Below are 72,089 nucleotides of genomic sequence, written 5' to 3'. Positions count from 1 at the left end.
CAATCTGTCCAAGCTACCCATGCTGTCACCAGTTAGTGGCTCAAAGCTTCACCAACAATCAATGGAACTGCCAAGAGATAGTCTTGGTAGGAATCAAACCTACCAAACCTGCCTGGACTTATCCCTGCTCAATATGAACTCTCCAACTGGAATTATCAGGTAATAGTGAGAAGCAAAAACCTGACTGCTTTTTCCCTTTCTAATTACTGTGACTTGAGGGAAATTGTTCCTAACAATTAAGCCAACTGAATCTGGCCCCCTGCAATCTATGCTAGCTTTACCAGTTTAAGAAACTGCTTTTTTTGATTGTTTGTCTGACTGGAATATTCAAGGATTAGTAATGGTGAATGGCAGTAAATTCCTCTGTGGAGGTCCGTGGTTCAGCAAATCTGCTTTTGCCTTTCAATAATAAGTTTCTTCCTCGTAAACAGGATTTCTTTCAGCAAGAGCAATTTTCAGGTAAAAGATCACTATTTCAAAAAGAACTCCAGAATCAGTGTTAGTACAAGTTCAACAGATGCTTTTAATTGTTATATCTTGTGCAGGGGCAAGTTGTGTGTTATAGACTGGAAAACCTCTGAGAAGCCAAAACCATATTTTCGAAATACCTTTGATAACCCGCTTCAGGTGGCAGCATATGCTGGTGCCCTGAACCATGATGACAACTATAACTTTCAGGTCAGTAAGTTTTAATCTCCCCTTTCATTCGATGTAAGCTGCTAGGAGATAGTAGGTGGAGTTGGATCATGATGAAGGCTTCTGCTTGAAACGTCAGCTCTCCAGTTCCTTGGATGCTGCCTGACCTGCTGTGCTTTTTCAGCACCACATTTTGTCAACTTCTTACCTCCGGCTCAAATGATTGTTGGTTCAAGTCCCACTCTTGATGTGTTGGCTAGTACTCCAGTACAGGACACTGCTTATGCTGTGGAAGGTGCTGTTTTCAAATGAGACAGTAAATCAAGGCCCATTTTTCCTTCAAGTGAAAGGAAAGATCCTACAGCACTCTTGAAAAAAGAGCAGAAAAGATTTACTGATCAATATTTATTTCTCAACCAATACCATTTAAACATATTATCTGCTCATTATCCCCAGTATGATTCTTTTAAAATTGCCACTGAGATACCTTTAGTGCTTTCTCCATTCAGCACCTGCATTGAATGACTTAAATTTTCAATCTCCCTGATTCCCCCTTGGCATTGCCTGCTCATTTATTATTGAGCTCTCTTTCCACGAAGATCATCCAATCCGTTTGACCTTGTTATCTTGCATGATATAGCCATTGTTATTAATCACGAGTGTAAACATCTTTATCATTTCTTTGTCTTGCTGTAGATCCAATTCCATAGAAAAACCCTATATCCTGTATCTGCCTCGGTGAGAGGGTACTAATCCCAATATACTTACAGCTCCACTTTCAAAATCTCAGCTACCAAATGTTTAACCATACATTTACCACACCATTCCAGCAGCTGCTGAATGACACAACAGTTGCCACCAGATTTTGTCCCAGGCCCCATTAAAACTATTTTGCTCTCTCATTCCGCTTGTTCCCCCTCATATGGCTTTCAAAGCTCTGCTCCCTTCCCTCCAAAGGAATGCAACAACTTCTGTTTTCTGTTCGATACTACAAATCACTGTTTCTTCCAACTTTGCACCCAAAAAGTACAAAGCACTCATGGACATTTGTTTGTCACAAAGATCAAGATTAATCTGATCGGTTTCCTGTGCTGTAAACTTTCTTTTTACTAGCCTACCTGACCAACCTTTCCTTTTGTGCTCCTCCTTCTCCTAGTCTCAAACCTGCATGTTTCTGTTTCCTTCCTGTCTCACCTACTGCCTTGATCATGAAACCCAGTTCCTCCTCCTCCTCCAAACCTATTTCTCCTAAACTGCTGACCAGCTGATTTTGCTTCCTGGTCCCCATGTTAATTGATACAGTAACAATTTCTCTCATCTAATTTGTATCTTCCTCTCCATGGTGATGTTTTGAACCACTGCGGTCCATTTGGTGTCAATGCATCCACATTACAGTGAAGGATTTTGACCCTGTGGTAGTGAATGAGCAGTGATATAGTTCAAAGTTAGATAATGTACAGTTTGGAGAGAAACATGCAGGTGGGAGTGCTCCATCCACCTGCTTCCCTTATCCTTCTGAGTGTTAGAGGTTGTGGGTTTGGAAGGTGCTGTTAAAGGAGTCTTGGTGAGTTCCTGCAGTGCATCTTATAGTTGGTACATGCTGCTGCCACTGTGGAGGGAATGAATGGAGTAGTTTGATTTCTGATCAACCAGGCTGCTGTGTCTTGGTTAGTGTTGAGCTGCTTCATTGTAGTCGGAGCTGCACTCATCAAGGCATGAGGAGAGTACTCCTCCACACTCCTGACTTGTGTCTTGTGGGTAATGGAATAGCTACTAGGGAGGCAAGAGATGAGTTACTGCTGTATAATTCCTAGCCTCTGACCTGCTTTTATAGCTATAGTATTTTTATGGCTGTCCAGTTTCATTTCTGGTCAGTGGTAAGTCCTAAGATGTTGATTGTGGGGGTTCAGTGATGGTATTGCCCTCTGATATTCAATAGCATTGGTTAGATTCCCTCTTGTTGGTGATGGGCATTATCTGGCACTTGTGATGTGAATGCTACTTGCCATTTATCAGCCCAAGCCAGAAAGTTGAATCCCTCCAAACAGGTTTCCACCTCATCATTAGTGTTAAAATAGTTCTTTTCAAATTCATAAATGACATTCTGTGTGACTGTGACAAAGGTAAACTATCTCTTCTTGTCTAAACCAACAGAAATAACACATTCAGTGCAGAGTCCTCCCAAAATGCTGCTCAGTGCCATGATATACCATCAAATAACTTGGGAAGTGAGCACCTGTTGGAGGGGATCTCGAATCAAATTTTGATTTTTTAAAAATGCATTTATTCATACTTTAACTTGGTGTGTGTTATTTTAGAAGTGACAAGACCATTTTTTTTGCTTCTGTCAGGTTGAGCGGGGACTGATTGTGGTGGCCTACAAAGATGGTTCACCTGCACATGCTCACTTCATGGACCGCGAACTGTTCCTCACTTGCTGGAAGAAATGGCTGCTTCGGCTGGAGAAATACAAGAAGCAAATTCATGTTTCCACGTGACTAGCTTGAGTCTGTCTCAGGGCTGAAAGAGCACTCCAATGCAATACACTGACCCAGCTCCCAAAAACATTTCGTGGAGCAGTCTTCAGGTGTTAGTGCAAAGTTTAATCAATACTTGTATCTTTAAGGGTGTTTACTGAAATTGTAAACAAGTATCATCTTATTATGTTTATGACATCACATTTTGTAGAACCTTGAATGAACTGCCATATCTTCTTCAACAATGATTGTGTCAAAGTACCTACTTGGGACGTCCTGAAAAATGCTACGTAAATACTTGGTTTTATATCTGTTTACAATGTTACAAACAACAAACTGTGAGAAATCTAGTATTGTTCATTTCACCTTTATTCTTGGTACTGATGACTGAATTTGTAAGGCTTCGTGGCATTGATGGCGGTATGTTGGGTTGCAAATATTAAGCCCGTCACAATTTGCTAGTCCAGTGGAGCTCCACCAAATACGCTGTAATCAAAGTGACACAGAATTTCAGCGAATACAATGGACTGAAACAGAAATACCCATTTGGTGAAACATCAGCCCTGTGTAAATGGGTCGTATGAAGAATCAGCCTTTGTAGTTGTATTGTTGTAAGGCAGCACTTTGACCGTCCCAGAAATCTTGTTTTAGCTGGCAGGAATGTACACTGTTTCAACTGCTATCTTTTGTTTAATGAAACGTGTATATCTTAAAATGGATTTGTTTACTAAACATTTAGAGTGACCAGTTACCCATATGATACAGTAGGTCTGTCAATGGAAGCAAGAATTTAATAAATGAGAATGGTTGAGAGCAACTGATGCTTGCTGATTCTCAGAATTTTTCCAATAACTTGTGACATGGCACCCTCAACTGATCATACAGTGGTACTACACTTATTAGCTCATTATTGCAGAAACCTGTACAAGGAATTGACATTCTTATCAACATGTTCCTATTTGATGTTTGTGCTAACATTTATCATACCGGTAATGGGGTGGCGGGGTGGCACGGTGGCTCAGTGGTTAGCACTGCTGCCTCACAGCACCAGGATCCCACGTTCAATTCCATTCTTGGGCGAATGTCTGTGTGGAGTTTGCACATTCTCCCCGTGTCCGCATGCTCCGGTTTCCTCCGACATTCCAAAGGTGTGCAGGTCAGGTGAATTGGCCATGCTAAATTGCCCATAGTGTTTGGTGCATTAGTCAGAGAGGGGTGGGTTACTCTTCGGAGGGTTGATGTGGACTTGTTGGGCCGAAGGGCCTGTTTCCACACTGTAGGGAATCTAATCTAATCTCTAATCTAATATTTTGTCATGCAATTTGGGACGAAATTGGAACAATTTTGAATTGGGACCACTGAAAATGGATCACTTTTTATTTAACAAGTTGCGATGCTCTTAACAAAGGGCGCGGGTATCATTGGCTGGCCAGCATTTATTGCCCAACGTTGCCCTGGTGAAGGTGGTGATGGTAAGTTGCCTTCATGTATTAGCTGCAGTCCATGTTCTGTGGGTAGACTCTTAATACAATTAGGGGAGAATTCCAGGATTTTCACCTGGCAACAGTGTACAAATTATGATTATTTTCCAAGTCTAGATGGTAACTGGCTTGGAAGGAAACTTACAGGTGATGGTCCAATGTATCTGCTGCCTTGTCCTTCTGAATGGAAGTGATTGTGGGTTTGGAAGGTGCTGTCTATGATCTTTTAGTGAATTTTTGCAATGCATCTTGGAGATAATACACAGTGCTGCTGCTACTGACCATCAGTGATGGAGGGAGTAGATGTTTGTAAAAATGTGGTGCCAATCAAGTAGGCTGCATTGTCCTGGATAATTCAGACTTCTTGAATGTTGTTGGCACTCCACTCATCCAAGCAAGTGGGGAGTATTCCATCGCACACATGACTTGTGCCTTGTAGATGCTGAACGGGCTTTGCAGAGTCAGATAATGAATGACTTGCCACAGTAGTCCTAGCCTCTGACCTGCTCTTGTAGCCACTGTATTTACGTGGAGTTCCTAGGTAAGTTTCTCGTCAATGGTAAACCCCAGGATGTTTCAGTGATAGTAAAATCATTGAATGCCAAGGATGGTGGTTAGTTTGTCTCTTATTGGAGATGATCTTTCCATAGTATTTCTATGATGGAAATGCTACTTGCTGGACCAAACCTGGCTATTATAGATCTTATTGCATTTGAACATGGACTGCTTCAGTAACCGAGGAGTCGCGAATGGTGCTGAACATTCTGCAGCCATCAGTAAACAACCCTACTTTTGACCTTTTATCATGGAGGAAATGTCATTAGTGAAGCAGCTGAAGATGGATGGCACTAGGAGACTACCCTGAGGAATTCCTGTAGTGATGTCTTGAAGCTGAGATGGCCATCTTCCTATGTGCAAGGCTTGGCTCCAAACAGTAAAAACATTTCCTTCTAATTACCATTAATTCCCGTTTTGCTAAAGCTCTTTGATGCCATATTTGGTCAAATATGGCTTTGCTGTTTAGGGCTGTCACTCTCGCCTCAACTTCTCATGATGTTGACACTGTTTCCCTTGTTCTCCTGCCCTTTCCATTGCCAGACATTGATAGTTGTCAGCTTGATTTGTGAGCAAGTATATTTCCCTGAATCATGTAATATTGACTAGCCTAACCCAGTAATTTGATGTGGCCGATAGTCAACAAAAGAGGAGTTGAAGTTGTTTACAGAATAGGCTGCCAGAGCAGAGTCTTGGCAGCTATTTGACTGCATTCCATGCACAAACAAACTGGCAACGTGGTGGAATTAGCTCCACCGAATTTGTATTAATGGATGAGGTGATGATGGAGGGCTATCTGACTGCCATACAGCAACTTGAAAAATTCTGAGTCACAGTTACGTGGCTGTATGTGTCAGCAAGAATTCCTGCAAGCTTGCCAGATGTGTAGCACCAGCCCAAGTATTTGATTTCCAATAAAGTTGAAGTGCTGCTGTATAAGTGGGTGCTGGTACGCCTGCCTTGTTTAGCATTCTAGTAGCCATGCCCCTCCAAAGGTGACATTGCATTACACCTGGTTGTAGAGAGTGACCATATTCAGTATTGTACAGAACTGAAAGTAAATGTGGGTGAAGATCTGCAAGGATAACTATCCAATATCTACGAGGTAGATGGTCCAAGATATTATGATGCAAATTATTGTCTTCCAAACTGTTCACAGGTACAGCTCACATGCTAATATCTTCACACAACTAGAGAGATCTTTCATTATATCTCATACATTCCTATATTTTGGAATGGGTTCTAGCCACAACTTCAAAAGAGAGCCTTGTATCTTCTAAAGGTGCTATTAATTGAGCTGAACTGGCATGGCTGACATCTATGGTGAACCTCAGACATCATATGACCATCAATGAGCTGCTATACTATGGGAAATACACCAGTGAGGTAACCTTTTGTTACTATACAATTGGAATGGAGACAAATATATTGACATGCTGGCTGGTACAGCTGTCATCTGTTGCTTAGTATGTTAAAAAGGACAGTGTGATTTTATAGAATGGCCTGTAATGAGATACAGTTAGCCATACGTTTCAATCCCTGCATTTCTCCAGCTTCTTTAATGGTTGCACTGAAAAAGGTTCAGTGAAACATGGGCTGATATGTGTATTGTAAAATGTGTTTAGTAAAAGTGATACTCTACTTTCTCTTGCTTTTTTTCTCACTCCTCTGTCCCTCACCTTTCAAATAGTCGAAGTCATATAGAAACAGACCCTTCAGTCCAACTTGTTCATGCTGACCAGACGTTCCAATCTGAACTAGTCCCATTTGCCAGCATTTGGCCCATATCTGTCTAAACCCTTCCTTCTTCAGCATCATTCTTCCAGTTAGCAGAGACAGGATTCAGCAAACAACTCTATGATGCTTAACATTCCTAATCATGAAAGTCAGCTGTAATTGGCTTTGTGTTTCTGTTATTAACTGCTTTCCACTAGCATTCCACACCCTGCAGTTGGATTTTACTTTAGTGTTTCCTTTTTCGAAGTCATGAGTTTGATCATTTATGGAAGTTTTTTTTCTGCTTGATTACTTTGTCAGAAATCCAAACTTCAAAATATAAGTTGACAGTTGATCTGTATTGACCAAACGGTGGTTGCTTAACCCCATTGTCCACATAAGTCTCTGCTTCAATTCCACAGTCTATGGGATTGAGGGTGATTTAGTGTTTTGGATCAGGAATTGGCTAGCTGTAGGAAGACAGAGGGTGGTAGTTGGTGGGAAATGCTCATCCTGGAGTTCAATTATGAGTGGTATACCACAAGGATCTGTTTTGGAGCCACTGCTGTTTGTCATTTTTATAAATGACCTGGATGAGATGGATTAGTAAATTTGCAGATGACACTAAGTTGTAGGAGTTGTGGACAGTGCGGAAGGATGTTGCAGTTTAGAGTGGCATAGATAAGCTTCAGAGCTGGGCTGAGAGGTGGCAATTGGAGTTTAATGCACAAAAGGGTGAGGTGATTAACTTTGTAAGGAATGCAGAGGACTGGGCAAATGGTAAGATTCTTTGTAGTGTGGATATGCAGAGAGATCTCTGTGTCCACGTGCATGGATCCCTGAAAGTTGCCACCTGGGTTGATAGGATTGTTAAGGTGTACGGTGTGTTAACTTTAGTTGGAAGAGGGATCGAGTTTTGGAGCCATAAGGTCATGTTGCAGCTGTACAAAGCTCTGGTGCAACCGTGCTTGGAGTATTGTGTATGGTTCATGTTGCCGCATTACAGGAAGGATGTGGAAATATTAGGGTGCAGAGAAGGTTTACCAGGAGGGAAGGTCTTATGAGGAAAGGCTGAAGGACTTGAGAGAGAAGGAGATTAAGAGGTGACTTAATAGGGACATATAAGATGATCAGAAGATTAGTTAGGGTGGTCAGTGAGAGCCTTTTCCCTCAGATGGTGTTGGCTAGCACGAGGGGACATAGCTTTAAATTGAGAGGTGATAGATATAGGACAGGTGTCAGAAGTAGCATCTTGACTCAAAGAACAGTAAGGGCGTGGAATACCCTGCCTGTAACAGTAGTAGTCTTGCCAACATTAAGTGCATGTAAGTGGTCATTGGATAAACATATGGATGATATTGGAATAGTGTGCGTTAGATGGGCTTTAGAATCATTTCACAGGTTGGCGCAACCTGGTGCCAAAGTGGCTAACAGGCATTGCCTAAGTCAACAATCGGAGGCCTTTAGGTTTTTTTAACACAGTTGTGCAGTGAAAGGGGAGTGGCCAGTTCTCCCACTTCTCATCCAGCTCCAGGTTTTAGTCAATAGCAACTCTCCCTGATATTGATAGTGGGAAATTTGAGTGATAGCCATGCTATTGATTAGTCCAAGTCTAGATGTTGTTCAGATTCTGCCATATATGGACAAGGATTGGTTCAGTGTCTGAGGAGTTGCAAATAGTGCTGAACATCCCACTTCTGAGCTGATGACAGGGGAAAGTTCATTGATGAAACAGCTGAAGATGGTTGGGCCTAGGACAGCACCCTGAGGAATTCTGCAATGATATTCTTGGATGGGAAGGAGTTTCCTGGGACGACTCAACATCGATTCCAGACCCCATGAAGTCTCATGGCATCAGCATGGGCAAAATCTTGCTGATTACCACATACTGTCCTCCCTTGGCTGATGAATCAATACTCCTCCATGTTGAACAACCCGTGGAGAAAGCAATGAGGATGGCAGAAACACATCCTCTGGCTGGGGGATTTCAATGTATGCCACCAAAAGTGGCTTGGCAGCAGTACTACTAATTGAGCTGGTTGGGTCCTAAAGGACATAGCTACTAGACTGGGTCTATGGCAAGTGATGAGTAAACCAACAAGAGGGAAAAACATTCTGGACCTCATCCTTGCCATTCTGCTGGCTGCAGGTGAATCCATCCATGTCAGTATCAGTAAGAGTGACCATTTCACAATTCTTGTGGAGCCAAGATCCCACCTTTACATTAAGAACACCGTCTGTTGTGTTGTGTGGCACTATCATCATGTTAAATGGGATAGACTTTGAATAGATCTAGCAACTCAAGACTTGGCACCCATGAGGAGCTGTGGACAATCAGCAGCTGAAGAATTGTGCTCCAAGGCAATCTGGTACCTCATGGCGCAGCCTTCACTATTACCTTCAAACCAAGGGATCAATGGAGAGTGCAGGATGGCATGCCAGGAGCAGCACCAGAGGTTACCTGAAAATGGGATGTCAGCCTGGTCAAGCTACCAAACCGGATCATTTGCATGCCAAACAACATTAGCAACAAGTGATAGAGTTAAGTGATTTCACAACCAGTAAATCAGATCTAAGCTCTGTAGTCCTGCTACATCTAGTCCTGAATGATGGTGGACAATTAAACAACTCACTGAAAAATGCAGCTCCACAAATATCTCCATCCTCAATGATTTGAAGAGCCCAGCACAACAGTGCAAAAGGTAAGGTTGAAGCATTTACAGCAATCTTAAACCAGAAGTGCCGAGTGGATGATCCATCTTGGCCTCCTCCAGTGGTCCCCAGCAGTACAGCTAGCGGTCTTCAACCAATTTGATTCACCCCAAGTAATATCAAGAAATAGTTGGAAGCATTAGATATTCTGGCAATATTACTGAAAACTTGTGCTCCAGAACTTGCTGCGCCCCTAGCAAAGCTGTTAAGCGTACAATTACAACAGTGGCATCTTTTTTTTTCTTTTTAAGGTGACTCTAATCTCTTGGCTTTTTTTTTCCTTACTCCCACAAAACCACCTAACTGCGGTAGAACAGTGGCATCTACTTGACAATGTGGAAAATTGCCCAGGTAAGTCCAGTACTTAGAAAGCAAGACAAATTCAATTCGGCCGATTACTGCCCAATCAGTCTACTTTTGATCACCAGTAAAGTGATGGAAGGTGTCATCAACAGTGCTCAGCAATAACCTAGCAGTGGTGCCCAATTTGAGTTCTACCAGGGTCACTTTGCTTCTGACCTTGTTACAGCCTTGGTTGAAACATGGACAAATCAAAACTGAATTCTAGTGATGAAATGATAGTGACAACCCTTGAATCAAGGCCGAATTTGACTGTGGCCTTAGCAAAACTGGAATCAGTGGAAATCAGGCAGAAAACTCTGGTGGTTGGAGTCATACCTGGCACTTGGGAGATGGTTGTGGTTGTTGAGGTCAGTCACCTCGGCTTCATGACATCTTTGCAGGTGTTCCTCAGGATAATGTTCTTCGCCCAAACGTCTTCAGATGCCTCATCAATTGACCTTCCCTCCATCATATGGTCAGAAGTGGGGATTTTTACCAATGACTGCACAATGTTCAGCACCATTTGAGACTCCTGACTTGTGATTTTTGCTGCCTCAAAGTACCAGGTGCAATTTCAACCTCTGGCAACTGTCTGAACGGAGTTTGCACATTCTACCCATGTATGTGTGAGTTTCTTCCGGGTTTTCCAGTTTCATTCCACAGTCCAAAGATATGCAGGTTAGGTAAATTAGCCATGGGAAATGCAAGGTTACAGGGAGAGAATAGGGGGGTGAGTCTAGGTGTGATGCTCTTTGGAGGGTTGGTGTGGATGCAAAAGGAAAGGCAAGGACTGATTAGGGATAGTCAACATGGTTTTGTGCGTGAGAAATCATGTCTCACAAACTTGAATGAGTTTTTTGAGGAAGTAACAAAGAGGGGTAGAGGGCAGAGGGGTAGATGTGATCTATATAGACTTCAGTAAGGCATTCGACAAGGTTCCCCATGGGAGAGTGATTAGCAAGTTTAGATCTCACGGAATACAGGAGGAACTAGCCATTTGGATACAGAACTGGCTCAAAGGTAGAAGACAGAGGGTGGTGGTGGAGGGTTGTTTTTCAGACTGGAGGCCTGTGACCAGTGGAGCGCCATAAGGATCGGTGCTGGGTCCCCTACTTTTTATCATTTACATAAATGATTTGGATGCAAGCATAACAGGTATAGTTAGTAAGTTTGCAGATGACACCAAAATGGAGGTGTAGTGGACAGTAAAGAGGGTTACCTCTGATTACAACAGGATCTGGACCAGATGGGCCAATGGGCTGAGATGTGGTAGATGGAATTTAATTCAGGTAAATGCGAGGTGCTGCATTTTGGGAAAGCAAATCTTAGCAGGACTTATACACTTAATGGTAAGGTCCTAGGGAGTGTTGCTGACCAAAGAGACCTTGGAGTGCAGGTTCATAGCTCCTTGAAAGTGGAGTCGCAGGTAGACAGGATAGTGAAGAAGTCGTTTGGTATGTGTTTTAAAAAATTCTCAAGGTCAAGGACCAGGCTCGCAGGAAAGTAGTCTGACACAGAACAAACAGCCAAGAGGCGAGTCTGCTAGAATATAAGTGTTTTATTCCCCGCAGCGTCGCCACAACCAGGTCTCGTACTTACAACGGGTCTGGTTTATACTCACTCTACGTGTTACCGGAACTGGGAGCCGTCAGTTCTCGTAGAGCGGTTGCCAACAACCCACGCTCGGCGGTTAAGCGCAACCCCGGAGCAGACTCTACCGAACTGGAGACTTTTCCAGCTGATATACTCTTTTCGAGATCTAAACATTCATGTGAACAGCAGAGCAAGGCTGAAAAACACATTCCATTCTGGTCACATGCAGATAAGAAGATTCACACGGGAAGGTGTGTAATAAGATTCACACGGGACTAAGCGACACCTTCCATTTTCGGTTAGATTCACACATGTATTGGGACACAATTTTAACCCTTTCACCACATTCCACTGCTTGGCCCAATACATGTGTTACATTATGATTCACACATGTATTGGGACATAATTTTACACCACAGTATGTTTTCCTGTATTGGTCAGAGTATTGAGTACAGGAGTTGGGAGGTCATGTTGTGGCTGTACAGGACATTGGTTAGGCCACTGTTGGAATATTGCGGGCAATTCTGGTCTACTTCCTATTGGAAAGATGTTGTGAAACTTGAAAGGGTTTAGAAAAGACTTACAAGGATGTTGCCAGGGTCGGAGGATTTGAACTATAGGGAGAGGCTGAACAGGCTGGGGCTGTTTTCCCTGGAGCGTCGGAGGCTGAGGGGTGACCTTATAGAGGTTTACAAAATTATGAGGGGGAGGAATAGGGTAAATAGGCAAAGTCTTTTCCCTGGGGCCGGGGAGTCCAGAAGTAGAGGGCATAGGTTTAGGGTGAGAGGGGAAAGATATAAAAGGAACCTACGGGGCAACTGTTTCACACACAGGATGGTCCGGGTATGGAATGAGCTGCCAGAGGAAGTGGTGAAGGCTGGTACAATTGCAACATTTAAGAGGCATTTGGATAGGTATATGAACAGGAAGGGTTTGGAGGGATATGGACCAGGTGCTGGCAGGTGGGACTAGATTGGGTTGGAATGTCTGGTCGGCATGGACAGGTTGGACCGAAGGCTCTGTTTCCATGCTGTACATTTCAATGACTCCATAAGAGGCCGAATAGCATTGTAGTGATTCTATGATCCTCAGGTACTGAAGCAGTCCATGTTCAAATGCAGCAACAGCTGGATGTTATCTATGCTTGGGCTGATACATGTCAAGTAACATTCACACCACAAAGGCCAGGCTGTGATCATCTCCAAGAAGAATTCTGCAGCTAGTAACTCACCACCTGATTCTCCAAAACATGTGTACCATCTAAAAGACACAACTCAGGAGGGTGATAGAATACTCCCCAATTGCCTGGATGAACATAGCTCCAACACCACTCAAAACAATTGACACCATCAAAGACAAATCAACCTGCATCCATTCCCCCCGCCACTGATGCTCAGTATGTACTATCTACAGTTGCACTGCAGAAATTCACCAAAGTACCTTAGATGGAACCTTCCAAACCCATGACCACTTCCATCTTGAAGGACAAGGGCAACAAAATACATGGGAACATCACCATTTGAAAGTTCTCCATCAAGTCACTCACCAAATGACTTTGAAATATATCTCAGTTTCTTCACAGTCGCTGGATCAAAATCCTGGAATTCCATCCCTAAGGGCATTGTGGGTCTACCTACAGCACAAGGGTGGTTCAAGAAGGCAGCTCACCTTTTCAAGGGCAACTAGGTTTGGGCAATAAACACTGGTCAGCCAGCAATGCCCAGTTTCCATAAGTGAATTTTAAAAAAAATTAAACTCTAATAACCAAGCAATCGTCTTTTGTGCTAGGTATGACTTCAACTAGCAGAGAGTTTTCCCCTGATTTGCATTGACTCCAGGTTTACTAGGTTTCCCTGATGTCAAGGGCAATCATTCTCCGCTCAACTCTGGTGTTCAGTTGTTTTCTCCATGTTTGGGCTAGAGCTGTAATGAGTATCAGTGAGCAGGTTTTTACCTTTGCTGTTAATGCATTTTCGATGATTCCTTTCGTCATTAATGCTGATAATCAGAATGGCTTAATAACTGATAACTGGCTGGGTTGGTTTTGTCCTGCTTTTGTGTACTGGGCATATCTGGACAATTTTCCACATTGCTGGTTGGATGCCAGTGTTAAAGCTGTACAGAATCGATTCGGATAGAGGTGCAGCTGGTTCTGATGCACTTCTCTTTGGCACTATTGCTGGAATGTTGTCAGGGACCGTAACCTTTGAAGTATTCACTGCCTTCAGCTGTGGAATGAATCAAATTAGTTGAAGATCAGAATCTGTGATGATAAGGGCCTCAGGCAGAGGCTAATTTGAATCACACACTCAACAGAAATGCCTGAAGCTGGATGCAAATATTTTTTATACATTTATGGGACGGTTGTTGCCGGCTTGGCCAGAATGTATTATTCTTCCCTAGTTGCACTGGAGAAATTGGAGGGGAGCTGCCTTTTTGAACCATTGCAGTTGTTAGGATGCAGAGATACCCACAACGCTGTTAGGAAGAAAGTTCTAAGATTTTGAACCATTGACAGTGAAGAAATGACAATATAGCTCCAAGTCAGGATGGTGTGTGACTTAGAGGAAATCTTATTTCAGCCTCCTGAATCATCTGAGGAACAACTCCCTCCTGTTGTCTAAATCATCCACCACCATTCATGACCAAAGGCAGCAGACGTGCAGAGTTTCGATCTGATCCATTTGTTGTGGGATTGCTTAGCCCTGCCTATCACTAGTGCCATTTAGCATGGATTGTAGTTTTCCAGATTGAGACACCATTTTTAAGTATGCCTGTTTATGGCATGACCGCCTGCACTTTTCAGCAAGGATTGATCTCCTGGTTTGATGATTATGTTGAATGAGAGATATGCTGGGCCATGACATTACTGATTGTTGTTGAATATAATTCTTCTGCTGTTGCTCATAGCCCATAGTACCTCATCAGTACTGTTTTAAGTTGTGAGATCTGTTCAAAGTCTGTCCCATTTAGCACAGTGATAGTGCTACGAAGCATGATAGTGGGTATCATCAAGGTAAAGATAAGACTTTGTGTGGTGATTGTGGCATTTTTTCCAGTTCTAATACTTGGTGGCATTTGCACTCTACCAATATGTGGCACTGTGTAAAGGCTGTTTGTGATAGTTCACTGTCACCAATCTTCTTTTATCTTAAGTCTGTCGCATGATTAGTGGTAGAGGTAGACTCCCATGAAGTATTCACTAAAGAGGTTCTGATCTTAGATTACAAAAGGTTGCTTGCATGATAGCAATAAGTATAATTACATATAGTCAGACATAATTACTAGGATCTTAGGGAGGTGGTACAATTAATCTGTGCTCTCTGATTGAATAGAACACTTGCCTCCACAAACTATGGGACATTAGTAGAATGAGTATTGATATCTGAGTGTAACATGAGCATTGATACCTCAAAACCATTACCAACTAACTGGTCAGCACTGCTGCCTCACAGTGCCAAGGACCCAGGTTTGATTCCACCCTCAGGTGACTGTCTGCATGGGGTTTGCACATTTTCTCCATGTCCGCGTTCCTTCAAGTGCTCTGGTTTCCTCCCACATTCCAAAGATGTGGAGGTTAGGTAGATTGACTATGCTAAATTGCCCATAGTGTCCAGGGATGTGTAGGTTAGTTGGATTAGCCATAGAAAATGAAGGGTTACAGGGATAGAGTAGGATCTGGGTGGGAGCCTCTTTGGAGGGTCAATGTGTGCTCGATGGACTGAATCGTCTGCTTTCAAACTGTTTCTGTGATGTGTATAATTATAATTCATTCACCATCATCTCACCTTCATCCCGGCCCTCGCCACTAAGTTGTCTTAGGTCATCAATGTTGATGGTCTGGATAGTTCCTTCTTGTTCTCTTTGGATTTAGAAGTATGGTAGGTCTCTTCCTTGAGGACAAATAACCCTGGTTGTAATCTGTGAATCATTTCTCCACTGGAGGATCTTTTATCACTCAGAATATTCTTTGTGGAGGACACTGTTATTGGTCCATTATCTTGCCTGGAAGACCTTTGATATCCTGAATTTCTATCCTGGAAGACAACTGCTCTATTGAAATAAATACTTCCTTGTATCATCCTAGGTCACTGAGCAGAGCATTAGTCATTGGGGACTCCATAGTTGGGGGACAGATAGGAGGTTCTGTGCGAACGAGAGAGAATCATGGTTGGGATGTGTTGTTTCCCCAGTGCCAGGTTCCGTGATGTCTCGGATCGTGTTTTTGGGATCCTTGAGGGGGAGGGGGAGCAGCCCCAAGTATTGGTCCACGTTGGTATTAATGAGATAGGTAGGAAAAGGGACGGGGATTTAAGGCAGAAATTCAGGGAGCTAGGATGGAAGCTAAGAGCTGGACAAGCAGAGTTGTTATCTCTTGTTTGTTGCCCGTGCCATGTGCTAGTGAGGCGAGGAATAGGGAGAAAGAGGGGTTGAACACATGGCTACAGGGATGGTGCAGGAGGTAGGGTTTTGGATCTCTGGATAATTGGGTGGGTGGGATTTCGACAAACAGGATGGTCTGCACCTGAACCAGAGGGGCACAAATATCCTGGGGGGGGAATTTATTAATGCTATTTGGAAGGGTTTAAACTAATTCAGTAGGGGATGGGAACCTAAATTGTAGTTCCAGTGTCTAGGAGGTTGAGAGTAGTGAGGTCAGAAATGAGGTTTCAAGGTCGCAAGAGTTCACCGGCAAGCAGGAAGGTGGTTTGAAGTGTGGCTACCTCAATGCCAGGAGCATCTGGTGGGTGAACATACAGCATGGGTTGGTACCTGGGACTTCGATGTTGTGACCATTTTGGAGACATAGAGCAGGGACAGGAATGATTGTTGCAGGTTCCAGATGTTTCAGTAAGAACAGTGAAGATGATAAAAGAGGGGGGAGGAATGACATTGCTAGTCAAGGACAGTATTACATAGCAGAAAGCGGCACTGATGGCTCAGTGGTTCAACTGGATTCAATTCCTGCCTCGGCAACTGTCTGTGTGGAGTTTGCACATTCTCCCTGTGTCTGCATGGGTTTCCTCCAGATGCTCCGGTTTCCTCCCACAGTCCGAAGATGTGCAGGTTAGTGAATTGGCCATGCTAAATTGCCCGTAGTGTTAGGTGCATTAGTCAGGGGTGAATGTAGGGGAATGGGTCTGGGTGGGTTGCTCTTCGGAGGGTCGGTGTGGACTTGTTGGGCCAAAGGGCCTGTTTCCACACTGTAGGAAATCCAATCTAATCTAAAGGATACTGAGGACTTGTCTACTGAGGTAGTATGGGCTGAGATTAGAAACCAGAAAGGAGGTTACCCCATTGGGAGTTTTTTATAAGCCTCCAAATAGTTCCAGAGATGTAGATGAAAGGATAGCAAAGATATTTCTAGGAAGGAGCGAGAGTAACCGTGTAATTGATATGGAGGGGCTTTAACTTTCCAAATATCAACTGGAAATACAATAGTTCAAGTACTTTAGATGGGTCAGCTTTTGTCCAATGTGTGCAGGATGGTTTCCTGACACAGTATGTAGACAAGCCAACAAGGGGTGAGGCCACATTGGATTTGGTACTGGGTAATAAACATGGCCAGGTGTTAGATTTGGAGGTAGGTGAACACTTTGGTGATAGTGACCCCAATTTGATTATGTTTACTTTAGTGACGGAAAGGAATAGGTATATAAAGCAGGGCAAGAGTTATTGCAGGGGAAAGGCAATTATGATGCGATTAGGCAAGATTTAGGATGCATAGGATGAGGAAACAAACTGCAGGGGATGGGCACAATTGAAATGTGGAGCTTATTCAAGGAACAGTTACTGTGTGTCCTTGATAAGTATGTACCTGTCAAGTAGGGAGGAAGTGGTTGAGTGAGGGAACTGTGGTTTATTAAAGTTGCATCTCTTGTCAAGAGGAAGAAGAAGGCTTCTTCTTGGCAGTGTCCTGGATTGATAGATGTGGGTCTGACTCTAATGGATCATTTCGGTTTATCTCCTTTGGTTAGGCTGGACATCTTCAATCATCTTTTGTGATTGACTGGTAAAGTCAACATTTTGAGGTTCTCTGTCATGTTACTGAAAGGCTGTTGACAGCATTCTTTCTGTCACTGTTTCAATGTCTTCTCCACTTTCCTCTTAACAAATTGGTCAGTACCAGTTTGTGCAGTGTCTGGATAGCTGTTTGCTTATGGGCTAGTTGTTCTGTGGGAGGATGTTGATCTCCTTCAGGTCTTCCGACAAAGATGTCTTCCAACAAATCTTCCGACATATGCATCTGGCTCAAAAGTGGAAATGCTTGATTGCAAACATCCTCAATTCTCTTGTGTGCTTTGCATTATAATGTAACTTGTTGCATTCCTATGCTTCTTATGGTGTGGGCTATTCAGCCATACAACACTTGTTCCTATATCAAGTACAAAATCAATGGGATGTCTATTGTTGTAGGAGAAAGTGAGGACTGCATTCCTGAAGAAGGGCTTATGCCCGAAACGTCGATTCTCCTGTTCCTTGGATGCTGCCTGGCCTGCTGCGCTTTTCCAGCAACACATTTTCGGCTTCGTGTCTATTGTTGTAGGCAAGAACTGTGTTTTCTGACTCAACTGGTTTAGTTAGTTACCCGAGGAATGTCTCGGGTATCTTCTGCAGTGGTGGTATATTATCAAATGCATGTATTTTTTCTAATGATGGTAGATATTCAATTCTATTTCATTACATTTGTGATAACCAGTACTTCTGGTGTTCGGAAACCATGGCTTACTTTGGTACACCTTTGACAGGTGATCTACAGTTTTGCAAATGTAGCATTTCTTCATGATAACTGGACATTATTATGTTTGAGAGCCTTTGTTTCCCTGCAATGCTGATGCTGATTTCTAGCATCAGGTGTTTGGCTAGTACTCTGTATAGTCTTGTCACATGCCTTTTTACAGTCTCCATAAGTTAATAGACACTGTTGCCCTGTAGAGATTGTATTTTTTTTCCTATCAGAATCTTTCTGGATTCTTCTTCCAGTAACTTTCTTCAAAATTAAATCATCCTTGGGCTGTAAGAAATCTGATAAAGTTTCATCAAGAATTCCAATAAAAAAGCCTGTCTCTTACGATTCCTGATTTCAAAGCTCCATATTAGTAGTGGTATTAAACTCAAAGAAAAGATATAAAATTTTGCAAAAGTAGGTGGCAAGTCAGAGATTGGAAAAAATATATATTAAAAAAAACAACTTTAATAAGAAGGGAAAAAATAGAGTACGAGAGAGAGTTATACAAGAATGTAAAAATAGTTAGAAAAAGTTTCTTCAGACATTTAAAAAAGAAAAGGATAACAAAGTGTTGGTCCTAAAGAAAATGGGGAATTAGTAATGGAGGATAAAGAGATGGCAGAAGAATTGAATGGATATTTTACATATGTCTTCACTAGAGAAGACGTACGTAGCACTCCAGAAGTGGTAACTCAGGAATTGAAAAGGAGGAAGGAACTCAAGAAAATTACAGTTACCCAGGATGTAAGTACTGATGCAAATTGTTGGAACTGTGAGTTGACAAGATCCCAGATCATAATGGATTTCATTCTACTGTCATAAAAGAAGTAGCTAATGAAATAGTTGATGCATTGTTTTTAATTTTCCAAAGCCCATTAGATTCAGGGAAAGTTTCTTTTAAATTGGAAAATAGCTAATCTAACTCCTGTATCCTAAAGAGGGAAGGAGGCAGAAAGCAAATAACTGTAAGCAAATTAGCTTAATATTGTCATAGGGAAAATGTTAGAAGCGATTATTAAAAACAAAGTTAAAAATCACATTACACCAGGTTATAGTCCAACAGGTTTAATTGGAAGCACACTAGCTTTCAATTAAACCTGTTGGACTATAACCTGGTGTTGTGATTTTTAACTTTATACACCCCGGTCCAACACCGGCATCTCCAAATCATTATTATAAACAATATGACATGGCATCTGGATAAAGTCAAAACAATCTGGCAGAGCCAATATGGTTTTGTCAAAGGGAAATCATGTTTACCTAACATATTGGAAATCTTTTGAAGAAGTAACTTCTGCTGTGAATAAAGGGAAACCAGTGGATATGTTTAGATTTCCAGAGGCATTTGATAAGTTGCCACATCAAAGGTTATTGTGGAAAATAAAAGCTCATCGTGTAGGGAGTAATTTATTGGCATGGTTAGAAGATTGACTTGTTAACAGGAAGCAGAGAGCAGAAATAAATGGGTCTTTTTCAGGCTGGCAGGATGTCATGAGTGGTGTGCCACAGGGGTCAGTTCTGGGCTTCCAATCTTTATAGTTTATGTAAATCATTTGGATGAAGGAATCAGAGGTATGATAGCTAATTTTACTGATGGCACAAAGATAAGTAGGAAACTGAGTTGTGAAGGGGACATAAGGAACCTACAAAGAAATGAGGTTAAATGACTGGGCAGAGATCTGGCAAATGTGGCAAAATATGAAATTGTTCACTTTGGCAGAAAGAATTAAAAAAAATACTATATAAATTATTTGGATGTGAAACATAGGAGGTATGGTTAGTAAGTTTACAGATGACACCAAAATTGGAGGTATAGTGGACAGTGAATAAGATTACCTCCAAGCACAACATGATCTTGATCAAATAAGCTAAGGAGTGGCAGATGGAATTTAATTTCAGTAAATGAGATGCTGCATTTTGGAAAAGCAAATCAGGGCAAGACTGATACACTTAATGGTAAGGTCCTGGGGAGTGTTGCTGAACAAAGCAACCTTGAAGTGCAGATTCATAGTTCCTTGAAATTGAGTTGCAGGTAGATAAGATAGTGGAGAAGGCATTTAGTATGCTTGCCTTTATTGGTCTGATCATTGGATTTGGGAGATCATGTTGCAGCTGTACAGGACAATGGTGAGGCCACTTTTGGAATATTGCATGCAATTCTGGTCTCCTTCCTATAGGAAGGATGTTGTGAAACTTGACAGGGTTTTGAAAAGGTTTACAAGGATGTTGCCGGGGTTGGGGATGTGAGCTATAGGGAGATCTGAATAGGCTGAGGCTGTTTTCCCTGGAGCATTGGAGGCTGAGGGGTGACCTTATAGAGGTTTATAAAATCATGAGGGGCATAGATAGGGTGAATAGACAAGGTCCAGAAGTGGGAGTCCAGAACTAGAGAGCATAGGTTTAAGGTGAGAGTGGAAATATTTAAAAGGGATCTAAGGGGCAGAGGGTGGTATGTGTATGGAATGAACTGCCAGAGGAAGTGGTGGGGAGGCTAGTACAATTACAACATTTAAAAGACCATCTGGATGGGTATATGAATAGGAAGGGTTTGGAGAGATGTGGGCCAAATGCTGACAAGTAGGATTAGATTTATCTAAGATATCTGGTCAGCATGGACAAGTTTGACTGAAGAGTCTGTTTCCATACTATACATCTCTATGACTCTATATAAATAGTGAGAGCTTAAGAGATGTAGAGAGATTCGGGTGTTCTAGTAAACAAATCACAGAAGGTTGGTATGCAGGTACAGCAAGTTATCAGGAAAGCTACTAGAATGTTATGATTTATTTAAGCGGCATGGAATGCAATACTATAGAAATTAAGGTTCAGTTTTACAGAGCATTGTTGAGACTGCATCTGGAGTTCTGTGTACAGTATTGGTCAGCATACTTATGGAACGATGTTCATACATTAGAAGCAGTTCACGCAAGACTAAAATTTGGAGTTTGCAAAATGCCTTATGAGGAAAGGTTAGGCCTGCATCCTCTGGAGGTTGGAATAGTCAAAGGCAACTTAGTTGAGTCACAAGATACAAAATCCTGAGCGGACTTGACCAGGTGGATGTTGAAAGCAGGTTTTGTTTTGTGGGAGATTCGAGAACTAGAGATCACAGTTTAAATTTAAGGGATTTCCTATTTAAAACCGGAATGAGGAAACGTTTTCCTCTGAGCATTGTGAGTCTTTGGAATTCCCTTTCTCTAAAGGCTGTGGATGCAGAATCTTTAAATATTTTTAAGGCAGAAATAGATTCTTGATTTGGGAATGAAAGATTATTATGAATATGCAGGAATGTAGAGTTGAGGTGAAAATCTGATCAGACGTGCTATTATTGAATAGCAGAATAAGCTTAAAGGGCCAAGTGACCTACTCTTGTTTCTTGTTCATATAATCAGTTTTGCAGTAATCTGTGGAGATTTGAAATGCAATTTTCTATGCATCTCCTGAAAACTGAACTGCAAAATTTTGCTCTTTGTCCTTAAGGTGATGAATTATCAAAAGGTTTTCAGATATCTTCCAAAGTGTTCGTAATCTATTTGATGCTTTGTCTCTTAATAACATGATCTACTATCTAGTTCTTTTGATATGATGTATATTCACTTGCTCAGCTTCAGTCTTCAGATTTAATTTTGAGCTAATGTATCTCGAGAACTGTCACCTCCGTGAAGAACAATTTGTGTCCTGCCTGATCCTTCTCAGACCTTTAACCTGATATTTGTACTAATAAATAGTACTAATAAATCTTATTACTGCACAGATATCTTAAATCTGAATAATTTTAATATTGATTTAAATAAGATGTTAATCTCATGTTACTGCAATCACCAATAGTTTTAAACTGAACAACTGGAGCTTCTTAGACTTACTATATCCAAGCTTCTTAATTTGTTTCTATGCATTATTGCATCTTTGCACTGCTTGCTGAATTTCCCTGCTTTGAGTTTTCAGACCATTTTTAACAAACAAAATGGTGGTTACACATTCATTCTAGGATGATCCTTCCTTCAGCAGCCAAGATGGAGTTTCCCATATCTTCCTGGAAAAATAAATGTTTTCCTGTCCTTCCAGACATCAAGCAATTTCCTATACAGGAATGTTTAAATAAAGTTCTGTGGCTGCCACGTTTATAAAATCATGGTTTAATTAGAGTTCTGATCCTTTTAAATCTTCATTTTTTTTCCTGATTTCTTCTTCTGCTAGACTTTTTTCACTATATTTCTTTAAATTTGCCCATTTTCAATCTAAATAGCTTGAGGCTTTCTTGATTCTGTAGGCCCAGACTAAATTTATTTCTGGCTCTTCCAATTTTTCTTGCAGCTGTGCCGTGTAGACCCTAATGTTGATGTTGGTGATGCTCGTTTTTAACTTGGTTTTCTGGTCTTTGTTTTCATAAAGCCATTCCTTTTTCCCTTAGGGATCTCTAACTTTACCTCCTGGAGCAAAATGGAAATCTTGGGTGAATAAAATAGAACAGTACAACAACAGCAGCAGTAGAATACTTTGATCAGTAACATTAATCTTCATATTATAATGTACAATGTCCATTTCGAGAACTTTAAAGATAGCCTACATTTTCAAAGTATTGGGGCAGCAAACTAGTATGGGATAATTAAATTCTGAATAGCTGAATTCCTATTCAACATTTTGCATTCTTTAAATTTTGGCTCAGAGAGATACATCATGGAAACAGACCCTTCAGTCCAACTCGTCTATGCCAACCAGATATCCTAACCTAATCTAATCCCATTTGCCAACACTTGGCCCATCTGAACCCTTCCTATTCATAGACTCATCCAGAAGCCTTTTAAATGTTGCAATTGTTCCAGCTTCACCACTTTCTCTGGCAGCTCATTCCATACGTACACTACCCTCTGCATGAAAAGGTTGTCCCTTAGGTCCCTTTTATATCTTTCCCCTCTCACCCTGAACCTATGCCCTCTAGTTCTGGACTCCCCCACCCATGGAAAAGAAAGACTTTGTTTATTTATCCTATCTATGCCCCTCATGATTTTGTAAACCTCTATGAGGTCACCCCTCAGCCTTTGATGCTCGAGGGAAAACAGCCCCAGCCTATTCAACCTCTCCCTTTAGCTCAAATCCACCAACCCTGGCAACATCCTTGTAAATCTTTTCTGAACCCTTTCAAGTTTCACAACATCTTTTTGATAGGTAGGAGACCAGAATTGCACGCAATATTCCAACAGTGGCCTAACCAATGTCCTGTACAGCTGCAACGTGACCTCCCAACTCCTGTACTCAATACTCTGACCAATAAAGGAAAGCATACCAAACGACTTCTTCACTATCCTATCTACCTACGACTCCACTTTCAAGGAGCTATGAACCTGCACTCCAAGGTCTCTTTGTTCAGCAACACTCCCTAGGACCTTACCATTAAGTGTAGAAGTCCTGCTAAGATTTGCTTTCCCAAAATGCAGCACCTCACATTTATCTGAATTAAACTCCATCTGCCACTTCTTAGCCCATTGACCCATCTGGTCAAGATCCTGTTGTAATCGGAGGTAACCTTCTTTGCTACCCACTACACCTTCAATTTTGGCGTCTTCTGCAAACCGTCCTATGTTCATATCCAAATCATTTATATCAATGACGAAAAATTTTAACTTTCCAAACTTCGACTGGGACTGCCACAGTGTTAAAGGTTTAGATGGAGAGGAATTTCTTAAGTGCGTACAAGACAATTTTCTGATTCAGTATGTGGATATACCTTCCAGAGAAGGTGCAAAACTTGACCTACTCTTGGGAAATAAGGCAGGGCAGTTGACTGAGGTGTCAGTGGGAGAGCTCTTTGAGGCCAGTGACCATAATTCTATTTGTTTTAAAATAGTGATAGAAAAGGATAGACCAGATCGAAAATATGAAGTTCTAAATTGGAAAAAGGCCAATTTTGACAGTATTGGGCAAGTTAGCACTGCTGCCTCACAGCGCCAGAGACGCGGGTTCAATTCCCGCCTCAGGCGACTGACTGTGTGGAGTTTGCACATTCTCCCCGTGTCTGCGTGGGTTTCCTCCAGGTGCTCCGGTTTCCTCCCACAGTCCAAAAATGTGCAAGTTAGGTGGATTGGCCACGCTAAATTGCCCATAGTGTTAGATTCTGGGGTAAACGTAGAGGAATGGGTATGGGTGGGTGCGCTTCGGCGGGTCGGTGTGGACTTGTTGGGCCAAAGGGCCTGTTTCCACACTAAGTAATCTAATCTAAAACTTTCGAAAGCTGATTGGAGGCAGATGTTTGCAGGTAAAGGGACGGCTGGAAAATGGGAAGCCTTCAGAAATGAGATAACAAGAATCCAGAGAAAGTATATTCCTGTCAGGGTGAAAGGAAAGGCTGGTAGGTATAGTGAATCCTGGATGACTAAAGAAATTGAGGGTTTGGTTAAGAAAAAGAAGGAAGCATGTGTAAGGTATAGACAGGATAGACCGAGAGAATGCTTAGAAGAGTTTAAAGGAAGTATACTTAAGAGGGAAATCAGGAGGGAAAAAAGGGGACATGAGATAGCTTTGGCAAATAGAATTAAGGAGAATCCAAAGGGTTTTTACAAATATATTAAGGACCAAAGGGTAACTAGGGAGAGAATAGGGCCCCTCAAAGATCAGCAAGGCGGCCTTTGTGTGCAGCCACAGAAAATGGGGGAGATACTAAATGAATATTTTGCATCAGTATTTACTGTGGAAAACTCCATCTGCCACTTCTCAGCCCATTGGCCCATCTGGTCCAGATCCTGTTGTAATCTGAGGTAACCCTCTTTGCTGTCTTGGTAAGGTCCAAGGGAGTGTTGCTGAACAAAGAGACCTTGGAGAGCAGGTTCATAGCTCCTTGAAAGTGGAGTCGCAGGTAGATAGGATAGTGAAGACGGCGTTTGGTATGCTTTCCTTTATTGGTAGTGTATTGAGTACAGGTGTTGGGAGGTCATGTTGCGGCTCTACAGGACATTGGTTAGGCCACTGTTGGAATATTGTGTGCAATTCTGGTCTCCTTCCTATCGGAAAGATGTTGTGAAACTTGAAAGGGTTCAGAAAAGATTTGCAAGGATGTTGTCAGGGTTGGAGGATTTGAGCTATAGGGAGAGGCTGAACAGGCTGGGCCTGTTTTCCCTGGAGCGGAGGCGGCTGAGGGGTGACATTATAGAGGTTTACAAAATTATGAGGGGCATGGATAGGATAAATAGACAAAGTCTTTTCCCTGGTGCGGGTGTCCAGAACTAGAGGGCATAGGTTTAGGGTGAGAGGTCTCTTTTATATCTTTCCCCTAAGGGGCAACTTTTTCACGCAGAGGGTGGTACGTGTATGGAATGAGCAGGCATAGGATGTAGTGGAGGCTGATATAATTGCAACATTTAAGAGGCATTTGGATGGGTCTCTGAATAGGAAGGGTTTGGAGGGTTATGGGCCGGGTGCTGGCAGATGGGACTAGATTGGGTTGGGATATTTGGTCGGCATGGTCAGGTTGGACCGAAGGGTCTGTTTCCATGCTGTACATCTCTATGACTCTATGATTCTAAATAGTAGACCCAGCAATGATCCTTTTGCCACTCCACTGGTCACAGGCCTCCAGCCTGAAAAACAACCCTCCACCACCACCTTCTGTCTTCTCGCTTCGAGCCAGTTCTGTATCCAATTGGCTAGTTTTCTCTTTATTCCATGAGATCTAACCTTGCTAATCAGTCTCCCATGGGTAACCTTGTTGAACGTCTTACTGATGTCGATATAGATCACGTCCACCACTCTGCCCTCATTAATCCTCTTTGTTACTTCCTCAAAAAACTCAATCAAGTTTGTGAGACATGATTTCCCATGCACAAAGCCATGTTGACTATCCCTAATCAGTCCTTGCCTTTCCAAATACATGTACATCCTGTCCCTCAGGATTCCCTCCAACACCTTGCCCATCACTGAGGTCTGGCTCACCGATCTATAGTTCCCTGGCTTGTCCTTACCAACCTTTCCTAAATAAGTGACTGAATATTGTGAATTTTTTTCAACTCATCAGGGAGGATTTGTAAATTATAAATAATATCTGTCCATCCTCAATTATTTTGAAGTGTCTAAAGTAGTAGCCAGGAGAAAGTCTATGGATGTTATTTACATAAACTTTCAGAAGGTATCTGATGAAGTCTCTCATAAGAGAGAGTCAGCTAAAGCTAAAGTTTGTGGAATTAAATTATTAAACTTGGAAATTTGGCTGCAGCAAGAGGCAGAATTGGAATCATGGTGAAGTACTCTAATGGCAGGATGGATGTGACTAATTGTATCCCGATAATGTCTCTCGGGTCTCATTGTATAAAATCTTCAGTAGTTATGCTGTATTATCTATCTAAATAAGGTAACTTATCAATACAAAAAGATAGTGTTGTTATGTTACTGCTTCATCTAATAAAAGAGATAGTGAGAACTAAATAGGTGACTGTAAAACCAAAATGTGGCTACCAAAAATTAACGTGATCAACTACTCCCTATGTCCTTTAATTTCCTGAAAGATCAAATATTTATCCCCCAATTAACTATTCTTAATCATGAAACATCCATATCTCTTTAAGGTATAGACTTCCAACATTTATAAGTCCCCCTCAATAAATACATTTCTTCTCAATCCGAAGTGATCAATCCTTTATTTTGGACTCCCCAGGTAAGAAAAGCTACCTCTCAGCATCTATCCTGTCAAGTCCCTTCAGAATCCATAATGTTGCATTTTTTCTAAGTTTGTGGTGAGGCTTTGGCTTAGTGGCAATGTCACTGGTCGACTAATCCAAACCTTCTGCTAATATTCTAAAGGGCATAGGCACAAATCCCACCAATTCAACAAAAATTTGGAATTAAAAAAAAAGGGACTGGCCTAATGGTGATCACAAAACCACTTAATTGGTGCAAAAACCCATCTGGTTCACTAATGCCCTTTAGGGAAGGAAATCTGCCATTCTTACCTGCTCTGGCTTTCATGTGACTCCAGACCCACATATGTAGTTGGTTCTTCACCGGTCTGTGGGCAGTTAGGGATGGACAATAAATGTTGACCTAGCAGTAATGTCTACATCCCGTAAAGCGATTTAACAATTACAGATAAATATAGACCCAATTTACTAAGCCTTTCATCAAAAGGCAACCCTGTCAATCCAGAAAACAACTTTCTGTATTACTTATACAAGTACAGCCCAGTGCTTCTGATCAACAACATTTAGAAGTTTAACACTTTGTAAAAAATATTTTGCTTTTCTTAAGATATATATAACCTCATTATATTCTATCTACCACTTTGGTGCCCACTCATTTAATCTGACTATATCTCTTCATAGCTTTTTTCTGTCTACACAGTCTACATCCCCACCTAACTTTGCACCAACTAACCTAGATACAGAGGAATCTTGATAATTCGGCATTTGATTAACCGAATTTTGGATGATCCGAACAACATCGCAAGATCCCGATTGTGGTTAATTATGTTATCCGGCATCGATTATCCAGCAGTCAATTAACCGAACAAAATACTCCCTGCCCGTGTCCTTCAGATAATCGAGGTTTCTCTGTACATTAGGTCTTGGTCTCTTCTTCTAAGCATGAATACAGATTGTCATTAGCTGATTCTAATAATATGCCAATTTGAAAATGCCTGGTTTATTCTTAATTTCTGCCTCCTCTAAGAAATTCTCAGTGCCTGCTAAATCACTGCCAACACAATATTATGCATATCAACCTTTTGTGTGGCACATTGTAAATCCAAGTTTACTAGATCTTTAGTATTATTTTTTTAAAATCATGATGTCAAAGCTTTATATCTTGCGCTCATCAGGACCAGTACAAGAATGCCAAATTTTAAAAAGAACAGCAATTTATAGTGCATGAAATAAAGCAAATTGGTTAGTAAGTTGATTCTCATTGGTTAAGGTGTTGCTATGGAGAATGCACCAGGTAACTATTATCCTCCGTGCTTTAGTTTAATTCTACTAAAGGTTCAATGCCTGGACATGTTCTGTCTGCTTGCAGAGGACTGGTTCCTGCCTACATGTGTAGCTCCCAGCAAGAAAAGTGAACCACATTGTGAGCCTGTCTGATCATTTTAAACTGTATGTTCATGTAATTCTTAGCATACTCTGGATTATTCCCTGCTTGAATGATAGACTAATGTGAGTTATGCAATTTTAAACAGGATGATCTTCAAAAACAATCTAATTTTGTTTCAGGAAATGAAGCAACTTTTGAAGTCTAGTTAAGACGCTTGTAAAAAATGTTGATTTTTTTTTTAATTAACAGACCAGTAGAAAACAGCATACCATAAATTTCAATTCCTCTTTGTAATATAAAGTCTTTTTAAGAAGTTTATACAGGACACCTTTTGGAATGTTATGCATTAAATTATCTGTATCAATAATTGTCCATATCAAATTAAGAGATCTGTACTCAATTTTGGAAATTCACAATATTTCCCTTGATATAGAATTATGTATCAAATTCAAAAGGCAACAAATGAATAAAGTATATCCCGCTGTGGAAAAAAATATACCCTTGAACCAACAAATTTTAAAAAAAAAGAAAAATGGTAAACAAAATATATCTTCAAAGAACAAAACCTACAGAGAAGAAGTGTTGAAAGCCCAAAGCACCATTCAAACTCAGACTTTGGTTAATCGCAAACTAAAATGGCCTAGTAAGTTGTGCTAGATTGTATGCAAATTAATAACAATTCAAGAAGGCAGCCCTACGCCACCTTATATTCTGGAATTGATAGCAATACCCAAGTCTCAAGGATTTTTTTATTAAAAGTGTAGCCCTTTAGGATACTGGATCAGTATCAAAAGTGTAAATGTTTACTATGCTATATCCAGCAAACTATTTTTAAAAAACAGTTCATTTGCACCAGCGATTTAAGGTAATCTTCCCACTGTGTTTAACTATGTCAGTCACACTAACCATATGTTTTGTTTATCCAGCAGTGCAAGTATCAAAACTTCACCATCGACACCACTGCCTCTTCTTTTGCTCCTATTCAGAATCCTTATTTTCGTCACTGTTGTGCAGCACAGAGTTGAGTTTGTTCTGCAGAGCTGCAGCTATCTTCTTTGAAGTCTTTTTAAGTAGTGGGTTTTCTGGGTGATTTTGCTTCATATGAAGATAAAGGTCCTCTTGGTTGATGGCTGTGAACCCACATTCTTCACACACATAGAGCTTTGCCCTCCTCTCCTTGTAGCTGTATTTCTGTGTCACTCCGTGGATCTTTTTGAGGTGTGATTCCAAGGAGCATCTCTGTGTAAAGGCTTTATGGCAAAGGCTGCATTTATAAGGGCGAATTCCTGCACATGAAATATAGATGACATTTTAAAATGACATAGTTTTGGCTAATTGCCTATGTTACAAATCTGATCTTTGTCCACAAAAGAAAATGCCCTCCCTTCCTGAAACTGTGAATTTAAGTAACACATTAGAACGAGAAGTCTGGTACTTCTTTCCAGTATGGGGATTCTTGCTTAACATTGTAAATTAATTCTCTTGAAAATTGCAGCTTTAAGAGAAACAATGCAAAGCAGATCAGATTTTCCCATTAAAATTAAAGCACAAAGAGAAATTAGCAGGTTCTCTCACGTAAATGACCAGTTTCTAAGACTAGATTTCTGGTTAAAAAGTAGGGAAGTCAACACAGGTAATGTTTTGGAGAGATTGGAAACCACCTCGTTACCAGTGTTTGTTGTATTATTGATTAACATATGTAGGTGGGCACTAAGACCTTGTTAAGGAGAATTTGGAATTGATGGTAGCAGGTGCTTGATAGGCTGGACTCTGGCAGAATTATGGAGTTATACGTCACAGAAACAAACTCTCGGTCCAACTGATCCACGTGGACCAAGTTTCCCAAACTAATCTAGTCCCACTTGCCTGTATTTGTCCCATATCCCTCTAAACATTTTCCTATTCATGTATCTGTCCAAATGTCTTTTAAATGTTGTAACTGTACCTGCATCTGCCACTTCCTCTGACAGTTCATTCCATACATGAAGCACCCTCTGTGGGAGAGTCTAGGACCAGGGAATGGCACATTTAAGACCGATGAAAACAGATTTCTTCTCTTAGAGGGTAATGAATCAGTGTAATTATTTACCATAGAGGTGTGTTGAGGCTGCATCATTAAGTATATCCAAGGCTGAGGTAGACAGATTTTTCATCGGTAAAGCAATCAAGGATTATAGGGAAAAGACAGGAAAGTGGAGTTGAAGATTATGGGATCAGCTATGATCTCAATGAATGGCAGAGCAGAGTTAATAAGCTGAATGGCCTATTTCCGCTCCTACCTGTAATGATCTTATTGATGTGCCAGAATTAGTCTCCAAGGCACATGATCTGAGCAGAGTGTGGATTCTTTGGCTTTAGGTTTGTGGTCAACTTTTACACTGGGTGTATGCAAAATGTATGATATTTTTGACCAAACATCAGAACTTGGACTTTTATATGAGATTGACCATTACGCAGGTATATATGGGAGATTCTTTTGGATAGTTCTTTAAATATAAAATGAGAGGAAAAAAAACATGCATTGAGTATAGGAGATGGGAGGACATGTTGTGGCTCACTTCAGCAGCACATATACTACTTCCATTGGTGGTTCAGTGGTAGAATTCTCGCCTGCCACGTGGGAGGCCTGGGTTTGATTCCCAGCCAATGCATTGCAACACGTTTTCAGATTACAACAGGATCTTGACCAGATGGGTCAGTGGGCTGAGAAGTGGCAGATGGAATTTAATTCAGATAAATGAGTGGTGCTGCATTTTGGGAAAGCAAATTTTAGCAGGACTTAAACACTTAATGGTAAGGTCCTAGGGAGTGTTGCTGAACAAAGACCTTGGAGTGCAGGTTCATAGCTCCTTGCAAGTGAAGTCGTAGGTAGATAGGATAGTGAAGGTGGTGTTTGGTATGCTTTCCTTTATTGGTCAGAGTATTGAGTACAGGAGTTGGGAGGTCATGTTACAGCTGTACAGGACATTGGTTAGGCCACTGTTGGAATATTGTGTGCAATTCTGGTCTCCTTCCTATTGGAAATATGTTGTGAAACTTGAAAGGGTTCAGAAAAGATTTACAAGGATGTTGCCAGGGTTGGAGGATTTGAGCTATAGGGAGAGGCTGAACAGGCTGGGGCTGTTTTCCCTGGAGCGTTGGAGGCTGAGGAGTGACCTTAGAAAGGTTTATAAAATTATGAGGGGCATGGATAGGATAAATAGGCGGTCTTTTCCCTGGGGTCGGGGAGTCCAGAACTAGACGGCATAGGTTTAGGGTGAGAGGGGAAAGATATAAAAGAGACCTAAGGGGCAACTTTTTCACACAGAGGGTGGTACATGTATGGAATAAGCTTCCAGAGGAAGTGGAGGAGGCTGGTACAATTGCAACATTTAAGAGGCATTTGGATGGGTCTATGAATAGGAAGGGTTTGGAGGGATATGGGGCGGGTGCTGGCAAGTGGAACTAGATTGGGTTGGGATATCTGGTCGGCATGGACGGGTTGGACCGAAGAGTCTGTTTCTGTGCTGTATATATCTCTATGACTCTATGAACTTAACCTATTCACTTGAACAAATTGAGTCTAAGAATTGTATCGTTATACATAGGGCTGGTGAAGAGAATGTGTATGCAAGAGATTGGACTAATATCAGTTGGGAAAACAATCACTGAACCAGATATTTCTGACTGACTATTCCAGAAAGAGAGAGAAGACACCTGAGAGGGGCATGGAAGGACCCGGGGGAATGAAAGAGAAAAAGGGAGAGTCATAGAATTGTATGGCACAGAAACAGACCCTTTGGTCGAACCCATCCATACCGACCAGATATCCTAAATTAATCTCGTCCCATTTTCCAGCATTTGGCCCGTATCCTGTAAACTCTTTCTATTCATGTATCCATCCTGGTGCCTTTTAAATGTTGCAATTGCACCAGCCTCCACCACTTCTGAACCCTTTCAAGTTTAACAACTTCTTTTCTTTAGCAAGGAGACCAGAATTGAATGCAGTATTCTAAAACTGTCCTATCCAATGTCCTGTACAGCCTCAACAGGAAAATAGAGAGAGAAGCAGTGGCATAAATAATTCATAATATGAAGAAAAACAGCCGCATGTTGTCCAGATAGACAAAAGGTAAGTTGAAATAATAAGGGTGTTGTTGATTTGGGTGAATTTTAATTCTCCATTTGCCAGTTTTACCCTGCATGAATTGGTGTAAAGATCCCTACAATAATGGGATCAGATGACTCATGGACATGTTAGCTGTATGCCCTGCACTGACTCTAGGATTTACAGGTTTGTTTAGAGCTTCTCCTAGCTTTTGAGGAGCCCAGTGTTGAAGCCATCAGCAACCACAGTGGTGTAACCAGTTCTGCCTAGGCCTCTCCACCTTGACAATGTTCATTCCCTACTGGAAGTATTCACCTCCTCCCCACCCTCAGGACAATGTTCATCACACCCCACCTCATACCCTCTCTTCTGACTCCGCTTCTGAAATTCCTGAATTTGATGAATTGTCACGGATGTGTAGGGAGGGAATAGGGCGGGGATAGGAGTGAATCTGGAAGGGTAATGGAGGGAGTGAGCACTTGATAGAGGTGGTGAAGATGCCTTGATTGAACACCATGGGGAGGGGTGACCATTGTTAGGGAATGAACAATGTTGGGAAGGTGAACATTGACAGAAAGGAAGGGAGGGGAGGGCTATGAACAATGACAGATGGGTGAGAGGTTAAACATTGTAGGGGAGCAAGGAGGTCCCTGCATTGTCAGGGATAAACATTGGAGGAGTTGAACATTGCTTACTCTCCAACAATGTCAGGAATGAGGGTGTGAACATTGTTGGGGCCAGGTAGGTAGTTAGAACATAGGACGATACAGCGCAGTACAGGCCCTTCGGCCCTCGATGTTGCACCGACCTGTCATACCAATCTGAAGCCCATCTAACCTACACTATTCCATGTACATCCATATGCCTATCCAATGACGACTTAAATGTACGTAAAGTTGCCAAATCTACTACCGTTGCAGGCAAAGCATTCCATACACTTACTACTCTGAGTAAAGAAACTACCTCCGACATCTGTCCTATATCTATCACCCCTCAATTTAAAGCTATGCCCCCTCGTGCTTGCTGTCACCATACTTGGAAAAAGGCTCTCCCTGTCCACCCTATCTAACCCTCTGATTATCTTATATGTCTCTATTAAGTCACCTCTCAACCTTCTTCTCTCCAATGAAAACAGCCTCAAGTCCCTCAGCCTTTCCTCATAAGACCTTCCCTCCATACTAGGCAACATCCTAGTAAATCTCCTCTGCACCCTTTCCAAAGCTTCCACATCCTTCTTATAATGCAGTGACCAGAACTGTACGCAATACTCCAAGTGCGGCCGCACCAGAGTTTTGTACAGCTGTAGCATAACCTCATGGTTCCGGAACTCGATCCCTCTATTAATAAAAGCTAAAACACTGTATGCCTTCTTAACACCCTGTCAACCTGGGTGGCAACTTTCAAGAATCTGTGTACCTGGACACAGAGATCTCTCTGCTCGTCTACACTATCAAGTTGTACAATGTTGAGTTGACAGACCTAAATTTATCCAACTCCTCTTTTTAAAATAAAACACCAGGAAGGAGAGATTGGATTTCACAGAGTTCGGGAGAGCCCTGTCCATATGTTTGTGGATGTGTCAACAGTTCCAGAAATGAATTTCCTTTTGTGTGCATGGAATTTGGAATATTGACCTTTTCAACATGTTTGTTGAGGGTTCCTTATTAGCGGTTTAAATAATGATGGGGAGCAAGTTCTGGACCCATTATTTTTGTAAGACTGAATCTAGGAGTCAAAGGCATTGACATACCTTTACTCAGAGTCAGATACTGACAGATGATCTGAGGAGGAGGCTGTTTTCGGTTGCTGGGAGTTTAAGCCAAGTGCTGGGTTTTAAGATTTTTTGTTTCTTCTCTTTTGCATGCTTAGAAATAAGGGGAGGATAGATTTTTTTAAAAAACTTGTATCTAGAGCTGCTTCTTTTAGGCCTTATAATATATAATATAGGCTTTAAGTTCTTCCAGTACAGTGTGTGAACAATAATCAATCTACAACACTGGATTTGAGAAAAGTGGGGGTCTTTTTAGACAAGTCCATGTCAGCAAACTTTTAAGGGGCAATTATGGCAGTCAATAGAGTGGTATGCTCCTTCTGTCGGATGTGAAAGATGAGGGAACAGTTGACTATCCCTGGAGACTATGTCTTCAGGAAGTGTGTTTGGATTTGTCTCATATCTGACTGTTTGAATCAGCTAGAGAGGCAGTTAGACTCACATAGAACATCATCATGCAGTCCAGGCCCTTAGGGCCCAGATGTTGCTCTGACCTGTGAAACCAATCTGAAGCCCACCTAACCTACACTACTCCATTATCATCCATATGTCTATCCAATGACCATTTAAATGTCCTTAAAAATGATGAGTCTACTACTGTTGCAGGCAGCGCAATCTGTGCCCTTACTTCTCTGAGTAAAGAACCTACCTCTGACACCTGCCCTATATCTATCACCCCTCAATTTAAAGCTATGTCCTCTCGTGCTAGCCATCACCATCCGAGGAAAACAGCTCTCACTGTCCAACCTATCTAATCCTCTGATCATCTTGTATGTCTCAAGTCACCTCTCAACCTTCTTCTCTCCAATGAAAACAGCCTCAAATCCCGCAGCCTTTCCTCATAAGACCTTCTCTCCATACCAGGCCACATCCTGGTAAATCTCCACTGCACCCTTTCCAATGCTTCCAAATCTTTTACATAATGCGGAGACCAGAATTGTACGCAGTACTCCAAATGTGGCCATACCAGAGTTTTGTACAGCTGCAACATGACTTCGTGGCTCCAAAACTCAATCCCTCCAAAAATGAAAGCTAACACACTGTATGCCTTCTTAACAACCCTATCAACTTCGGTGGCAAACTTTCAGGGATCTACGCACATGGACACCAAGATTTCTCAGCTCATCTACACTCCCAAGAATCTTTCCATTAGCCCAGTACTTTGCACTCCTGTTACTCCTTCCAAAGTGAATCACCTCACACTTTTCCACATTAAACTCCATGTGCTACCTCTCAGCACAGCTCTGCAGCTTATCTATGTCCCTCTATAAACATCCTTCGGCAGTGTCCACAACGCCACCAACCTTAGTGTCATCCACAAATTTACTAACCCATCCTTCTACACCCTCATTCAGGTCATTTATAAAAATGACAAATAGCAGTGGCTCCAAAACAGATCCTTGCAGTACACCACTAGTAACTGAACTCCAGGATGAACATTTCTCATCAACCATCACCCTCTGTCTTACAGCTAGCCAATTTCTGATCACCCTCAATTCCATGCCTCCGTATTTTCTGCAATAGTCTACTGTGGGAAGCCTTAACAAATACTTTACTTGAAGCCATATACACCACATCAGCCACTTTACCCCCATCCACCTGTTTAGTCACCTTCTCAAAGGACTCAATAAGGTTTGTGAGGCATGACCTGCCCTTCACAAAATCGTGTTGACTATCCCTAACCAAATTATTCCTTTCCAGATGTTTAGAAATTCTATCTCTTATAATCCTTTAAATACTACCCACAACCGAAGTAAGGTTTACTGGCCTATAATTACCAGGTTGTCTCTACTTCTCTTCTTGAACAAGGAACAACATTTGCTATCATCCAGTCTTCTGGCACTATTCTTGTAGACAATGATGACATAAAAGATCAAAACCAAAGACTCTGCAATCTCCTCCCTAGCTTCCCAGAGAATCCTAGGATAAATCCCATCCAGCCCAGAGGACTTCTCGACAACATTGTCTTTTTCCTGTGTGAATACTGGGGAAAAATATTTATTTAGAGCCACTCCTATCTCCTCGGACTCCATGCACAACTTCCCACTACTGTCCTTCACCAGCCCTAATCTTACTCTCGTCATTCTTTTATTTCTGACATACCTATAGAAAGCTTTAGGATTTTCCTTGATCCTACCTACCAAAGACTTATGTCCCCTCCTGGCTCTTCTTAGCTCTCTTTAGATCCTTCCTGGCTAACTTGTAACTCTCAAGCGCCCTAACTGAGCATTCACGTCCCATCTTTACATAAGCCTCTTTCTTCCTCTTGACAAGAGATTCAACTTCTTTGGTAAACCACGGATCCCTTGCTCAACCATTTGCCCCCTGCCTGACAGGTACATATTTATCAAGGGCACACAGTAGCTGTTCCTTGAGCAGGCTCCACATTTCAATTGTGCCCATCCCCTGCAGTTTCCTTCCCCATCCTATGCACCCTAAATCTTGCCTAATCGCATCACAATTGCCTTTCCCCCAGATATAACTCTTACCCTGCAGTATATATGTATCCTTTTCCATTGCTTAACTGAATTGTGGTCACTATCACCAAAGTGCCCACCTACCTCCAAATCTAACACCTGGCTCGATTCATTACCCAGTACCAAATCCAATGTGGCCTCGCTTCTTGTTGGTTTATCTACAAACTGTGTCAGATTGTATCACACATTGGACACAAAAACTGACCCATCTAAAGTACGCAAACTATAGCTTTTCCAGTCCATATTTGAAATGTTAACAATTACCCTGTTATTTTTGCTTTTATCCAGAATCATCTTTGTAATTTTTTCCTCTACATCTCTGGAACTATTTGGAGGCCTATAGAAAACTCCCAACAGGGTGACCTCTCCTTTCTGTTTCTAACCTCAGCCCATACTACTTCAGTAGACGAGTCCTCATCAAATGTCCTTTCTGCCACCATAATACTATCCTTGACTAACAATGCCACACCTCCCCCTCTTACCACCTTTCCTGTTCTTACTGAAAGATCTAAACCCTGGAACCTATAACAACCATTCGTTCCTGTCCCTGCTCGATCCATGTCTCCGAGATGGCCACAACATCGATGTCCCAGGTACCAACCCATGTTGCAAGTTCACCCACCTTATTTCGTATCCTTCTGGTGTTGAAGTAGACAAAATTCAAACCACCTTTCTGCCTGCTGGTTCACTCTCGCAATCTTAAAACCTTATTTATGACCTCACTACTCTCAACCTCCTGTACACTGGAGCTACAATTCAGGTTCCCATCCCTCTGCTGAATTAGTTTAAACCCTCCTGAACAGCATTAACATTAACCAATCTATCCCCCAGGATATTGGTACCCCTCTGGTTCAGGTGTAGACCATCCTGTTTGTAGAGGTCCCACAAAGCCCAGAATGAGCCCCAATTATCCAGTTATCTGAATCCCTGTAGCCATGTGTTCAACTGCTCTCTCTCCCTATTCCTCACCTCGCTAGCATGTGGCATGGGTAACAAACCAGAGATAACATATCTGTTTGTTCTAGCTCTAAACTTCCACCCGAGCTTCTTAAATTTCTGCCTTGCATCCCCATCTCTTTTCCTACCTTATGCCATTGGTGCCTATGTGGACCATGACTTAGGGCTGCTCCCCTCCCCCTTAAGGATCCTTAAAACACAATCCGAGACAGCACAGACCCTGGCACCTGGGAGGCAACACACCAACTGAGTCTCTCTCGTTCCCACAGGATCTCCAATTTGTCCCCTAACTATGGAGTCCCTAATGACGAATACTCTGTTCATCTCCCCCCTTTTCTTCTGAGCAACAGGGACAGACACTGTGCCAGAGACCTGTACCCTATGTCTTACCAGTAAGATCCCCCCCCCAACAGTATCCAAAATGGTATACTTGTTATTGGGGGGAATGGCAGCAGGAGATCCTTGCATTGTCTACCTGTTCCCTTTCTGTGCCCTGACTGTAACCCATCTGCCTTTTTCCCATACCTGAAGTGTGACTACTTCCCTGTAACTCCTCTCAATTACCCCCTCAGCCTCCCGAATGATCCTAAGTTCATCCAACTCCAGTTTGCCAAATGCGGTTTCTGAGGAGCTGGAGTTGGGTGAATTCCTGCAGATGAAGACAGCAGGGACACTAGTGGTAACCCTTACCTCCCACATTCTACAGGAGGAGCATTCAACTGCCCTAACATCCATTCCCACTGTTCTGAATTCTCAAAGAGACTACTGAAAAAAAAACTAGTAAGCTTATCGAATCGGTGCACAGAACCTTTTTGGTTTGGTTAGAGGAGGACGGTGGATTGGAGACACTGCCTAAGAAGTGTTTCAGGTAAAGCAACTGCCCAAATATATAACCTCACTTACACAGCCGTCCCTGTCTACTCCTGCTCGGTATGCGCTCCACCTATTCACGAGGTGAGTTATTAAAGATTTAGTTTACCTTCCTGGCAGCCCCCAGGTCCTCGCTCTCGCTGCTCCCACTGCTGCTGAAAATGGAGGCAGTCACGGGGGAGCATTCAGAAGGCTCAGTATGATGGTTAGTCAACTTAGAGAGGTGGTCATACCACTGGTACAGATTGATAGTGACTGTCAGGACTGGTAGGAAGGTAGTACAGGAGTCTCCTGTGGCTACTCCTCTCTCTCAAACAGATATACCGTTTTGGGTACTGTTCTGGGGAATAGTCTCTCAAAGGAAAATAGAACTGGGAGCCAAATCTTGTGCACCAATCTTCTATTAAGCAGGGTTCGTCAAGGTTCAAAAGAGTAACTTATAGGGAACTCTTCTGTCAGGGGCACAGAAAGGAGGTTCTGTGGCCAAAAGTGCGAAATCAGCATGGTATGTTGCCACCCTGGTGCCAAGGTCAAGGATATCTCAAAGCAGTTGAAATGGTGTCAGGAAAAGGTTGAGGCTTTGTAGAGTAAATACAGAAAGTTAGGTTGGAGGTTAAAAAGCAGAACCTCCTGGTGCCACATGCTAGTGAGAGTGGAAATAAGAAGATAGGGCAGATACATCAGTGGCTGAAGAGCTGGTGCAGAGGGCAGGAAATCAGATTTTTGGATCATTCGATCTCTTCTGGGGCAGAAGAGACCTGTACAAAAGAGATGGGTTTCACCTGAATTGGAGGGTGGCCAATATCCTGGTGGGGATATTGGCTAGTTCTATTTGGGAACCTTTAGGGAAAGGTGAGTTGGGGAGTGGGGACTGTAAGTAGTAGTGAGAACAGATACTTCTGAAATTAAAGAGAGCAACTTAATTAGAAAATGCAGGTAACAGCAAGTCAGAGAACGAGTAACTCTGAAGAACTAACTGCATTTATTTCAATGCAATGGGTCTTACAGATAAGGCAGATGAACTCAGGGCATGGAAGGGGGACAAGGGACTGGGATATCATAACTATTACAGAAACGTGGTTGAAAGAGGGACAGTACTGGCAGCTCAATGTTCCAGGGTTTAGATGCTATTGGAAGGATGGAAAAGGAGGCAAGAGAGGAGGAGGAGTGGTGTTTTTAAATTACTACTGTACTTAGAGAGGGTATTTCTGAGGAATCGTCCAGTGAAGCAATATGGGTGGAACTCAGATAAGAAAGGGTTGATCACCCTTGATGGTATTATACTGTAGGCCCCCAATAGTCAGTGGGAAACTGAAAAGCACATATGCAGAGAGACCTCAGGTATATGTACGAATAATAAGTTTGCAATAGTAGGGGGATACACTGGGACTGCCATAGTGTTAAAGGCTTGGATGGTGAGGAATTTAAGTATGTTCAAGTACATTTTCTTTATTATTATGTAGATGTACCTACTAGAGAAGGAAAATTTTGATGATGTGAGACAAGAACTTTCAAAAGCTGATTAGGTTGTCTGTTTGCAGGTAAAGGGATATCTGGCAAGTGGGAGGCTTTCAAAAGTGAAATAACAAGAAGAATTCGGAAGCATGCTCCAATTTAAGGAGAAAATAAGCATTTATACTGTTTGAGAGAAGAGTACTGAATTTTTAGTAAGTGGACTCTAATTGTTGTCATTGAGAATGTTCCTGTTAGAGTTAAGGATAAGGTTGGTAAGAGTAGGGAACAAAGATATTGAGGCTCTGGTCAAGAAGAAGAAAGAGCCATATCTTAGAATTAGATAATTTCTTGCAGAATATAAGGAATGTAGGGGCATTCTTAAGAAGGAAATCAGGAGAGCGAAAAGGGGATAGCCTTGGCAGATAAGGTTAAGGATAATCCAAAGAGATTCTACAAGTACATTAAGAGCAACATAGAAACTAGGGAAAGAATAAGGCCCCTTAAAGATCAACAAGGTAGTCTATGTGTGGAACCACAGGAGATGGGAGAGATACTAAACAAATATTTCATGTCTGTTTTTACAGTGGAGAAAGACAGGAAGGCTAGGGAACTAGGGGAATAACTATTGATGTCTTGAAAATAGTCCACACCGCAGAAAAGGAGGTGATGGAGGTCTTAAGCAACATAAGGTGGATAAATCTCCAGGCACCTCATCAAGTCTATACCAGGATACGGTGGGAAATTAGGGAAGAAATTGTGGGACCCCAAGTAGAGACATTTATTTCATCTATAGCCACTGCTGAGGTTGAAGGACTAGAGGATAGTTAATGTTGTGCCTTTTTTTAAAGAAGGGCTGTAAAGAGAAGCCTGGGAACTACAGACCAGTGAGTCTCGCATCAGTGGTGGGTAAGTTGGAGGTGATTCTGAGAGATGGGATTTTACATGCATTTGGAGAGGCAGGGACTGATTAGGGATAGTCAGCATGGCTTTGTGCATGGGAAATCATGTTTCACAAACTCAATTTTGAGGACTTAACTAAAAAGATTAAGAGAGCAGAGTGATAGATGTTGTCTGTGTGAGCTTGGTAAAGCCTTTAACAAGATTCCACATGGTAGACTGATTAAGTCAAGTTAGATCACATGGGGGGTTCAGGATGAGCTTGTCAATTGGATGCAAAAGTGGTTTGATAGTGAGAGACAGAGGATGGTAGTGGAGGGTTGTGTTTCGGACTGGAGGCCTGTGTTTCGGACTGGAGGTCTGTAACTAGCCGTGTTCCACAGGAATCGATACGGAGTCCACTGTTGTTTGTTATTTATATAAACCAATTTGGATGAGTTAGCAGATGGCACCAAAATTGGTGATATAGTCAACAGTGAAGAAGGTTATTCAAGATTACAAAGGGATCTTGATTAATTAGACCAATGGGCTGAGAGATGGCAGATGGAGTTTAATTTAGATAAATGTGGTATTGAATTTTGGTAATGCAAACAAGGGCAGGACTCACATAGTTAATTGTAGCACCCTGGGTAGTGTTGTCAAACAGAGACCTTGGGGTTTAGGAACATAGTTCTTTGCAAGTTGAGTCACAGGTACACAGGGTGGTTAAGGCAATGTTTAGCACACTTGCCTTCATTGCTCAGACCTTGGAGTATAGGAGTTAGGATGTCATGTTGAGGTTGTATAGGACATTGGTGAGGCTTCAATTGGAGTACTGTGTACAGTTCTGGTCGTCCTGCTGCAGGAAGGATATTATTAAACTAGACAAGGTTCAGAAAAAGTTTACAAGGATGTTACCGAGACTGCAAGGTTTGAGTTATAAGGAGAGGCTGGGGCCTTTTTCACTGGAACATAGGAGGTTGAAGGGTAAACTTGAAGAGGTTTATAAAATAATGAGGACAAAGATAAGGTGAACAGCAAAGGGAAGGTCTTTTCCCTGAGGTGGAGAAGTTCAAAACTAGGGGGCATATTTTTAAGGTGAGAGGAGAAAAATTTAAAAGGGACCAGAGAGGCAACCTTTTCACACACAGGATGATTCGTATGTTGAATGAAATGCCAGAGGAAGTGGTAGATGCAGGTACAAGTACAACCATGAAAAGATATTAAGGGACCAGAGAGGCAACCTTTTCACACACAGGATGATTCGTATGTTGAATGAAATGCCAGAGAAAGTGGTAGATGCAGGTACAAGTACAACCATGAAAAGATATTTGGGGACAGGAATAGGAAAGGTTGAGAGGGATATGGGCCAAATGCAGTTGAGTGGGACTAGTTTAGTTTGGGAAACTTGGGTCGGCATTGAGGAGTTGGTCTGAAGGGTCTGTTTCTGTGCTGCATGACTCTATAAGCCGAAGACCAAGTTTAAGGGCGGCACTTCCAGTTCCTCATGAAAACATGAGCATGGCTTCAGCAGAAGTCATGCAGGTTTCAGCATAAAATGGCAAGTGAACAATTTAGATGACATGGAAGATCTGACCTAATATCTTCAGTACCATCATTGTACCAGCCAGTTTAGAAACCATTTGAGTGAAAATCAGTTCAAAGAAATGGGGCAGAGACAGTTTTTTTGTTTCAAGAACTCCAGAACTAACCAGGTGTATTTACGTGTTCTTTACTGATCTGAGATATCACTAATCGGTGATTGTAACTAGATGACTGAACTAGGTCCATTATTAATCCTTCAACCAACATCACTACAATATTGCTGAAAAAGAAGCATATCTTTAGTCATCAAGACAATTCACAACAATACAAATTTAAGGAGAAAATTGCACTCATACCGTCTGAGAGAAGAATGGTCAGTAAGTGGACTCTTATCATTCAGAATGTACCATTTTTTGATGATTGACAGTTAACAGCTGGGCTTTGTTTAAATTTTAACCAGACAGGTTGACTAGTCAAGGAATTGTCTTGAGGAATTAGATAGACTTTCACCTATTTTGTTGAGTTACAGCGGATGCTATATATGTACATATTCTTTCTGTCTGCAGAGAATAGGACCATGTTACCCAATGAATGCAAGATAAAATGCTTCAACAAAATGTATTTTTTAAGCTACACTCAAGTCTGTACTTCAAAAGGACTACTGAATAATAAGAATTGTTATCCGGTCATTATTACATTGCTGTTTGTAGGAGATTGATGTGTGTAAATTATCTGTTGTATTTTTTCATGAGCAATTATACTTCAAAAGTATTTAATTAGCTGTAAGTTGATTTGAGATGTCCTAAGGTCATATAATATATCAAGCTGTTTCTTTATTTCATAAATTGATTATCCATGTAGAATTGCTCTTTCATAGTGAATGTCTTTCATAGTTAAATTGGTGAAATACCGTAGTGTAACCAATGTATATACTACAACCATGGCAAACTGTTGGTGTTAGGACGGATGTTACATTCAGTGATAGTAACACAGATCAAGCAAACAGCCTGGGTCCTACTGCAACTGCACCCATCCCAGTAAGTGGTGAGTATTCCAGCACACTATTCAATTAATTTCCATTGAGATTTTAAGCTTGTTGCAAAGTTTCTAGGAATTCACATCAACCTGACTGGTATTTAATTTGGGCAATCCATTCAGATTATTTTATATTTCCTGGAAAACTAACTGCTATTTGATGATGATTATTTGATTTGTGCTACATGATTATTCATTTATTACCAACCTTTTTGTATTATTAAATATTGTTGTAAGAGTTTGCTTTGTGTTGTATAGATTTTTTTTTGCTTGTACTTGTGTTTTTTTATTTTCATGATAGAATAATTTCACCAGAAAACCCTATCAAGTTAATCAAATTAACAAATCTATTTTAACCCTGAATCCGCACAGGCATGGTAAAGTTAGAAATGTAAAACCCAATGAAATACCTGCCACCCAAATTACAAAATATAATGATAAAACAATTCATACAATTACTGAGTATACATTCTGGTTGTTTTGCCTTTAGTCTTTGTTTTGCCTTTAATCTTCCCTCACCAATTTCTACCCCTCTTTTCATGTGGGTGTTGACCCTTTACTGGAGCCAAATGCAAGTCACATATCAGTATAGCACTCTTTCCCTCTGTTATTTGCAGGTTTTGATGGTAAGGTTGGCTTGCAATGTTGGCTCTGCACAAATTGGCTGTCACATTTCTATATTACAACAATGACTGAACTTCAAAAGTACTTTGCTGGCACCTTCTCCTACTACCCACTTGACCACAACTCCACTTCTCACCATCAAACCATCACCTCCCAAACCATCCACAACCTCATCACCTCAGGCAATCTCCCATCCACAGTCTCCAACTTCAGTTCCCGGACCCCGCACCGCCTGATTCTACCTTACTCAAAATTCACAAATCTGACTGCCCTGATTGACCTATTGTTTCCGCATGCTCCTGTCCCATCTCTTCATATCTCAACTCCGTCCTGTTCCCCTTGGTCCCGGGGACTCCCCACATATGTTCAGGACACCAAGGATGCCCTCAACCTCCTCCAAGACTTTTGTTTCCCCAGCCTCCAACATGGACATCCTATCACTATACACGTCCATCCCCAACAGCAAAGGCCTACGAGCCCTCTGTTTCTTCCTCTCCCACCAACCTAACCTATCTCCTTCCATTGACACGCTCATTTGATTGGCGGAACTTGTCCTCACCCTCAACAACTTCTCCTTAGAATCCTCCCACTTCCATCAGACCAGAGGGATAACCATGGGTACCCACATGGGCCAGCTATGCCTGCCTCCTCGTAGGGTATGTGGAACAGACCATCTTCTATAGTTATCATCCCCCACCTTTTACTCCATTACATCAATGACTATATCAGTGCCATCTCATGCTCACGCAAGGATGTTGAATGATTCATCAACTTCACCCATAGCTTTCACTCTGACCTCAAGTTCACATGGTCCACCTCCAACACCTCCCTCCCGTTTCCTGGACCTCTCCGTCTCCAACTCTGGTGACTGACTCAAAATGGACATCTATTTCAAACCCACTGACTCCCACAGCTACTTTGACTACACCTCCTCCCATTCCCTCTTGTAAAAACACAATCCCTTACTTCCAATCCCCCTGCTATATTGCTCCCAGGAGGAGCAATTCTACTCTAGGACAGCCAAGATGTCCTCCTATTTCAGGGGCCATAATTTCCCCTCCCACATGATCAACAATTCTCTCCAGCACATCTCCACCACTTTTTGCACCTCCACCCTCAAAGCCCACTCCTCCAACCACAAGAAGGATCTAATCTCCTGGTCCTCACCTTCCACCCCACTAATTACTGGATACGGCGCATTATCCTCTGCCATTTCTGCCACCTATGGATAGAACCCACCACCAAGGATATATTTCCCTCCTCATCCCTATCTTTGTTCTGCAGAGACCATTCCCTCCGTGACTCTGTTGTTAGGTCCACGCCCCTACCAACCCACCCTCCACACCTGGTGCCTTCCCTTGCCACCGCAGGAGGTGAAAAACCTGTACCCACAACAATCCCATCCAGTAGAGATTTCCCTGCACATCCACCCACCTTAGCTACTGCATTGTTGCTCTCAATGTGGTCTCCTCTACATTAGTGAGACAGAATACCAATTCACAGAGCGTTTCAGGGAACATCTCTGGGATGCACGCACCAAACAACCCCATTGCCCTGTGGCTGACCACTTCAACTCCCCCTGCCCCAAGGACATGCAAGTCCTGGGCCTCCTCCACTGCCAAATCAAAGAACACCTCTTTGAGATCCTTCAACCACACGGCATCAACATCAACTTCATTCATTTCCAAATCTCTTCTCCTCCCAGATCCAACCCTTCAACTTGGCACCAACCTCTTGACCTGTCCATCTTCCTTCCCACCATCCGTTCCACACTTCCCCACTGACCTATCGCAATTACGCCACCCATCTGCATTCACGTGTCACCTTCCCAGCTCTACCACTCTATTTATCTCTCATCCTCCTTCCCCTGCCACATTCCTGATGAAGGGCTCATGCCCAAAATATCAACTCTCCTGCTCCTCGGATGCTGCCTGACCTGCTGTGCTTTTCCAGTCCCACGCTTTTTGACTTTCTCAAAGTACTGTAAAATGTTTTGATGCATTGTGAGAGTGTGAAAGGGAACACAATTTAACACAGAAAATTAGACAGGTGGAGGGCCTTTAACCTCTGAAATTTGCTTTGCTTTTCAATATGACCTGATTGGGGCTTTAACTCTACTTTCGTGTCCTTGACTCTGTAATAGTTCAAAAAGCTGTCAGCCTTGAATATATTCAATGGTCCTGCCTCTACTGCTCTCTTTAAAGAATTTCAAAGATTAATAATGCTTTGGAAGAATAAATGTCTACTTACCTCCATCTTTTTCTAGATTCACCCGCAGAGGAAACAACATCTCAGCAATGACCTTTTCAAGCCCCTTTAATGTTCTTTCAACCTCAAATGAGTTGAGATCCAATCTCCTCGACTTTTAGAGTCATAGTCATACAGCATGGCCTAACTCTTCCATGCCGAAGAGGTTTCCTCAACTGAATTGGTCCTTCCTTTGGCAACTGGGTTCATATATCACTGTGAAAATGTTGCCCCTTTGGTAATTTTTAAATTTTCCCATCTCACCTTAAATCTATGCCCTCTAGTTTTTGACCCACCTATTCTGGGGGAAAGACTTTCGCTATTCACCTTATCTATGCTCCTCATGATTTTGTAAACCTTTACAAGATCACCCCTACGCCTCAGTAAAGTCCCAATCTCTCCTTAATGACTCAAACCTTCCAGTCTTGGTAACATCCTTTGCAAATCTCTTTTGTACCTTTTACCGTTTAATAACATGCTTCATATAGGAGGGCAACCAGAATCATACTCCAATAATGGCTTTATCAATGTCTTGTATAGTTATAACCTGTAACTCTGAAGGTGGCCAGTCAAATTGAAACAGCTATTAAACAAAACTTTTAGAATCCTTGGGTACATGTTTAAGATCAGAGGGCATAAGATTAAGTTGAGGAGCAAGTGATTTACAGGATACCTGAGAAAGCATTTTTCACCAAGAGAACAGTAGACATATGGAACATGCTACCTGAGGGGATGGTGGAAGCAGCTACTCTCACAAGCTTTAAGATGCACATGGATGAGCACTTAAAACGCCAGCGCACAGTAGGCTATGGCCCAGGTGCAGGTAAATGAATCCATTTTGTGTAGTTTGCAGTTTGTAAGCGGGCACAGACATGATGGGCCGTAGGGCCTGTTTCTATACTGTCCGACGCAATATCTCTTATTTATGAAACAATTTCTCTCCTTGGCACCGTAACCGATGCCTGTCTGCTATTCGAATCATTCACCATGCTCACCCAGCTGAGCAAACGGGAGCGGAACTACAAGTCCCAGCAGGCATATGGGCGTAGTTTACGGATGACGTACCAGTGTGCGTCCTGACGTGCCTCTTCAGATCGAAGGTGTCATTGAAGCCTTTGCCGCAGTACGTGCACAGGTGACGTTTCACCTGGCTGTGACACTTCAGGTGCCGGTTGAGCATGCGCTGTAGCCGGAAGCCCTTGCTGCACACCTGGCAGCGGAAGGTGGCGTCGCTGCATTCCCCAGTGGTGATCTTTGAGAGGGGGCAAGAGCCAGACAAAAGCCTGAATTAGACACACCGTTAGATCAGCAGCGCCCGTAGATAGAGCGACCCTAAAGGCACTTAAAAAAAACACGATAGGGTTCTTCCCTTGCCCCAGAAATTTTGAAATAACTGTCTAAATAAAGTCGAAATAAAAACCAAGTTAATTGTGACCTTGCCGGAGTTGTTCCAGATTTTAGACTATGCCTGACTGAATACTTTTGGATTTGACTACATTTGCATACCGCAAGCAATAAGACTTTTGGATACCGGAGTAATATATGCTGTGCAACTAGGATAGTTTTTGATCATCTTCCCCTGAAAAAAAATCAACGTTATATTTCAAATAAATTGATACCCCTACTAGTATCCAAATTCTCTTTCTCTATGTTAATCGTACATTTAAAAAGGATTGTTATGTTAGTATGTTGATCAATCAAGTAGGGTGGCAGTGCACAATAACAATGTAAATTTTACAGGGCCTTTTAAATTTCATACAGTACGTACATTATATACAAAATACTGCCTCATCATAAGTTAATAATTAAACATGAAAAAATAACGTATCAAGACATGGTGTCTGAAAGTGTAATGTTTGTTTATTACACAATGTATTACAATGTAATCTGAAATAACTGTTTTACACTTGATTTAAGTATTCTGAAATAATGTGCATTTTAGTGACTTCAATTTATACATTATGTTGAATTTAAAATAATGCAGGCGTGAAATCATGTTTGTAATGTAGTTAAAATAATGTATAAACTGGAATCATACAATTTCGTTTTGCTGACCATATTTTTGCTATGTTCTATTTAAAGGAGGCAGCGAATGTAATTTTTCTCAAACTATTCGTCTACATGTCCAATAGCTCTCAATCGGGGTCTTGTACCGTACACCGGCCAAGTGGGTTTTCTCTGTGCTAATCTCGCCTTGTAATGATTAACCGGAGTCTAAGGAGAGCCGGCTCACCTTGATTTTCGTTCGCAAGACGTTGCGCTTTTTGCATTCCGGTGCCAGAACTTGCTCCTCCGCATTCTCCTGGTCCGGTTCGGTCTTGTAGAGGAGGCGGGGCTCGCTTGAATCGTTCAGCAGTTTGTCCAAACCAGTTGTTCCGGGTGGTGGATCCTGGGTCTTGCTTTCTTCTTCGTAACTCAGAAAGCAACTCAAATTGACTGAAAGAGAGAGAGAGAGAGAAAATAAAGACTTTACACAATAGCCTGGTCATCCAGCAGGGTGTATGGTTGGGGAGCTCATGTGTTAGGCAAGTTTAAACAATGAACTAAGACTTTGTTTTTCCTCCCTCCTTGGCTTGTTTGAGTTTGGGGTGTTGCCTGGCTCCGCAAGCCTGTCTTATCAGCGTTTGACTGTTAGGAATGCAACATAATACCCTTTTTAAAGAGCGGTGGTGGGAAGAGAGAGCCGGAGCTCGGGTTCCGTTATGTTTACACTGGGAAGGTGCAGCTAAAGGCAGCAGTGAGGCCCCGTTCGGAAACCTCGGAGCCTGCCTGGGTGCTGCTAACAGGTTGATGACTGATGGAATCAGGAGGAACGCTGAGTACACCCTGTCATGCAAACACATGCTGCCTATCTTTTGTTTGCCACCCCCTCCCCTCCCCGGATTCCTGAATCCGGGAGCATGCTTTTAAACTAAAATACGAGTTTTCAAAGTATGGTGCCTCCTCAGGAGAGGGAAGCCTGTCTCCATAATAAAAGATGTTTTTTAACCTTGCGAGCGGATGAATTGGTCCGTTGCTTCTCAGTTTTCGAGAGAGATTGCACCTTGTACTGCGTCTGGAACACAACCCCATCCTATGATCCCATAGAGAAGGCACTTTTTAAAAAAAATTGTTTAGACTTCTCTGTCCTCCCCTCCCCGTTTCTGCTTCCCACTCTCTGAACTTCCCTCTGTCTCTCCTCCATACCCTGGTCTAACCTGTTCGCTTTTCAGACTCTCCCTGCTACCTGGTATGTAGGTGTCGGCTCTCTCTTCGTCTGGCAGCTCATTCCAGTCTCGGATCTCCGGGTAAGGCTCTTTTCTTTTGACCAGGAAAGCTCTGGGCATGGTGTAGGCACCGGGCAGGCGGCGATGAGGGGAGACAAGGAGCCGGAGTCCCTCCTGTTTCCACCTGACCCCTTCCTTTTCATCCGAACCGGATCCTCCCTCAGCAAGTTCCAGGTGTTTTCCACATAAAACAGACGGCTGTTTTGCTCCTTAATCTCTCTGAACGCACTGTTTGGTGTGTGTATGTGTATATAGGGGGCAGGGAGAGGGGGTTCAGATTAAACCCCACTCTCACCTGACCAGCTACCTTTGCCGTAACAGGAAAAAAAGTTTGCTCCAGGAATTGAAAATACAACAGGAAATTTAGGAGGGCGCATGCGTGCTGAGAAAATAACGGTGTCAACAAGTCCTTGTACCTGTTGGACCGGTTGGTACAGCTTCGTCTTGGTTTCCCTGCCTCTCTCGCACACCGAGGGTTTGCAAAACGTCCAACTACGCGCAGACCCTTTGTTCTCTTTTCAACATTACCTGGAGGAGACTTTGTTCACCTGAGGAAATAAGAGAACAGAGATGACCACAAACCGACCGAGCAATGTTAACATTTAATCGTTCAAGGTTTCCCTTTCCCTGTCCTCTCATCCTGCCCCATGTTTTGCTTTCAAGCCGTTGTTCAAACTGCGGACACCCCTGCTGGGGGTGTTTAAAAAAAAGAGGCTGCTGTACGGGTGTGCGCACTACCTGCTTCGAACCACTGGGGATGCACACATACCTGGCTCGGAGAATGCCTCGGAGGGCATTGCAGCAAGCAGCCCTTCCTATGAAGATGAAATCTGAGATCATATCAGCCATCCTCTGTGCGAGAGCTGGCCCGTCCACGAGGGAGGGGAACGGTCCGCTGCCGACAATGTTAGACGTTTATGAAGCTTCTCCCCCCCCCGCACGATCTTCCAAAACTCAAATTTGACGGCAGACCTTGCCACAGATCCCATGCAGCGGCGGACATTTGCATATATTTAACCGCCAAGGGCGTTGCTTAGGTTAAAGCACACTGCTCGGTATACGGGATGAGTCGACGTTTGTGTATTTAAGCTCCCCTCTGGCTGATTTGCCTAGTAACTGACTTGCCGTGTTCGGTCAGAAACCTTCAGTTACAATGAGGAAATCTCCTAACTCCACTCACTTTATTAATATTACATGTTCACTCAGAACAACTCTTGGCCTATCATTGTTAAAATGTAAGTTTCCTTTGTTAAAATCGGCGCGGTAAAGTTTACACTGACAAGTGGTACAAATAACTTCACAGTAGCCGTTGAGAAATCTGGTGTACAACTCTTTTTAAGTCTAGTAACCACACCACCGAATTCCTTGGCTTTTGCATCTGCCAAGGAATATCTGTCCTCTGTTGCTCTGGTTCGCCCCTTTAGGGGCAAAAGATGGCTGGGCAGTTGATGTTTTGTTGTAGCGATTTAGCTCAGCTAAAGCACATATTGTTTTGAATTGTTGCACGGATACACAAGAAGAAGAAAAAATGCAACGTCTCAAACCGTTAGCAATTTCGCCACGCAGAACTGAGTCTCTGGAGAAATTAACTTGAATTGACGATGGAGGTGAATTTTAAAAGAGCAAGTTTGTTGGAAGTTTAAAATGCGAAATGCTACCAATGCTGGAAATTTGAGATCAAAACAGGAAGCGCTGACAAAACTCAGTAGACCTGGCAGCATCAGTGGAGAGATAAACAAAAGTTTACGTTCCAGGTCTGTGGTCTTTCATCAGAACTGTTGGGCAGTACTGAGAAAAGATGTTTCTCTCCTTTCAAATGTTACCAGACTTGCTGTGCATTCCAGTATTTTCTGTTTTTACTGTACATTTAATTGAGTTGTGCAGAAAACAATATCAAACATCAGTTTGGTGCACTACCAATTTAAGCATTTTTTTTTGTACGTGATTGGTATTAATTGGTATGTCAGAACAAGAGCATTCTTACAACGTGCTAAGCTTGTCACTACATTAAGTGCATCCCCAGTCAATGGGTTTATAGCCAGCTGTTCTGAAACTGTATCAAGATTCCTGGAGAATTGATTAAATGAACTAAACATTAACAATTAACTAATCATTAATAAAGAGTGATAACACACAATGGTTAACAGGAAAAAAACACCTTAGGGAAATAACCATATATAGAGAGTCATGGAGTCATTGAGATGTACAGCATAGAAACAGACCCTTCAGTTCAATCTGTGCCCGCCGACCAGATGTCCCAACCCAATCTAGTCCCACTTGCCAGCACTTGGCCCGTATCCCTCCAAACCCTTCCTCTTCATATATCCATCCAGGTGCCTCTTAAATGTTGCAATTGTACCAGCCTCCACCACTTCCTCTGGCAGCTCATTCCATACACGTAGCACCCTCTGTGTGAAAAAGTTTCCATGTAGGTCTCTTTTATATCTTTCCCCATCACCCTAAACCTATGCCCTCTAGTTCTGGACTCCCCCACCCCAGGGAAAATACTTTGTCTATTTGTTCCCAAGTGGATGAAAACACTTCCAAGATAAATCCCCATTTGTTTGAAGTATTAGATCAGTAAGGTATTAGATTTGAACTTTATACAATGTATATGGATCAGAGTGCTAGAAAAGGAAAAATCAAACCCATTCAGTGGCAATGGGACACATAGCAGCATTGCCTGCAAAAGGCTTGGTAGCTCTCAGTGAATGGCTAAGGAGCAACAAAGTCTATATCTGAGTGAACATATTGAAGAAGCCATTCCTATCGTACCATAGGAACAGTTAGGCTTCCACCAGCAGAGGCATTATCTTTGTCAGGGGGGACTAACAATGTTCTTTTATAAGCTTGCAGGAGGTCACTATGTGCAATGTCAAAGAAAGGGCCAAGACTTGCAATAGTGCTCAGTACCTTCCTACCCTGACCATGGAGACTGACATCACCACAGAGGTGCACTGTGATGTCATGCACAACAGCACAAACTCGCACTTTAATGGGGGTCACAACCTGATGAGCACAGTACAAATGTGCCTGAACAAATGATGGAGGCTTTGGCAGCTGAAAAGACTGACGATTGCTGGACTAAAGGAGGCCAGGATGATACTGAGCCTCTGACTGCTGAAATGCCTGGATAGTTCTCAGCCAGTTCACAGATGTTGGAGTTATAGTGCGAGTTAGGGAATGAGCTGGCAGAGCTTCCAAAGGTGTGTGCCACCCTTGCATGGACAATGAAGAGATCATCTGGGCCATAAGTGCCAATATTTCTGGGTTCTTCCATTGAGCAACTGGTGACTTATGGAGAGTGATGTCCAGCACACCACTAGCAAGATCCACGCAGATCTCCATTCCATCATCAACTCCATGAAGTTGAGCAGCAACAGTCACAGGGCAGCGGCCTGACTCCACCTGAGCTGACAGTTCATGTAGCATATTAAGAGTTTTAAGAAGAACCTAGTTGCACTTGGGGTTCATAGGTTAATATTTTGTGAAAGCACACAACCTTGCATTTTGTTTGCTCTCAAATAAATAAGGCAAGAGTTGTCCTTTCATTTCCGGTGGGCGTTTAGATGACAGGTATATCCTGACTCTCTCAAGGGTGTAGTGAAATGGCCCACACCATGTGAGATTAGGAGTGGCATTGGGAATGCACCAATATCTCATTGAGTGCAGGTAAATGGTCAGATCAATTAAAGAAGTGGCACTGAGTTACCATTTGTGGGGTACAATTTAAAAATAAGGGCCTCCCCATTTATGACAGAAATTAGGAGACTCTCTTTCCCATAGAGCAATAGAAATGAGGTCATTGAAAGTGATAAGGCATCGGTGGCCTGTTTCTTGACTAACAAGGGAGTTTAAGATTAGATCAGATATGATCTATTGAATGACAGAACAAACTTGAGGTGCCAAACAGCCTATTCCTACTTCTAATATGTTTGTTTTTCCCTAACAGGTTACAAAATGTGCACACTTTATTGCATTATATGGATCTGTAAGAGAGTATCATGTGAAACATTCCTGTATAAGTGTGATCCCACCTTCTCATACACATATCTCATGGAAACTTGCATATGAAGGCAGTATGGTGGCTCAGTGGTTAGCACTGCTACCTCACAACGCCAGGGATCTGGGTTTGATTCTGCTCTTGGGCAACACATCTGTGTGGAATTTGCACATTCTCCCTGTGTCTGTGTCGGTTTCCTTGGGTGTTCCAGTTTCCTCCCATGGTCCAAAGATGTGCAGGTTAGGTGGACTAGCCATGGGAAATGTACAGGGAAGGGTGGGTCCAGGTGGGATGCACTTTGGAGGGTCAGTGTGGACCTAATAGTTCGAGTGGCCTGCTTTATACTGTAGGGATTCTAAGTGGTCCCTAGGATTTATTTTGCAGAATCTGGCAACTAGTTGTCATCTTCCTCCATATCCTCATAATAGAAAGCATCTTGGTCTACAATACCTCCATTGTTCAATGGCTCTTTCCTCTGTAGAGCCAGGTTGTGCAGACCACAGAAACCCTCTATGATACACAAGACCCTCACTAAGATATCATGAAGAGCACCAATAGATGTACCCAGGCTTCAGAACTGCACACTCAGAAGCCCTTTGAATAGTTCAGTAGTCACTTGAGTTTTCACCTGTTATATCTGTTCTCTGCATTGTGTTTTTATTTCCTCACAGATTTTTAGAAATGTCTTCAGTGTTTATTCCTTGTCACCCAGTGTCCCTTCTTGAAAAGGTGCTTAGGGGAAAAACTCTAGCATTTGGGTCAGCTCTTGTTTTGCTGCTTCCCAGGCATCTTACACTCTCCTGAAGAAACCACTTGTGATATTGTACATTTAGTGGAAATCAATTATGAAGCCTGCTGCCTTGTCTCTGGCAGCCTTGATAGCCATATGCATGTAGGGAAATATACCTTATACCTGGCTGAATCCGCAGCCATACAGCATTTCTAACTAGTTGGTTACAAAGGCATATATTAGATTAGATTACTTACAGTGTGGAAACAGGCCCTTCGGCCCAACAAGTCCACACCGCCCCGCCGAAGCGCAACCCACCCATACCCCTACCCCTACATTTACCCCTTACCTAACACTACGGGCAATTTAGCATGGCCAATTCACCTGACCTGCACATCTTTTGGATTGTGGGAGGAAACCGGAGCACCCGGAGGAAACCCACGCAGACACGGGGAGAACGTGCAAACTCCACACAGTCAGTCGCCTGAGGCAGGAATTGAACCTGGGTCTCTGGCGCTGTGAGGCAGCAGTGCTAACCACTGTGCCACCGTGCCGCCCAGTTGGCTAACATTCATGAAGATGACATAGAAAATACAGGCAGTGGGCTATTTGGCCCTTCAAGCTGGCCTGTCATTCAATATGATCATGGCTGATCATCCAGCTCTGTACCTTGTTCCTGTTTTCTCCCCATACCCTTTGATTTCTTTAGCCTTAAGAACTGAATGTAACACTTTCTTGAAAATATTCAATGTTTTGGTCTTGACTGCTTTCTGTAGCAGAAAATGCCATAGGCCTATCACTCTCTGGGTGAAGAAATGTCTCTTCCTCAATGTTCTTCCCTGTATTGTGACCCTAAGTTCTGAATTCCCTGATCATCAGAACATCCTTCCTGCATTTATCCTGTCTAACCCTGTTAGAATTTTAGTTTCCTATTAGAACCCCCTTCACTCTTCTAAACATCAGCAAGTATAGTCCTAACTGATCCAGTCTCTCTTCATAAGTCAGTCTTGCCATTCCAGGAGTCAGTCTGGTAAACTTTTGTTGTACTCCCTCCATGGCCAAGACGTTTTTCCTCAGGTAAGAGACCAAAACCGCACATTATGTTCCACATGTGGTCTCACGAAGGCCCTGTACAATTGCAGGAAGACATCTCCGCTCCTGTACTCAAATCCTCTTGTTTTAGAAGCCAACATACCAGTTGCCTTCTTCACCACCTGCTGCACCTGCATGTTTACATTAAGCAACTGGTGTACAAGGACATCCAGGTCTTGATGCACCTCCCCCTTTCCCAATCTATCACCATTCAGACAGTAATCTCCCTGTTTTTGCTACTGAAGTATATAGCCTCACATTTATTCACATTATACATCATCAGCCATGTATTTCCCCACTATCATAACTCGTCCAAATCACACTGAAGCATCTGTGCATCCTTCTATGGTTTATCTATAGTTGCCTCATTAATATATGTTGTGAATAGCTGGGATCTAAGCACTGATCCCTGCATTGCCCCACTAGTCACTGGCTGCCACTTGGGAAATGACCATTTATTCCTATCCATGTCAGTCCACTATCCCAGACCCATGTGTTTTGATTTTACATGCTAATCTCTTCTGTGGGACCTTATCAAAAGCCTTCTGAAAGTCTACATAAATACATCCACTGCTATCCCTTATAGCTCTCCTGGTTACGTTCTCTGAAAATTCCAGTGAATTTGTCAAGCATGATTTCCCTTTTGTAAATCCATATTGATTTTGTCCAGTCCTCTCACTGTTTTCGAAGTGCTCTTGTATTTTATCATGGACTCTAGCATTTTCCTTACTACTAATGTTAGGCTAACTGGTCGATAACTTCCTGTGTTTTTTTCTCAACATTTTTTTAAATAATGGGGTTATGTTACTTACAATGCATTGGAACTATTCCAGATCCATAGAATCCTGAAAGCTGACTACTAAAACTAGGGCCACCTCTTTAAGTACACTGGAATGTGGATTATTGGGTTCTGGGGATTTATTGATCTATAATCCCATAAATTTCCACTATTTCATTCGGTTCTTCCCACTCACTAGATCCTGTGTCCCCCAACATTTTTTGAATGTTATTTTGCACAGACCCAAAATATGTATTTAATTGTGGTCACAAAGTTGGTCTTTTTTTCTAAAAGCTCTTCCTTTTCTCAAGGATACTGGGTCCTTGGTTTTTTTCAGTACGATCATAAAACAGCCCGGGCTCCGAAACGATTGGTCTGGTACAGAGATGAAAGAGTTTACTGAGAGTTTACTTTTTGTTTATACATGAACAGATGAGACTTTAGGCCAAAGGTTTTATGTTTTAGAAGTGACCTGTGTAATGAAAGGGGAGTGGTCAGTCTGAAAAGCTGTAGTCTTGTTTCAGTCAGTTCAGCTGTGGGCAGTGTGGAAACAAGCTGCTAGATGCTCTCTCCTTCTGCCCTTCTAACTTCGACCTGTAAGCCTTTTGTTTCATTTTTGCTCTGTTTTAAAGAGATTTGTTTACTAGGGTGTTGTGTATTTTCGGAACGGTGTAATTAAAACAGTATATTCCTGTCAGGGTGAAAAGAAAGGCTGGTAGGTGTAAGGAATCCTGGATGACTAGAGAAATAAAGGCAGTAGGGGTAAACTTAAGAGGGAAATCAGGAGGGCAAAAAGTAGACATAAGATAGCTTTGGCTATCCAAAGGGTTTAAAAAAATACATTAAGGACAAAAAGATAACGAGAGAGAATAGGGCCCCTCAAAGATCAGCAAGGTGGCCTGGAGCTGCAGGAGATGGGGGAGATACTCAATCGAGTATGTTGCACCAGTGTTTACTGTGGAGAAGGATATGGAAGATATAGAATGTAGGGAAATTAGATAGCAATGTCTTGAAAAATGTCCATATTACAGAGGAGAAATTGCTGGTGGTCTTGAAATGCATAAAGTTGGATAAATCCTCAGAACCTGATCAGATGTACCCTAAAACTCTGTGTGAAGCTAAGGAAGTGATTGCTGGGCCTCTTGCTGAGATACTTTTGTATCGTCGATAGTCACAGATGAGGTGCTGGAAGACTGGAGGTTGGCTAACGGGGTACCACTATTTAAGAAAGGTGGTAAGGACAAGCCAAGGAATTATAGACTGGTGAGCCTGATGTTGGTGGTGGGCAAGTTGTTGGAAGGAATCCTGAGGGACAGGACTTACACGTATTCGGAAGGGCAGAGACTGATTAGGGATAGTCAACATAGCTTTGTGCGTGGGAAATTATGTCTCACGAACTTGATTGAGTTTTTTTGAAGAAGTAACAAAGAAGATTGATGAGGGCAGAATGGTGCACATGATCTATATGGACTTCAGTATGGCGTTCGATAAGGTTCCCCACGGGAGACTGGTAAGCAATGTTAGATCTCATGGAATACACGGAGAACTAGCCATTTGGATACTGAACTGGCTCGAAGGTGGAAGACCGAGGGTGGTTGGGGAGGGTTGTTTTTCAGACTGGAGGCCTGTGACTAGTGTGGGAGTTTAAGGAGAGTTTAAGGGTTACTGTGGATTGTATCTGCCATAAATGCTGCTAGCTGCAAATCTTATCAGATCAAATGGATCGGTTGGAGAGACAGTTAGAAGCAATGATGAATTTGCAACAGCAACGGTATGTGATGGATGGCAGTTATAGGAAGGGGGGAAAAGTCTCAGATACAGTCACACAGATGGGTTAACTCCAGGAAAGGTAAGAGAGGTAGGCAGCTAGTGCAGGAGTCTTTTGTGGATATACCCATTTCAAACAGGTATGCTGTTTTGGAAAATGTAGGTGGTGATGGATTCTCAGGGGAACATAGCACTGGCTCTAATGCAATGAGGGGTGCATCGGGTTCCAAGAGATCAATTGTGTTAGGCAATTCTCTAATCCCAGGTACAGACAGATGTTTCTGTGGCCAGCAGTTCTGAATACAGGACTGGCTCAAAGGTAGAAGACAGAGGGTGGTGGTGGAGGGTTGTTTTTCAGACTGGAGGCCTGTGACCAGTGGAGTGCCACAAGGATCGGTGCTGGGTCGTCTACGTTTTGTCATTTACATAAATGATTTGGATGCGAAGATAACAGGTACAGTTAGTAAGTTTGTCGATGACACCAAAATTGGAGGACAGTGAGGAGGGTTACCTTGGATTACAACAGGATCTTGACCAGATGGGCCAATGGGTTGAGAAATGGCAGATGGAGTTTAATCGGATAAATGCGAGGTGCTGCATTTGGAAGGCAAATCTTAGCAGAACTTATACACTAATGGTAAGGTCCAAGGGAGTGTTGCTGAACAAAGAGACCTTGTAGTGCAGGTTTATAGTTCCTTGAAAGTGGAGTCGCAGGTAGATAGGATAGTGAAGAAGGCGTTTGGTATGTTTTCCTTTATTGGTCAGTTTAGGGTGAGAGGGGAAAGACATAAAGGAGACCTATGGGGCAACGTTTTCACACAGAGGGTGGTATGTGTATGGAATGAACTGCCAGAGGAAGTGGTGGAGGCTAGTACAATTGCGACATTTAAGAGGCATTTGGATGGGTATATGAAGAGGAAGGGTTTGGAGGGATATGGGCCGGGTGCTGGTAGGTGGGACTAGATTCGGTTGGGATATCTGGTCGGCATGGACGGGTTGGACTGAAGGGTTTGTTTCATGCTGTACATCTCTATGACTCGATGACTCTGAGTGGCACAAGGATTGGTGCTGGGTCCACTACTTTTCATCATTTATGTAAATGATTTGGATGTGAACATAGGAGGTATAGTTAGTAAATTTGCAGATGACACCATAATTGGAGGTGTAGCAGACAGTGAAGAAAGTTACCTCTGATTACAACAGGATCTTGATCAGATGAGCCAGTGGGCTGAGGAGTGGCAGATGGAGTTTAATTTAGATAAATGCGAGGTGTTGCATTTTGGAAAAGCAAATCTTAGCAGGGCTCATACACTTAATAGTAAGGTCCTACAGAGTGTTGCTGAACAAAGAGTGCAGGTACATACCTCCGTGAAAGAAGAGTCGCAGGTAGGTAGAATAGTGAAGAAGGTGTTTGGTATGCTTTCCTTTATTGGTTAGTGTATTGAGTACAGGAGTTGGGAGGTCATGTTGCGGCTATACACAATATTGGTTAGGCCACTTTTATAATATTGCATGCAATTTTGGTCTCCTTCCTATCGGAAGGATGTTGTGAAACCTGAGAGGGTTCAGAAAAGATTTCCAAGGATGTTGCCAGGGTTGGATGATTTGAGCTATAGAGAGAGGCTGAACAGGCTGGGGGTGTTTTCCCTGGAGTTTCTGAGGCTGAGGGGTGACCTTTTTAGAGATTTATAAAATCATGGGGGTCACGGATAGGCTAAATAGACAAAATCTTTTCCCTGAGGTGAGGGAGACTAGAACAAGAGAGCATAGGTTTAAGTTGAGAGGGGAAAAATATAAAAGAGATGTAAGGGGCAATGTTTTTATGCAGAGGGTGTTGCGTGTATGTCATGAGCTGCCAGAGGAAGTGGTGGAGGCTGGTACAATTGCAATATTTAAGAGGCATCTGGATGGGTATATGAATAGGAAGGGTTTACAGGGATACGGACGAGGTGCTGGCAAGTGGGACTAGATTCGGTTGGGATATCTGATCAGCATGGACCAGTTGGACCAAAGGGTTTGTTTCTGTGCTGTACATCTCTGTCTCTGTGACTCTAAGTCTAGTTTGGATAGATTGAGTTCTGTGGGTATTCTATATTCTGTTCTTTGTGTTTCATTTTGTGAATAAATTTTTGTCTGTTTTAAAACCTGATAGTCAACCTAGCTAACTTACTTTGGGTAATTTTCACTGTACACTTACTGAAACAAATAGCAAAGTTATGGTCTGGGCTGCCTGCCTGCTTAAGAATGTTTTGGGGGCTCTTTGCGGGATGTAAATAGCGAGTGGTAGGTGCTAGTGTCTTTGGGAAGGCAAAGCTTGGGGTAGCAATGGCTCCTTCAGTCGCCAAGAGTTTTCTGGAGGTGGACGAAGTGAACTTCGTAGTTTTACATAAGGCAAATAAGACCAAGCTGCAGGAATTAGCAGACAGGCTAGGGTTGGAGCTGCCTCCTAATGTGAGAAAAGGAGAGATAATTACAGCAGTAGCTCAGCATTTAATCAAAAGGCACAGATAAGGAAGCTGAAATAGCATTATCAAAGACTTTTTTTGATCAAATAAGTGAGACAGAGCAGGAGCCAAATGTTAAATATGCAAATATCTAAGCTTATTGAGTTCCAGCAGAAAGATGAGAACTTAAAGCAGTTATACCAAAAGGCATATACAGAAAAGGAGAGTGAATGCAGAACTGTGTTATTACTTAACAAGTGGTGTCTAATGAGGAAATGGAGACCATCACACATTCAACCAGATGACAAATGGGCAGAAGTTCATCAGATTGTTTTGCCATTAGGGTATAGAAAGGAGGTGCTGTGTATGATGCAAGAGCTATCAGTTGGATGTCATTTAGGAATGAGGAAAACACAGGTTAAAATCCAAAGATATTTTTACTGGCCTGGACTACACAAGGATGTAGTTGGATTTTGCCAGACATATCATACATGTTAGCTAATCAGAAAACCACAGGCAGTAATAAAATCTACACATTTAATACCTATTCCAGCATTTGAGGAACCCTTCACAAGAGTCTTGATTGATTGCACAGGTCCCCTACCACAAACAAAAAGTGGGAATAAGTATTTATTAACAATAATGGATGTGTCGACTAGATTTCCTCAGGCAGTCCCATTATGCAATATCACAGCTAAAAGGGTTGTAGAAATTATTTACTAGTTACGGACTACCAGTAGAGATCCAGTCAGATCAAGGGTCAAACTTCACATCCAAACTATTCAAGGACGTTATGAATAGTTTGGGAATAAAATGATTCAAAACTACTGCGTACCATCCAGAATCTCAGGGAGCGCTACAAAGGTGGCATCAAACATTATGAGGACTTGTAGTCAGAACTCTCCAGATGATTGGGATAAGGGAGTTCCGTTTGTGCTTTTTGTGATCAGAGATGCACCAAATGAATCGACCCATTTAAAAATTCAATCCATTTTAATTAATTTTTTGGCATGACGTAAGAGGACCATTAAAATTGATTAAGGAGAAATGAATTGATTAAGTCCGAATTCAGAGACCACCCATTTGGACTATGTGCCAAATTTTAGAGAATGACTAAATAGAGCTGGGAGTTTGCTAGACAGCATTTAAAAGTATTGCAGCATACAATGAAACAGAAAGCGGATAAAAAAATCAAAAAATTGCAATTTTGCCATTAGGGATAAGGTATTGGTGTTACTTCCAGTAATAGGTGAACCTTTAAAAGCAAGGTTTAGTGGACCTTATCAAATCGAGAGGAAATTGAGTGACATTCCTCAAATCAAATTGGACAATGAGGAAGTTGTCAAATTATTGAGTTACCTTCCACAAGAAAATCGAAATGACCTGAAAGGATTATTGCCGTCACATAGGGAGATATGCCAAAATAAACTGGGGAGTACTAACCTAATTGTGCATGATGTAGATATAGGAGATGCTATTCTGATTAAGCAACATCCTTATAGGCATAACCCTCTAAAATTGGCACAGGTTCAGAAGGAGAGGTTCATAATACTCCAAGAAGGCATAATTAAAGTGAGTTACAGTGACTGGAGCTCACCCATAGTCCTGGTGCCAAAGTCGGATAGTGTGAACTATCGCAAAATCAACATTGTTACAAAGACTGATGCAATCCAATTCCGCGGTTGTATTGAAAAGGTGGGACAAGCAAATTACATTTCTAAGTTGGACTTGCTCAGAGCCTACTGGCTGGTCCCTTTGTCAGAAAGAGCAAAGGCAATTTCAGCTTTCGTAATGCCAAATGGACAATATTGGTTTAAAGTCATACCATTTCGTATGAAAAATGCTCCACCACATTTCAGAGACTAAATTATAAATTCTTTGCTAGATTACACTGTGTGGTGTACATCGATGACCTGGAGATTTTTAGTCACTCATGGAAGGAACATTTACAGCACTTATTGGATTTGTACAATCGATTTTGGAAGGCAGGCTTGGTGGTAAACCTAGCTAAAAGTGAATTTGCCAAAGCCCAAATCACCTTCCTGGGTCACCTTTGTGACATCTCCAAATCACCTTCCTGGGTCACCTTTGTGACATCTCCCCCTTAAACAAAGAACCATTCAATATCCAAAGATGGCTTCATTTTTTAAGCCCTTCAAAAAAAAATTGGTTAGTACTCTAAAAGACACATATACACTACGCTGACTATACACATGCAACCATGCACAACCATATTTGAATTCAGGCTGTGGCACACCCGCCACTGAGTGCCTCCGTATCTCATTCGAGTCTCAACAATGTATCGGCAATCATGTTTTTGCCTCTGCCTCATGCACAATTCACAAATTCAATGGCTGCAACAAGAAGCTCCATCTAAACAGTCTGGCATTACTGTCCTTAAAAATATTGTATTTAGTACAAGGCTAGTATATATCATAAGGCTCAAGAGCTCTGCTTACCACAAACAAAAAAACAACCAAAATCAACTATTGAAGTGGGAGACAGCAGAAAACTGAAGAAAAAACATATAAAACTACAAACATATTGTAAATACATGTGGCCTAGAAAGGTATAAAGAATAGCAAAGGGGAAAAAAGTTTAAAAATATGCATAGAAATTTGTGAGAAATATCATGATTAACATAAAACATTTAAATAGGGAATACAGCAAAGATAATATGAGTCACTTTAAGATATTGTTAAAAAAATTGGATATGGCATACATACTGAATAATTACAATGTCTTCACAGTGGTGGAAGAGGATAATACAACTGGCATTACAGAGAAATGAATAACAAACTCATGGGACTCAATAAAGTTAATGTAAGCAAGGAAACAGTATGAGGGAGAAATAATAGCACTAAAGACTGAAATTCTCCAAGAATGGATGGTTTCCAATTAGAGATTTAAAGAAAGTAGAGAATCACAGATGTTTTAGCCATACTTGCCAAAGGTTCTTGCAATTCAGGCACTGTTTGCCATTTGGAAAGTTGCAAATATGACCCCATTACTTAAGAAAGGTGAGAGAAACTGAGAAATTGTAGACCTATTAATCTAACATCTTCCATGGAAAGATGTTGGAATCTATAATCAGAAAAAAAAATGGCTGAACATTTAAAGAAATTTGAGTGATCAGAGGGATGGGGAACAATATGAATTTGTAAGTATTAGGTCATGTATAATATCCTCAATGAAGGCTAAAACAGTACATGGGGAATGCTTATGAATGTAACTGAGATGAACCTCCAGAAAATGTGGGTGGCACGGTGGTTATCACTGCTGCCTCACAGCGCCAGAGACAAATTTGAGTGATCAGAGGGATGGGGAACAATATGAATTTGTAAGTATTAGGTCATGTATAATATCCTCAATGAAGGCTAAAACAGTACATGGGGAATGCTTATGGATGTAACGGAGATGAACCTCCAGAAAATGTGGGTGGCACGGTGGTTATCACAGCTGCCTCACAGCGCCAGAGACCCGGGTTCAATTCCCGCCTCAGGTGATTGACTGTGTGGAGTTTGCACATTGTCCTCGTGTCTGCATTGGTTTCCTCCGGGTGCTCCAGTTTCCTCCCACAGTCCAAAAATGTGCAGGCCAGGTGAATTGACCATGCTAAATTGCCCGTAGTGTTAGGTAAAGGGGTAAATGTAGGGGAATGGCGGGTCAGCGTGGACTTGTTGGGCCGAAGGGCCTGTTTCCACACTAAGTAATCTAAAAAAAAAGGGAGAAGATTTCACTTTAGAGACTGTAAGCTAAAATTGCAGGAGATTAACAATCTGGTTAAGAAATTAGATTACAGTATGGAAACAGGCCCTTTGGCCTAACTAGTCCACACCAACACTCCAAAGAGTAACCCACGCAGACCCATTCCCCTAGCCTATATTCACCCCAACTAACACACCTATCACTATGGGCAATTTGGCATGGCCAATTCACCTGATCTGCGCGTCTTTGGATTGTGGGAGGGAACCGGAGCACCTGGAGGAAACCTACGCAGACACTGGGAGAATGTGCAAACTCCACACAGACAGTCGCTCGAGGCGGGAATCAAACCTAGGTCCCTGACGCTGTGAGGCAGCAGTGTTAACCACTGAGCCATTGTGCTGCCCTTGAACAAGTCAGCATGGATTTAGATTAGATTCCCTGCAGTGTGGAAACAGGCCCTTTGGGCAACCAGTCCACACTGACCCTCAGAAGACTAACCCATCCAGACCCACTTACCTCTGACTAATGCACCTATCACTATGGACAATTTAGCATGGCCAATTCACCTGACCTGCACGTCTTTGGACTGTGGAGGAAACCGGAGCACCCGGAGGAAACCCACGCAGACATAGGGAGAATATGCAAACTCCACACAGACAGTCACCCAAGGCTGGAATCGAACCTGGGATCCTGGTGCTGTGAGGCAGCAGTACTAACCACTGAGCCACTGTGCTGCCCCGGTAAAGAAACAGAAGGTAAATAGAAATGTATATTCAAACTGGCAGCAAATGGCCTCACAAGATATGTGCTGGGATTCAACAATTCACTATATTTATTATTATCAATATATTTAATATTACCATAATACAGAACCATATTGCTGATCAGAGGTATAAACAGCACAAAATTGGGTAGACAATTACAGAGGTAACAATAGATTAAGTAAATGGGTAAAACACAAGATGTATTTTAACACAGGCAAAAGTGAGGTTATCTATTTTAGATTAACATAAATAGGTCCAAGGTTTTTTTAAGGATGCATAGATCAGCATAATATAGCAGTTAGCTATAAAAGTAATCACAAAGGCTACTGGAATGGTGTTAGTGACTGGCTCACGAACAGTCTGATATCCTCTATATTTTCATAATTTTCATGGAATTTGGAAAAAGTAATCAGCTTCTTTGCCTCTCTTAAACTGTACTAACCATTCTCCCCTCTCTCTATCTTTCTGCAAACTCACTCACTAAATCCTACTGCATTTCTTTCGCTGAGTCTCAACATTTACATCTATCAACTGGAAGCTTTGACAGCCTGAAACAAAGCCTTAATGGCTTTTGCAGTGTAGTAGTTCCAATAATGATCTACATGATATACCACTAAATGACATAAAGACATGCGTCTTCTCATTGTTACAACTCATTTATTAATTTATATATTCAATTTAATGCATCTAGCAATTCCAAGGGCCTTTCCATTTCCTTACCTTTCTATACAGTTGTAGTCACTTAGTTCAGCTGTGCCTCAGCAAGTTTTTCTCTAATTCAGAAAGCTGAGGTTTCAACTTCTACTTCCAGAAATTCAAGGCATAATCTACAGACATGCTGAAGGAGTGCTGTGCATCAGTGCTGCCAATGTGATTTTAAATTGAGGCCACATCTGCCCTTGTAAATGTATATAAAAGTTGGCACTATTTCAAAGAACAGTAGAGGTATCCTTGTCAACATTTATCCCTCAGCCAACAACAAGAGGAATTACCTGGTTACTATCTTGGTGCTGTTTATGCAAATTTATTATACACAAAACCTCAGTGCGTGCACTGTGCTTTGAGCTATCCTAAAATTGTGAAAGATACCCATGCAAAACTAAGGTGTATTTAATTAAAAACTAATAGATTTGAACTTCACCCATAAGGTCATATTGTCCAGCTGTCACTTATGCCCCTTACAAGTGTGCCTCACTTTGTTCCAAGCAATTTTTTTCTCAGGTTTGATCGGCCAAATGGTCTCCTTCTGCATTGTAACAATTCTAGTTTATCCAATGCTGAAGTGTGGGTTAAAATAATATCTTTTCAAGGGCACCTCACAAGATTTCTTCGAGTACATTTTGGGGCTACTTTTAGATTTTTAGCGGCAATGTTGTCATTCTCACAAACTCATTTATCAAATGACACAGTCATGTCGTAACAATTCCTCTGTACCTGTGTTGATATTAAGAAGTATTTAAATTCACAAACAGAATTAGAAAAAATCCTCAAAAATGATCAATTATTATATTTTAAGTCATGACACACGACAAAAACATGAGTATTTAAAATGGCACAACAGGCATGAGTTAGCAAAATAACTGGCACAACTTCTACACACAATAAACCTTTCAGTTATTACACTTCTTACTGCATCACAGATGCCAAATTTTGACTGTTGCATGAGTGAAAACATCAGGCTCATTTTATCATTAGTTCACAGGATATGGGTATCATTGACTAGGCCAGCAATAAGTCTCCATCCCTAATTGCCTTTGAGGTGGTGGTGGTGGTAGGCCACATTCTTGAATTGCTGCAGTCCATGCTGCATAAATACCTACACTGCTGCAGTTTGGGAGTTCCATAAATTTTACCCAGTAACAGTGAAGAAATGCCACTTTAGAGCCATGTGTGACTTGGAGGAGAACATGCCAGGACAGAGGTGTTCTCATGTGTCTGCTGCCCTATCACTTTGAGTTGATAGAGGATACAGGTTTGGAAGGTGCCTTCTAAGGGACTTTGAAGACCCCATGACCTAATGAACATTCAAGGAAATTAACATGTCAAAATAGGGCAATGAGTGCCACTTTGCATGAATGGAACTTGACAAATCCAGTTAGATGTTGATTTTGAGGTGCATTTGGGATATTACTTCTGTGCAGTGAAGTGCATGGTTTATTCAGTATTTTTCAAAAATAACATCTATTGCTACAATATAGAATAAAAATTCCAGGCACCAACTTACATCATCTACACTATAGTGAAAAATATTGGAGTGTTACACATTTCTTCCAGTGAACATAGAGTGTGGTACACAGCTTGACAGAAGAAAAATCCCAATTTTAAATGCAGGTCTGTACTGAAGGAGCAGCAGAAATAATAAAGATGGGAATTTAAACAAAATGGAACTAGACTCTTAGATACGTAAAGGTGAGAAAATTTACAAAGTTCATCAAGATTGGAAAGGGATAAGGGAAAGATCATAGATACTTGTAGGAGCACTAAAAGTGGGTGGCAGAACAGTAATAGATCCATCATAAGAAAAGCACTGCTGCCTCACAGCGCCTGAGACCTGGGTTCAATTCCTGCCTCAGGCGACTGACTGTGTGGAGTTTGCACGTTCTCCCCGTGTCTACGTGGGTTTCCTCCGGGTGCTCCGGTTTCCTCCCACAGTCCAAAGATGTGCAGGGTCAGGTGAATTGGCCATGCTAAATTGCCCGTAGTGTTAAGTAAGGGGTAAATGTAGGGGTATGGGTGGGTTTCGCTTCGGCGGGTCGGTGTGGACTTGTTGGGCCGAAGGGCCTGTTTCCACACTGTAATGTAATGTAATGTAATGTAATCTAATCTAAAACGTAGACACAAGGTAAATAGTATTGCAAAAGTATAGTCACAATGTCCAAAATAGCAGGCATACAGGACTGTCTAAAACATTGTACAGGTTGTTCGCGTGTTTCATTAACATGAATTTGCTATAACACAATTGACAAATTGGAGTTACTGTTTATAAAGTGCAAAGTTTTAATGTATTGGTATTAATGCAATTCTGGCCTTTTTACTTTAAATGGTGCTGTTATTACACAATTTGTTTATAGAGATGTACAGCATGGAAACAGACCCTTCGGTCCAACCTGTCCAAGGCGACCAGATATCCCAACCCAATCTAGTCCCACCTGCCAGCACCCGGCCAAACCTCCAAACCCTTCCCCACGGGATTGCAAGAGTACAGAACTACTGCGTTTTAGCGGAACTGATGGTAATCTGTTGCTCATCCTCACTACCTCCTGACACACAGCAGTTGCCTCCAAGCTCTGAGAAGGGCCTTCACTGGCCAGTGCAATCAACGGAGAGGGCTGATAGTGGCAGCAGAGCAAGCACAGCAGCCAAGGCACCACTGGGCAGTGGAAGCTCCTCCTCATCAGTTTGTCTCCCTGGTTCCTTCACCAACTGCTTCTGTCACCCTCTTTCCAAACCACACACCAGCTAGCTGGTTAAAAAGTACAGCAACTTCCAAGGGAGGCCCTACTAGAAAATAAAACATGCCCAAGAAAATTGCAAAGGTCTTGTGTTGGGCTGTGGCCCACACACTACTGCTGTCACAATGCATGCAACACAGAGATGTCAGCAACGTACATACATACGCATCCAGGCATAATGACATCACCTGTGAATACACTGACTTTTTTTGTAGCCTGTTGTGGCCAGCTAACATTGTGGCCCCGAGTGTCCATGTGGGTGATTCATTTTGCATTATGGATAATCAATCTTTACCATCAACACTGTGGACCAATGTAATCACCATAATGATCTCAGCATTTCAACACGTGTACACATTACAGCATATGGGACAAAATATTTTAAGAACAATGTCAGATCAAAAGAGAAATCAGCAAGGTCATGGGAAACATTTGTATCTGACCACATTCTATGGAATGGTGACTGGATAGTCTATTCTAAACACTGGTAGCAACCGTTTAATAACTACTGCAGTTGTTAGTGATTTAATTAGTGGATTTGTTCACCTATTAACTACTGCAAAATGAAATCTTTGGACCGACAAACCTTTGAACATCATCTGACGCACAACTGCAAAAGTATCTTGAGGTGAACGTATTTAATTGTGGATTCCAAAACTTACAGTTACTAATGGAGCTACAATGTTGTCTTTCCAGTTATCTTATTATAAAGTAACAGGACATGAACCTAAACAAAATATTGGCATTGTTTCAAAACATTGAGACTATAGCTCAGCACAGCTCAACCTATCCTGATGCCTCAGCTCATAAAAGCATTGCATAACTTACACATTTGCAAAAAGAGCTCTAAATTTTATTTGCACATGTTGATCCCAGAGGTTGATGTGCTAAGGCTGATCTGTTTGCTCTTTGGGTTCAGTCTCAGAAAGGTGGGCAGAATTAGCTAATCATGCTTAGCTACTACTGGAAAGGAGATGTAAACCTGTGAAGTCAAGATCTTGCATATTATGATGGCCTCCAGCCTACTTCCACTGTGTTGTTTTTATGTGGTGACCACTTGATGCCTCAACACAACCTGCAGATTTTTAAAAGCCATAGTTACAATTTTCTAAACTAAACATTATTTAAAGATGAAGGAGAAAGTGAGGACTGCAGATGCTGGAGATCAGAGCTGAAAATGTGTTGCTGGAAAAGCGCAGCAGGTCAGGCAGCATCCAAGGAACAGGAGAATCGACATTTCGGGCATAAGCCCTTCTTCAGGAAAGGTGGCCAATTTTCAGGCCAAAACCTAATATGGAGGCAGGCATTTTGTTTACCTTGCACTCCAACTCTGAAGCAAGTGTCCACTGTGTCCTCCACCACCAGTGACCAAGCAATTGTTGAACAACAGAACTCTTCACACAAAGCAAAAACAAGGAGAAAATCAGGCAGAACATTGGAAACAGAGAACTGACAGACTTGTTCTGAAACTAAGGGTAAAACAGAGATGGAAGAATAAAAATTGGATGGATGGATAATATTGAGACATCGATCAAGGGATGCTTTAATTAAGACAGAGAAGAAGCAAGATGATGCTTCAGCTATGGTAAAAACGAATGAACAAATTGTACTCAATTAGGTTGTCAACAATTAAAAGTGGTTGGTGTTTTAGTTTGGAGAAAAATCAGGCGATAGATTCCTGTTTATAATCATGATATAATGCCCTCCCACCTCCATCCTTGCCGAAAAGCTCTTCATGTCAACATTGTGTGAAGATAGGATCAGGCATTCTCGAAATGTTTTATAGTTGAATAACCTGATAAACTTCACCATTTTGGCTCAGATACGATCCAGAGGGATGCCAACTGCATCTCTCAGCATGAAATTTTAAAAGATTATTTTTGTCAACATTCATAAGTGTATCTCAGGTATCTCTTTGTTTGATAGCAATATTGATTTAGATCTGATATTAGCACTTCTGATTGGCTGATGTAACTGAACAATGAATAATATAGATTTCTGAGTAAATGAGTCATCTAACCATCATCATTTGCTGACCTAAATCAACCAATCCTTTAGTTTATCTCAATAATAGAGAGTCAATGGTTAAAGACAACTAGCTGGAAGCTGCTCGGTTGTGATGAAATATATATCCACTTTGTGGGCAAGCATCCACTAAAACTAATTGAGAGGCAGAAAATGTAATTATAAAAATATTTCAACCATGCAATTGATTTCCATTTCTGAAGATAATTACAGCTCCCCAATCTCACTTCAGGCAAAATTAGTGGGTGGTCCCATTCCTGTTTATTTTCTTGGGAGTGTCTGGGTAATATTCTCACTTATTAAATAATTGCATAGCTTTACATTGGGAGTTCAAAGCTTTGAAGCACACATCAGCACTTCAGGTCCTATGAATATACAAAATTGACAAATAGGAAAATACGAATGGGTGCATGAAGGCCACCCCTCATTCATGACTAGATCCTCTTGTCCCTCACTCTCCCAACCATATAATCACCTGGGAGTGGCAAATATCCAAAGAAAAAATACACTAGGCACCAAAGGTCTACGGTGTTGCTTTGGACCATTTGGTACGCTGTCAATGACCCAGTATCCCCCAACAGTACTCTTCATTCTTATGACATGGTAATCTACCCTGGCTTTCCAAGTTGGTACTTGGTTCTTTCTGACCAGGTTTACTGTTGGTCTTCAGCTGTTTGGTGTATTGATGTGCAAGGACAATATCTTGTCCTCATCTACTCACAACAAGAGGTCCATCTGCCTATTTATTGTGACTCTGAAATAGAAGATCATGAGTTCAGGTATCATTCCAGAGACTTGTGTCTATTTCAAGCTGAAACTCCAATGTAGTACTGAAGGAGAACTGCACTGTGTTTCATCTGGGAATGTTAAACTGAAATCCTAATTGCCCTTTAAAAAAAAAGTGGCCATTATTGCAAAGGACAGCATGGGAGTTCTGTTGGTACACAGGACAATATTTATCCTTCATAAAACCAACAGTATTGGAACAGTTAAACTTGGAAAGGACTGAAGTGCACAGGACAATTTCAATGTTATAAAATAATCTATGCAGAATAATTAATGATGAGCAAATCCTCTTGATGTGCAAGTTTAGCACCTGTTACCAGGCTAACACAGCAGCTAAGTATAATCCACGTCTTAAAATGGCAGACTTTAGCAAAGAAACTAATGTCCATTACAAAGGCACAAGTAGTTTGGAGCCCTCCCTCCTACGCTGTGACTATTTGTTCCTTTTGCCAAATGTTTTGGACTTGGATCTTCAAAATGAGCTGATGGACATCTGGTAAAATCTGTCTGAGAACTCTTAGCATAAAAACTATTTAAACACCCGACTTGCACATAAACCTAACCTTCATTGGTGCTTTGTGGTCATTAAAGAAGATGCGGATACCAGATGAACCTCCATTCATCTCAGTATGGCTCCAAATAATTGTGTTCAAAACTTTGGCATCAATTAGCACCTTCACATGTTGCTATGTCAACTATGGAATGAGTACTGCTTGAATCTTCTAATCAATATCTGCAACATCCTCCTTTAAGCTCTGTACAGCGATAATGCCACCCTTGGGACACATAACAGATCCTATTGGTTAAAGTATTGTTCAACATGGTGAGCAAAGTGCACATCAAATGACAATTCTACTGACCAGGAGGTATCACTGGAATAAAACAGTCTGTTTCCTTCTTTTATTTTCATATGAGAACAGCAAACAATAAATATCAAGTTTGGCTATTCATCTAATGGCCTCCTAGGATGCTTCGTAGAAAAATGAGGTGCTCCCTATAATAGAAGTAATTGGACAGGTTGAAATATGTTCCATTGTCGGGAACGTACGGCCGTACGGCAGCACTTGTACTTCAGGT

The 72,089-nt window shown here is 41.9% G+C and overlaps 2 protein-coding genes and 1 non-coding gene across 6 annotated transcripts in view; 2 read left to right on the top strand and 1 right to left on the bottom strand.

Moving 5' to 3' along the window:
- Positions 1-3,930, top strand: part of mgme1 (mitochondrial genome maintenance exonuclease 1) — a 35,791-nt gene extending 31,861 nt beyond the window's left edge. For both annotated transcript variants that reach the window (XM_043696340.1, XM_043696341.1), the window contains 2 exons: positions 546-678; positions 2,988-3,930. In XM_043696340.1, coding sequence (XP_043552275.1) covers positions 546-678; positions 2,988-3,134 — 280 coding nt within the window. In that variant the 3' untranslated portion in view covers positions 3,135-3,930. The remainder of the gene's footprint in view (positions 1-545; positions 679-2,987) is intronic.
- Positions 3,931-22,070: 18,140 nt separating this feature from the next.
- Positions 22,071-49,841, bottom strand: LOC122552986 (transcription factor Ovo-like 2). 3 transcript variants are annotated; one of them, XR_006312582.1, is made up of 6 exons: positions 49,424-49,841; positions 48,431-48,633; positions 47,263-47,449; positions 29,160-29,539; positions 27,179-27,234; positions 22,071-22,672 (listed from the first exon to the last, which is right to left on the bottom strand). XR_006312582.1 is itself a non-coding variant. In XM_043696338.1 (4 exons), the coding sequence occupies exons 1-4, from the start codon at positions 49,521-49,523 to the stop codon at positions 29,232-29,234; spliced, it is 798 nt and encodes a 265-aa protein (XP_043552273.1). In that variant the 5' UTR covers positions 49,524-49,841; the 3' UTR covers positions 28,468-29,231. The 3 variants fall into 3 exon arrangements, 1 of the variants encoding a protein (XP_043552273.1); XR_006312581.1 differs by lacking the exon at positions 27,179-27,234 and having other exon boundaries at positions 22,072-22,672; XM_043696338.1 differs by lacking the exons at positions 22,071-22,672; positions 27,179-27,234 and having other exon boundaries at positions 28,468-29,539.
- On the top strand, positions 30,834-30,904 carry trnag-gcc. The gene has a single exon. It is a non-coding gene; the product is annotated as a tRNA-Gly (tRNA).
- Positions 49,842-72,089: the final 22,248 nt, after the last annotated feature.

The sequence above is a fragment of the Chiloscyllium plagiosum genome, chromosome 9 (assembly GCF_004010195.1).
Source record: "Chiloscyllium plagiosum isolate BGI_BamShark_2017 chromosome 9, ASM401019v2, whole genome shotgun sequence".
Taxonomy (NCBI): domain Eukaryota; kingdom Metazoa; phylum Chordata; class Chondrichthyes; order Orectolobiformes; family Hemiscylliidae; genus Chiloscyllium; species Chiloscyllium plagiosum.
Note: the sequence above shows the minus strand (reverse complement) of the source record. Positions and strands in the feature narration are given on the sequence as shown.

Coding starts and splice junctions, on each gene's coding strand:
- LOC122552986 (XM_043696338.1), bottom strand. CDS start 49,523: ATGCCCAGAGCTTTCCTGGTCAAAAGAAAAGAGCCTTACCCGGAGATC. Junction 48,634..49,423: donor AGCCGACACCTACATACCAG/GTAGCAGGGAGA, acceptor TCTCTCTTTCAG/TCAATTTGAGTTGCTTTCTG. Junction 47,450..48,430: donor TCTTGCGAACGAAAATCAAG/GTGAGCCGGCTC, acceptor CCCCTCTCAAAG/ATCACCACTGGGGAATGCAG.